At 43.6% G+C, this 72,089-nt stretch overlaps 2 protein-coding genes across 3 annotated transcripts; both read left to right on the top strand.

Annotated features, from left to right (window-relative positions):
- The first annotated feature begins 855 nt into the window (after positions 1-855).
- Positions 856-1,705, top strand: LOC147903454 (histone H3.2). The gene has a single exon (XM_087372487.1). It carries the CDS (start codon positions 927-929, stop codon positions 1,335-1,337), a length of 411 nt encoding a protein of 136 aa, XP_087228613.1. The 5' UTR covers positions 856-926; the 3' UTR covers positions 1,338-1,705.
- Positions 1,706-17,764: 16,059 nt separating this feature from the next.
- On the top strand, positions 17,765-42,674 carry LOC147903453 (protein FLX-like 2). Of its 2 annotated transcripts, none has more exons than XM_087372741.1 (4): positions 17,765-17,863; positions 41,314-41,857; positions 41,987-42,224; positions 42,317-42,674. In XM_087372741.1, exons 2-4 carry the CDS (start codon positions 41,334-41,336, stop codon positions 42,371-42,373), a joined length of 819 nt encoding a protein of 272 aa, XP_087228867.1. In that variant the 5' UTR covers positions 17,765-17,863; positions 41,314-41,333; the 3' UTR covers positions 42,374-42,674. The 2 variants fall into 2 exon arrangements, with proteins under 2 accessions (XP_087228867.1, XP_087228866.1); XM_087372740.1 differs by having other exon boundaries at positions 17,845-17,962.
- Positions 42,675-72,089: the final 29,415 nt, after the last annotated feature.

Genomic DNA, 72,089 nt, shown 5'->3' with positions numbered 1-72,089 from the left:
CCTTTTCACGATGTTAGTGGGACATCCTATCATGAAGCGAAAAACTCTGAATAGAACTATTTTTTGACTTTCCACAAATCTCGGCTATGGAAACATCCTCCGTGGGAAGAATGCCCGCTTAGTAGGCTGTAGAAATGTCATGCGTGGGAATGCCCTCTTAATAGGATGTAGAAACGTCCTCTGTGGTGGAAAGGCCCTCTTAGGGCTAGTGCACATGCTTCCCATAATGCACAACTGGTGATGGGAAGCGCGAATTCCTAGGTGTTTTGGTCACACATAGATGCTCAAAATGAGCGATTCGTTTTTGAGGGTGTGAAATGGAGCACTAGAGCGCCATTGCTTTGCCAACCAATTAGCTACCACCACTGCACATTGGTCTATAACCTTGCAACTCCCACTGCAAAGTAGTCCAGCACCGTGAACACCTGCTAGGGATGCTTAAGAGCCAATCTATCAGTGCTGATTGAGGCTTGATAGAGGCTCTCTGCATCCTTACATACTACACTCAACATTGAACAAGCTTGAATTTGCTCTTTTCAAAAAAAAAAAAAAGTGTGAACAGAAAGCCAATCAGGAGCGTGTGCAAGCACTAGGCCCTTAGCAGGGTGGTCATGAGATGCACCTTGGGGGGGGGGGGGGGGGGGGTGATCAATGGTGAGGAAGGTGGGCCAATGGGAAGCGAGGAGAGGGATGGAGGGGGGGAGCCGTTGGATGGAGGGGGGATGATGAGAGACGTTGGATGAGAAAGAGCCGCCAAAATTCAAATTTGAACATTTGAATTTAAACAAGCGGGAGCTCACTATATAGCAAGGCTTTCTCTTCATCAATCGCCATTGCCTCAACTTGAAGCTCGCCATCGCCATAGCCTCTGTTTCAAGTTCTGCATCGCCATCTCAGATACCCCTCCCTCATCCCAAGCTTCCCCCATGGCTCGCACCAAACAAACCGCCCGTAAATCTACCGGTGGTAAAGCCCCCCGTAAGCAGCTCGCTACCAAGGCCGCCCGTAAGTCCGCCCCTGCCACCGGTGGCGTCAAGAAGCCTCACCGCTTCCGCCCTGGCACTGTTGCTCTCCGCGAGATCAGAAAATACCAGAAGAGCACCGAGCTCCTCATCCGTAAGCTTCCCTTCCAGCGGCTTGTGAGGGAGATCGCTCAAGATTTCAAGACCGACCTCCGCTTCCAGAGCTCTGCCGTTCTTGCCCTGCAGGAGGCTGCAGAGGCTTACCTTGTTGGCCTTTTTGAGGATACGAATCTCTGTGCTATCCACGCCAAGAGGGTTACAATTATGCCTAAGGACATTCAGCTTGCCCGCAGGATCAGAGGAGAGAGGGCATAGATTGTATTAAAAGTGCTTCCCACGTACGGTGTATTTTTACACCACCATTCCTCTGGGATTCTTGCTCTTGTTCTGTCCTTTCAATTTGTGTGGGTGCTTCCTGTATGCTGAGTTTGCACTTGCGGTCAGATGATAATTCATTTGTGGCTCTCGTCCTAAGCTGGTTCTTTAATGCTTGTCCGGCATATTTGCTTGCGAGGATGTTGAAATCGAGTCATAAACATTACACACTTACCAAGGGGAGCGGAAGTAAAGCTACTTCGCCGAAGGGGAAGCTGAAGTAAAGCTCCTTCTAGTCCTGTGGAGAACCTGGCTCTGCTATTACTCGTGACGTGCATACTCGGCTTTGGCACTAGTTATGACGTGCATCTGTGCTCCATGGCATAGCTGATTCTTCTGGATCCTAAGCTATGCGACTTTTGCGTGTTGTGTACGCGATATGCTGACCTGCCTGATCTGATCGCTGCAAATAGAGTTGCCACCGATGAACGATCTTAATTTAAGAGGATAGGAAACGCCTAACAGTGACTTCAAGATGCTTTCAAGGTTGATAACTTTAGGAAATCTAGTCGTTCGTCTTGTAGCCGACCGAGTAGAGACGTTCACGTTGAGCCGACCGAGTGGATGATTTCGGTAATTGGTCACGAAGTTTACATCTAGATGGAGGGGACTCAAGCAGAGCTCACGAGTTCATATCTTCACAAAGTTTCGCATCTAGATAGAAGTGATTTAAGCATTGCACCAGGGAAGCATCTACCATGTCTTGGTTATTAGTTAATGTGGCCACGAAATCAGAAGAATTTATAGTGATTGAATTCACCGTTCAAAATCTCCTACGGTGAAGTGTGGATTGCCTTTATAGTGAAGTCGCACTTTGTCCATATTGGCACTAATTCATTGGTCCAAATACACATTAACTAATTCAAAATTTCCTACGGTGAAGTGTGGATTGCCTTTATAGTGAAGTCACACTTTGTTCATATTGGCACTAATTCATCGGTCCAAATACACACATAGATCTACTAAAATCATTTGATATGATCATACATGACTTACCTTCATGTCATTGATTTATATGATAATATGAAGAGGGGAGAGGAGAAGAGTGGAGATGAGGAGATAGGGCATAGCTAAGAGCATACCACAAAAGACTTTATACACTAGATTTAGTTGAAAATGTAGAACATATACAAACCCATTTAGGGTTATAATTAAGGCATCTAATTCTTTTTTTTATAGCTATTAGGTTAGTGCTATGCACATATGATCACATGATGGTACTATGCACACATGATCAGTATCATGAAGTAGGCTTTCTTTAAAGACTTTTCTTGAGATGGCAAACCTTATTCTCCTTTCTTGGTTTAACATAACTTGTTGGTTGTTGCATGTAGATTTTCTCATTTAGGTAGCCATTGAGAAATGCATTGTTGACATTGAGTTGATACACATTCCCTTTGAGTGTCGATAGTGATATTAAGAATCATATGGAATCCATCTTTGCTACTAGTAGAGCATAAGTCTCATCATAGTCCTTATCATATTGTTGTGCAAATCCTTTTGCAACTAGTTTGGCTTTGTATCTTTGAATACTTCCATTTGGATTCTACTTCACTTTGTATATCCATTTGTTTGCTATGGCTTTCTTTTTTGATGGAAGCTTGCGTAATGCCCAAGTATTATTGTTATACAAAGCATCCATTTCTTCATTCATAGCAGTTTGCCATTCTGGCTTGTGTATTGCATCTTTGAAGTACACTGGCTTTTTTGTAGCCATGATGGTAGTCATAAGTTCTGTAGCCATGATGGTAGTCATAAGAGCATAGTTGGTGGTTTTAACTTGAATTGCTTTGCCTTTTTGAGCATATGCTAATTTGGTTGGTGGTCTGCTTTTCTTAGTAGACCATTTGAGTTGTTTGCTCGGGGTGTTTTTAGTAAATCTTGCTCTTCTTCCATTAACTTTTTCTATATATGATTGTGAAGTTGATGCTTCTATCTTCTGTGTGTTTGAGGTTTTTCATTTTGATTCCTCATCAAAGATTACATCTTTGCAGATAATGACCTTGTGGTTGATGGGATCATGTACAACTTGTATGCTTTGCTTTCTTCACTGTAGCCAACTATGATGCATTTGCATGACTTTGCATTCAATTTCCTTCGATGATCATCATGTATGTGGGCATATATGCTATGTAATCAAATATGCAGAGATGCCTGATGTGTGGCTTATGTCCAATGAATGCTTCATAAGGTGTCATACCTTGTATTGGTTCAATTGGAAGTCAAAATAGTTCGTAGTGGCTATTGCTTTTGCCCAATACTGATTCGGATGATGCTCTTCACTAAGCATTGCTCTAGCATTGTTTGTTAAAGTCCCATTCTTTCTTTTAGCTCTTGTATTCTATTGAGGAGTATCTGCACAAGTGAATTGTCTTCGAATGTCATGACTTTTGTAAAAGTTCATGAATGCTGAAGACATGTATTCACCTCCTCTATTTGATCTCATGAGTTTGATCTTTTTGCTTGTCTAGTTTTCTACCATGGCTTTAAATTCTTGAAATTTGGGAAAGACTTTAGATTTCTCTTTCAAAAAGTAGACCCAACAATATCTGCTGTAGACATGGATGAAAGTCAAGTAGTAAAGTGAACCATTGATGTTGTGGGTTTGGGCATAACTCCATACATCTGTATGAATCAAATCAAGAATACCTCATGCAAGAGAGGTACTTTTGCTAAAATTAGTTCGCTTTTGTTTGCTGAAGCAGCATGCTTCGCAAACTTTTTCAAGAAACTGCAGCTTAGGAATCCTTGTCATATTTTAATACCTGAGATTTAACAAGTACTTGAAATTGACATGACCATATCTCTTGTGCCATTTTGTAGATAGTGGCATTTGTTGTGGTTGAGTTGACATGGCATGCTTCTCTGATACTGTAGCTAGTATTCTATATAAGCGTCCTTCCTTGACACCTTTTGCTACTAGTTAACATCTTTTGGATTTATCTTTGATAGTGCATTCATCTCCGTCGAAGATGACTCGATAGTTGTGTTTTGTCACTTGACCTAATGATAAAAGGTTCTTGTTGAGATTTGAATTTATCTTTGATAGTGCATTCATCTCCGTCGAAGATGACTCGATAGTTGTGTTTTGTCACTTGACCTAATGACAAAAGATTCTTGTTGAGATTTGAAACATAGAGTATATCTTTCACCAATTCTTTCATACCAATCCTTTCATACCTTGAACTGGGTTTGGTGTATTATCTGCTGTGAAGATGAAATTCTTTTGTCCTTCTAATGGTTTCATCTCTGTGAACCAATCTTGATGATTTGTCATGTGAGATGATGCACTGCTATCGATATACCAAAGATCTTGTTCTGCTTGGTTGACTTGATAGTTGAAATCCTCTTTTGGATTGAAATCAGATTCTGGGTACACTGTATCAGTTTGTGGGTACACTGTATCAATTTGCTGCATTTCCTCATTTGTAAGAAACATATTCCCATGTTCATTTGCAAAGTGACTGTGACTAGAATGTCCACCATGATGATTTCCTCTACTGCGGGAATTCCCTCGATTACTGTTGGATTGATCGCCTTGGTCATATTGCTTCTTGCGGCAATCTCTTTCATAGTGTCCAAACTTATGACAGTAGTTGCATTGGATGTTTGGCACGTTGGTGGATGCATTTCCTTGTCCTTGAAATCTTCCTTGATTGGAATGGTTTTCTCTTTGGTGATTTTGATGTTGCTGAGGATGAGGCTGATGCTGATGCTGACTTTGTTGTTGTTGATGATTACCACTTTGCTGGAATGATCTACCTCTGCCTCTACTTCCATTTGAAGTTGTGAATGCCTGATCATTAGAATGACCTTTACGTGCTTGAATGGCCTGCATCTTCACCAAGTAGGACTTTGACTGGAGCTCTTCTAGTGTCAAAATTTGCCATTGGATGGCAATACTCTGGACTGGATTCTCATATCCATGTCCTAGTCCATTCAGGACGACTTGAACCATTTCTGCTGGATTCATAGCCTCTCCTACTGTTGCAAGTTGATTGTTATAGTCTTTTATTATAGTCTTTTATCTAGAGTACATAAGCATGATCGGTTTCATTGCTATTGTAGAAACCCTGGTTGATTTGGTTTCTTAGTGTGAGAATCCTGGTTGTGTTCTTGGACTCGTAGAGAGCTGCGAACATATCCCATGCTTCTTTTAATGTCTTAATTGTGTTGAGCTGTCCTAGCATGACATCTTGCACATTCTGCTTGATCAGATAATATGCGTACTTGTCTTTCTTATCCCATTTTGCATGTGCTCAGGCAATGGCAAGATCTGCTACAGGTGTGGAAAATATTTGTGTAGCTGCAGATCCCGTTGTAGATCTCGCTGCTGGTGCTGTGATAACGGGTGGAGTAGAGCTACTAGTGGCTGCATCGTCCAATGGTCTAGGTGTAGACCCATGGACATATTCCCATTTGTTCTGAAGTACAAGAATGGTCTCCATTTGGTATTTCCATGTGCCATAATTGGAGTTTGCTAGCTTAGCAGATGCCTCCAGATTGAGGTTGCTAGTCGTAGTAAGACATAGTGTAAGAAATGTACTCAAAGTGTCATGAGAATCTCTGTATGAATCAATTGCAAAAAACTGACTGTAGCAAGTGAAATTTGAAGTGTCGGTGAAGATAGAACTAGAATATATAAAATCAGATCTATGTTACAAGGCTTGTGGCAAATGATGCTGAGAATAGCTAAGAGGCTTTACAAGGCTGAAATGATGTGCACAATGCCATGAAAATAGCCGAATAGGCTTTATAATGATGGCATGTGTGTGTGAAATCAAATCATGTGCTATCTGCCCACTAATCAATCAGACAATGCCTTTGAACACTCTGAAGTCTACTCATTGAATTGATGAATGTCAAGTTTCAGGTAATTTGATGATGTGAAACCGTATGTGAGCATATGGACTGACTCCGAATAGGTACTAATTAGGAAATTTGGGCATGGCTTAGATTGGTAACTTGGGGAGATTCAAAGCATCCACTCTATGGTGATCTAGTCTACTCTGATCTAAATCTATATCAACTGTCGATCGATGAAAGAACAACAAATAATTCCTTTTCTTTTGTTCTTTTTAAGTGCTGGGGTAGATGCATCGATGTAGAGAATGTTGTGCGTGTAAAAAGTGGATTTGTCAATGGCGAGGCTCAAAAGTGACTGATACGTGCACCGAAATGTATACATGATGTGACAAGCATGTAGAGGATAACAAAATCAATCTATTTTTATTTTTGGAGCGCCCTCATATTCTTCCTGGATCAAGAGATACAACTTGATCTAGGTGGAGGGGCAAAAGGAGTGCGAATGTGCTCAGTGTGATGTGGTAGTTAGGGGGTCACATGCAGTGATTGTGCCTGTGGAGCCCTGTGCTGAGGTGGCAGGAGTGGTCACATGTAGTGTGCCTTATAGGGGACCGTGCCTGTAGGGATCAATGCCACGTGGTAGTGATGATGTGGCACTACTGATTGGACAAGGTGATGTGGCAATTGATTGGTCAACCTTGATGACATGACACTTTGACTTGGTCAATAAATGATGTGGCAGTTGAGGTTAGTTTGATAATGTGGCATTCCACTGTGGATGCTGATGTGGCAGATCAGGTGATGTGGCAGTCGGTGCCACGTGCCAATTGGTGGTGACATGGTAAAGAGATAAGGTCTACTGATGTGATAGTCGGCCATATGGCAGATAATGATGACATGGTAGCCTCACGGGGCTGCTGATGTGGCACAGTGTTAGGTGGTTGATAGGGTGCCATGTGTTAATTTGGTGACCAACCTTGAGGATGACCTTAGGATAAGGTTGGGTTGATAGTGTGCCACGTGTTGCCTAGTTTAGCAGAGACATAATCTTTTGGATTGTGTCAAAATCTATAGAGATTCCGTTGTGAGGCATAGCTCCACCAGAGTAGATGGCACAACCTGATGAGGGAACTGCCGTTGGAGAGGCGGAGCAGCTGTTGTTGCTATTCTGATGATGAGCTATGGACAAGCAGCCGTGACCTCCATTGTAGAGGCTTGGTCGATTGCAGAGATAGCGGTTGGGGGCTGGAGAGAGATTCGTTGTCTAGAGCTCTCACATCTGTGAAGCGTGGGCTAAGTAGGTCTTTGTGCTAGGCGTGGTCTGTGCGCTTGAAGGAGAACCCATAGATGCTTGCGCTGCCTCAGTCGTGAAGATGCAATTGCCTCAGGATCGCTACTGGCAGCAGCTTGTGTGAGGCACCTGTCTTGCCTTGCTGTGTCTTAGAGTCATTGAAGGTACGTAGCTGTTTGGCTATTGCGAGGTCGGATGGAAGGCATTGGAGAAGCTGTTCGTTTTTGTGTGCTTGGCTAGAGGTTGCATGAGGTTGGCACTGCTTGTGGCATTGTTTGCTACTAGCATCGTGTGTTGGAGGCGTGTTAGTCGGCACTGCTTTTGTTGGAGACGGGGGCCAGAGTTTCCTATGTGGAGTTAGCTACACCCATTGTCGAAGGGCTATTGTAGATGTCGATGGAGCAATGGAGGCGCTATAGTCGGCTGCTCACAACTTAGTTGAGGGCGCTAGCACTAGGTTGATATTGCCTCATGTAAATGCCTGTAGTCGCCATCGATTGTTGGAGGTCCTTGTAGGGCGTTTGCTGCTGTAGTCCACTGGTCAATTGGAGCAGTGTATGGTGAAGCTTGACATTGTGCTACACTACAACCGTTGGAGTTAGGCTTTGCTGCTTCGGTGGGAGGTTGATTGGCACAAGGTAGTTGCTTTAGGGTTATTGGAGCAAAAAATCACAAAACTAGTCCTAGACGAGCAAGAACCTTATTTCACAAAAAATGATGCTCTCTTTCATGCTTGGCTGAGCCGAAGGCACTACACAAGGTTGTCACATGCAAAGATTTCTCTCAATGGGAGAGCATTAAGCACTCTCTCTCTCCATTAGGAGAGAATTGGGGTCTCAAAAGGGCCTCATAAGGAATGGATTAGTCCTAATGAAAGGGCCAAGGTAGGTCCCAAAAAGTCCTAACCCCCCTCACCTAGGTGGGTTAAGCCCAAAAGTGACCTTACCTCTTACACCTCTTGCACAACTCTTACTCCTAGGTGGGAACCAAAAAATTCAAAATTCAAAATTTGAATTTTGAATTCCCTCCCTCCTCTCTCCTCCTTTCCTCCCTCCCCCTCTTCCCTTTGCCTCCCTCACTCCCCCTCCTCACTCCCTCCTCCCCCTCCCTCCTCCTCCCCCTCCCTCCCTCCCTCCTCCCCCTCCCCTCCCCTCCCCTCCTCCTCCCCCTCCTCACTCCCTCCTCCCCCTTCCTCCTCCTCCCCCTCCCTCCCTCCCTCCTCCAGCTTGCTCTTCTTACCCTCCCCCTCCCTCCCTCCTCCATGCCTGCTCCTCCTCCCCTCCCCCTCCCTCCTCCTCCACCATTGCTCCTCCTCCCCCCTCCCTCCTGCTCCTCCCTCCTCCCTCCCTCCTCTTCCACGCCTACTCCTCCTCACCCTCCACACCTGCTGGTCTGCCCCCTTTCCTCCTCTTCAACTACAGGTCCTCCCCCTCATCCCTCCTCCTCCTCGCCCTCCCTCTTCTTGTATGCTGCTCCTTAAAATCTACATCTGCACACCTTCTCCTTCTCTACACTTATTTAGTCATGGCACATTCGAGGACATCTCCATCAAGTACCAAGTTCACTTAGAGTTTGGAGGCTGAATATGCAAGCACACGTAGTCTAGGATTGAGGGGAGCTTCCAAAATCCACAGTCTTCGTTTGCAAGGAAAGAAGCATCTTGACCTTTGGGTAGAAGGATCCTTGTATCCTTTAGATCCTACCAACCAAAAGAACCCTCCTTTCCATACAATGCATGAGCTAGTTCGGTTCGTTGGAAATGGACATGCGGGGTTGCTTGGTTATTGCAATCGGTTAAACAATGCTCAGTCAATGGCTATGCAAGCAAGCAAGATGCGTAGAGCCCAAGCAAAGATGCTGGCACATTTAGGAAATAGCACCATTGTTGTAATGCATAACTCTATGCAGGATATTCAAAGGAAGAACCAGGATCTTCATGATAAAGCCAAAGCATTGGACTTAGAGCAAGATGCATTGGACTTGGAGCAGGACTGGAGCAGGACTTGGAGCGACATAAATTAGAAGAGTCACTTTGTAAGCTAGCTGAGTCCAAAAAAGGCTTGGAAAGATCTATATACAATCAAGTTCGACGAGCCGTAGAGAAGGAACGAGAGAAGGCAGAAGAACGAGTGCAAAAGATGAAAGAAACACCTTTGGGATTGAAGGAGAGGAAAAGAAGGTACTTACATAACATGGATGCATTGGCACCCACTGGTGGTACTAGAAAGAGGAGAGTTTGGGCTACAAGGTTGGTTATCAAATGTTCCAATGAGATTACACTCTTTTGTGCTACATTGTTTGTGACTAAGTTTTTATTGTGTTCTTCTTTAGGAACTTCATGGAAGATGTGATGGGAAGAATGGATGGAGATGATATTGATTGTTCATATGCTCTAGCTAGTTTATTGAAGTCAAGCGATGTCATTGGGATACTAAGGGACCCAAGACACAAGCGCCTATGTGTGCAAGTTGCTTAAGAGGTGATGAAGGACTTCAAGGATATTGTGGATGCAAAGGAGATGCTTGCAGCTTGTGATACTGCCAATGTAAGTCATGAAGCTTACACATCTGTTTTCAAAATTTTCAAGTTTGCTATTTTGGGAAAGTATAAGAAGTCTACAGTGCCCCTACCCACACCTTGGTTTGTGAGACGTGCACGGCGAGAAACAAACCAATGTGCAAGAGAAATGCTTGGAGGGTACCATTGCGTAAGGGGCACCAGTGACTTGGAAGAGTGAAAAGAAATCTGGCTTGCAAACCTTTGAGATGAATGCTTTCAACAATGTCTACTTAGATGTTGACTGCAACAAGCAATGGTCAAATTCTATGGCATGAGAGAAGATAGTAAGAGGAAATCGATTATAGCATTGCACTTTACTAGTTCATTTCCTATATCATGTTTATCCTAATGATTTTTCTCTTTTGTTGTACAGATTGCAATAGAAAGCTCATATTTGTCATGAAAATGGATGAAGCTCAATTGGTGAAAGAACACACGTTAGAGAGAGTCAGCATCTGCATTATGAATAAAGCCTTAGCCTTTGTTTACGGGGACGAAGAAGTAGAGCAAGATTTCTCAGTGCAATCAGAGAAAGATATATGGTGGCTTGTAGCATTTGAGACTCCGAAAGAGTGCCATGAGACATTGAAGTGGGTTCTAGATAGAACAGGAATCCATCGACAAGAGGAAGGGCAAACATTGACAATCGATGGCCATGGAGCCTTTCAAGTTGAATGGCATCTTGCTGGTGATTTGAAAACCCTCAAGTGCTTGCATGGTTGTGATACAGGGGCAAATGCAATGAACACATGTCTTTATTGCATGTGTTCGCAATGTAAGCAAAAGGCTGGCTTACAATGGGAGAATGGCATTCTATCTTACAGCCAAACGCAAGCTCCCAATCGCGACAAGAAGGATCCAAAGTGGGATCCCATCTTGCCCATCTCACTTGAGAGAGTACACATATGTAATTTACATGCAGAACTGCGCGTACTTGATAAGTTGTTGTATTTGCATCTTGTTTATGCTTGGAATTTAATTACACAAGAAGTATCTGCACGGTGCATTGCAGAAGCTGAGAAGTTGCTGTCGGAGAAGGGATTCCATGGAGGACATGTCAAACTTAAGGAGGATAAGAAAATGTTTGGGGCAACGCAAAATCTTCTTGCAAAAGTGTCCATGGGTGGAGGGAAGGCAAGGAGATTCCTATTGAACCACAATCTCGACAAAGACAAACATATATTGTCTCAAAGTAGTTTGGGTTGGGAATATTGGAAAGCATTGTGTGAATGCATGACCAATAAGGCTTCTCATCCTCAAGTAGCAGCTTTGAGAGCTAAAGTATGGACAAAGGTAGATGCATTGATAAAATTGCTTTGCCAGGTTCAAATCGATGAGATGTATTATGAAAGGTTCAAGATGGCTGTGAAAGAGTTTATGCAATTAATGGTGGTGAAAGCATGGGGGAAGTCGCACATTACGCATTACATGGTAATCTTGGCACCGTAGTAATATTTAGCACTTGCTTTATAAACAGTTTTTGTGCTAAAATGATTCTCATGATGTTTGCAGCATATTCTCTATGCACACGGACCATGGTTTGTACAAAATTGGGGTCCTTTGTCCATTTGGAATACACAACGCATGGAGAAGTTGCACTATAGAGCCAAGGCAGCCTACTTCAAATACTCAAGGCATGGTGGTGGTGTCCCTTGCAGCAATGCATTGCATGAGATGTTCGACTGGTTTTTTAGATGTTTACTAGGAAGGACTTTGAAGTCTGAAAAGGCAAAGGCATCAGAACTTGCAAAAGCAGTTCAAATTGTATCAAAGAATAGAAGGCATAGTGCTTAGAAAGCATCCATAGGGAGTGGAGGAGTTGCACATTGGTTGCAAGCTAGAGTGAGAGAAGGGAGCAGATGGGGGGTCCAACCACCAACAGAAGCTATGGTGTAATTGTATACAAATATGAAATAAATATATTGCTTATTTTGACCACAATTTGTGTACTCACTCTTTAATATCTTGCTTATTTTGACCACAATTTTTGTACTCACACAACATTGGGGAAAGTGGAGACATGGTGAAGGAGGGGGGAGAGAAGGGAGGGGCGTGGGACGGGGCAAGGGGAGGGTTGGAGTGGTAGCAAGGGTGGGGGGAGGTGGGGATGGGGGGTATGGGGGAAGGCGATGGGTGTGGGCGAGGCAAGTATGGGGAGGGCAATGGGGGGGGAGGGCAATGAGGGTGGGGGGGGGTTGGAGGGGTTAGGGTGAGGGAAGGGGGCATGATGAAACCCTAAATGTAATTAAAAGGGATGTCAAAACATGATGGGCCTACATAAAATGTTAAAAAAAACCCTAACTCTCATTATTCAATGGCAAGAGTGAAGAACACTGCTAGACCCACTGGACGCCGCCTCCACCCTTCCTCCTCTAGCTGCTCCACCTCCATGGCATCTATGCACACGAACCTACCCGAGTTCGATGGCACCTCCCCCGACTCTCCTGAGCCCTCCCCCAACTCTCGTGAGGTCTCCCAGGACTCTCGTGAGCCCTCCCCCAACTCTCCTGAGCATGAGCCTTCCCCTCAGCCTTCCCCCTAGCCTTCCCCTCAGCATGAGCCCCAAGAGCATGAGCCTTCCCGTCAGCCTTCCCCCTAGTCTTCCCCTCAGCCTCAGCCTTCCCCTTAGCCTCAGCCTCAGCCTCAACCTTCCCCTCAGCCTCAGCCTCAGCCTCAGCCTTCCCCTCAACCTTAGCCTGACCCTCAACCTTCCCATCAGCCTTCCCCTCAACCTTCCCCTCGGCCTTCCCCTCCCCGTGAGAGCCCTCTCCCGATTGAACAAAATGTGTTCAATAACCTCCCGGACATAGAGAGGCTTCCTGAGGGCCAACAGACTACCAGGAAGAGCACCATCTTCCCTCTCCCGGTGATACAGCCCATTGCAGAGATGATCCCTATGCCCATGAGGAGGGTAAAGCAGACGCCGAGGAAGCCCCATTGCAAAGAAGGTCAAAGCTCAAGATGTCAACTAGAGGAGGACTCGGAGGAGGAATGCAGACAAGAGCAATGGAAGAAGTTCAAGGCAGACAGGAGGCTGTGGGCTGGTGTTCGGGTACTTGTAAGGCCCCCACCAAGAGTCAGGAAGCCATACAAAGCAAAGCCAGGAGCGTAGGCCCTGAGGGAGATCAGGCAAATGCAGAAGACCACCAATAACTTGATCCTGCGTGCTCCCTTCCAACGTGTGGTACGGGAGATAGCATAGGGATACAAGGACAATGTGCGATTCAGCACAGGAGCTATGGGGGCGCTCCAGGAGGCTACGGAGCAAGTGACCACCGCTTTGTTCGAGGATGCCAAATTGTGTGCCATCCATGCAAAGCACGTCACGGTCATGGACAAGGACATGGCTCTGGCGAAGCGGCTATGGAGTGACCCAATTTGAAGCCCTAGATTCTCTTGCAGTCCACTCTTAGGACTTAGACCACCCCCTGCCCTTGAAGGCACTATCTTGTATCTAAGGCCCAAGGGCCCATTTTTTAAAATAAAATATATCGACATTCTCTACACTATCACATTGTTGTGTATTTTCCATTTCTATGACTACAGTATAACTGATCATTTTAATGTAAGTTTTGAATTTTGTCAAATCCTGAAGGAATTTCACCATCGCTAGAAGGGAAAAGTGTCCGTTGCAAATTTGGGCTTTCTAGGGTCCTGGCGACGTGCCGGACACTTTTCCCTTTTGCGCGATGGTGAAATTCCTTCAAGATTTAATAAAAATGAACTTTTGATACCTAGAATTGGTGAAAATGATACTAAATTAGGTAGAAATGTATTAAATTAACACAATTGAAATGATGGAGAAAATATATCATCAAAGAATTAAACAAAATACAATGGAATTCATGACGAGCAATGATAACTTAAAATAAATAATAAAGACATGTAGTCATGTATCCATTTAAATATATGTTTATATATACAAAAGGCCTCATAGGCTATCTTTCTTCTTGGCTAGTTCACGTACATTGAGAATAGGGGTCTTTGAATCCCCTAGTGGATTCTTAGATATAAATCTAGCCGCAACAGCACTAACATCCTCCTCTCCTACTGCCAAAGACAAAGCCATTGCCGTCAATGCCCTGCCATGAATGTTCGATCCAAAGGCATTTTGATAGAGCTAGGCGATGTACCAAAATGACTTTGTCGGCATTCCGAGTAATGTTGGAGTATCCGATAGTGTGCAACAAAGCCTTGCACTTTAGCAGCTCCGAAGGACCTCGAGGAGAAAATTTGTTGTGAAAGACCATGATATGCTCTGCGACTTTTCCAAGGTAATGGGCCAAAGAATGATCTCGCCCAAATGCGCTGCGAACATTACCCCGTCGAGATGAGAATTCATCAAGCTCAAACTCATCTAATTCAACAAACATTAGAAGATCAACAAAACAAATTATACTGAAAGAACATCAAAATAAAAAATATTGTTTGAACTTACCATACCACTACAACGTCGTTGGCTTCTATCCCTTCCTCATTTGCAATGTTGATGGAACCGGGTGCTGTGTGATGTTCCATTTGGGAGGTAGACGCTTTTTCCTAACCTGTGTTGGAGGTGGAAGCTTCTGCATGAGAGGGTTGTGCATTGTATACGGACATGTCTACATCCCTCATTCAAACCAGCGTCGTCAAGAGAAAGTCTTCCATTGTCTAGTCTTTAGTACTTAAAACCCAGGGATCTTTAACACTTGTGTCAACATAAAACCCCAATAGAACTCCGAGTGCCTCATCCTCTCGTAGTCCAAAAAGAATCTCTATGTCATGGAGGAATACGTACTCTTCTCCATCGATGATGAGGGGGGACAAGGACCATAATTCAGAGTTTGGGTCAGCAATCTCTGATGCAGATTCTTGCTCTACAGGGGGCTCTTGAAGTAGGCTCAATGCTTGAGCTGCTTCCATCTCCTCTATTAGATCATCAAGACTCTCTTCCATGTAGATGTCCGAGTCTAGTCTAGGGATGACCAAATCAGCAGTTCCCCCTTCTATCTATATACCCTCTTCTCTCCCTACATACCCCCTTCCCTTTATTCATCCCTCTACCTCCTTTTCTCTCTCTCTCTCTCTCTCTCTCTCTCTCTCTCTCTCTCTCTCTTTGTTGTGCCATTCCCTCTCTCTCTACTTACCTCCCTTTCTACTCTCTCCCCTCTCCCTCTCTTCTCTCTAACTTCCCCCTCCTTTCTTCTCTCTTTTACTTTTTTTTATGTTAAGCCCTTATTACTCCCTAATTACACCCCTTTCCTTTCCTTTCTATGTTAAGCCCTTATTACTCTCTAACCAAACCCCTTTCTTTTCCCCCTATTTACACCCTCACTAGTCTTTAACTAACCCCCATTCCCCCCCTTTTTTTGCCCTAACTTCTCCCTAACTAACCCCCCTAGACCCAACCCCAGACCCCCAGTCTCCCTACCTTCTTTACCCTCCAGCCTGACTCCCTACCTCTCGACGACTAATTACCTTCTCCCCCCCCTTCATTCCTATTTAACACACTCGCTTTTCTCCACGGCCTCCTCTATGTTGCTATTGCCCCCTTGCTCACACTATGTCTGCTCCCGCCGCCTTCCTTAGAGCTTCAGTGTCTGCCACTGCATTCTTTGCTTTGCGTGTGCGAACCTTGTACTTCCAAGTCCCATCCCATAACCGTTGTCTACTACTGCTACTTCTTTATCTCCCCCGTGCTCAGCCTGTGCTGCCCCCTGCCGACTTTGCTGCCATCCATGGGCATTATCACCTGTACTACCCCTCAAACGATTGCTCTTCAATGCTCCGGCACTCCCCCGCTTGGACCTCCGTTACTGCTATGACTACTTGCCTCACTGCCACGCTCCAAACTCCAGGCCTCGATTGCTGTGCCACTGGCCTCACAACCATGCTCCAAAACTCCTTTCACTCCACTGCATCGTTGTAGGTAACTGCGCCCTTCGTACTATCCTTTTTTGGTTAGAGGAGAATGCCCCTTAAGTCCTCTTGTTTTTCCCTTCCTTTTCCTAGCTAAATATTTTTGCACATGTGTCCCATGACTTTGTCCCTTCCTTTACCTAATTTAGTATTGTCATACCCCCCTAGTTTCTGTCCTCTAATTTGCTCCTGTTTTACACATGCTCCCCCCCCCTCTGTCTCCGCCTTGGTTTTTTTAAATTTCCCTTCTTTCCCCACTAATTAATTCCTCCCTTCTATTCTTTTTACTAGCTTTTTCTCCCCTTTCTATTTACATACCTTTAACTTTCCCTCCTCTCAATTTTAAAATCCCCTCTTTTATTTAATTACATCTAGTTTCCCCTTCTTTCTTCCCCCTCTCTATTTTGCTTTAACCGCTCTCACTATAACTAAAAACTCCTTGCCTTACTTCTTGTCATTCCATGGCACCTTAATTCTCAATTAAGTTCTTTGGTTTTTAAAAACTATGGTTTACCCCCAATTTTTTGCTCTTTGCTTACACCTTTTAAAGATCTTTTCCTCCTTTTTTAATTGCTTCAAACCACCTCTATTTCTTTAAATTCCTTTTAAATTAAACCCCTTCTATGTCTCACTTATTTCAATTTGTGTTAACCCCCCTTTTTTACAAAAGTGCATTATTCTTACTTCTTAAAACTTTAGACTGATAGTGCTAAACATTGCTCTATTTTAAACCAAAACTTTTTTTCAAAGGTTCATTATCTTCGCTACTTGAGGTTGATAAAAGTGTGGCTTAAGCATCTATTTTTATTGTGACTCCAATAACAAGGGAGGGGTGTTGATGACACCTGTCTTCCCAACCAAAGTTAAAACTGGTTCTCACTATTTTACTTGTTAGATAGTGGCAGGTAGGCAGACTCCCCTCTTCAATAAAAGTGATGCAACCAATGACTTATCAAAGCCTTACTGCTCATATTTTCTCTTTTTAAAAAAATTGTTCATCCTTTAATGATGCTACTTCATTTTTTGTGATGTTTATTGCAAAGTTTATCTATTTAACATTTCTCTTCCCTAACTCGGCTTCTTGGGACTCCGTTGTTACCCCTTGTGACTTCGTTAACCCATGTGGTTAAGATCTTCTTTCTCCACTTTCTTTGTCAATGCCTAATTAAATATTTAATAGGTATCCTTTCTTCTACTCTGGCATTGACATGAATGATGATAGGCCCTACTCTTACTGACATGCCCTTGGATCTGATGAAGGGATTCAAGGAATGGGCAAAGGGTATGGATGTGATGTTCTCACCATCTCTTTTGTTCTTAATGGAGTATGCATCACCTGGCTTCGACCTTGGCCACCCCATTCAAGCATTGGTTTTGCTCCAAATTCCAACCTCTAGTTGGGCTCCCTTCTCCAGACAATAGCATGGTCCAACTAGAACCCCCAGGCAGCAGTGACTGGTACCACCTTAACCCTAGTTGGGTTGGCAGAATCTCGTTCCAAGCCACTCTGCTGAGTGCCTAACCAGAAAGGAGGGAGAGAAACTAGACCCGGGGAGGCTACTAGTATCTAGCAACATCAAATAAAGGATTCGCTCATGTGGGTTTGGGATTGCTTTTTATAGTGTGCCACGTGGCTCAACGAGAGGGCAAAAAGGGGGTTTGGTTCCACTATTGTGCCTAATAACTTTTTGGCAAATCGGGCGTCCCCTTGGTCCCTTCCCAAATGGAAATTTGCACATGTCATATGACAAGTAACGGGAATATAGGTGGAAGCATGGTGGCCAATGAGTGCTTGACACGTCCAAAACCTAGCTTAAAAAGTCCTTAATTGCTACTAGGGCTGACCGGTTTAAAACCCAGGTGGGTTCTTGAGAGGGTAAATCTTTTCTTCGTTCTTCATCGACATTTTCTGGTAAGCCTACACTCCGGGCGCCTTGACATGCAAAGTCGTACACTTAGTCCGAATTGTCTTTCTTTCCATCGTGGAGTTGCTGATGTTATTTCAGCGAAGGTGAGAGTATGGAAGATTGCATGCCAGTTGGAAAGTCATCGATCATACACATTTAACGCTATGATTTGGAAGAAACTTTGAAAATCAATCAGTACTTCGATTTGTCAATATCGAGCAAAAGAGTAGAACGGTTTGGATTTTTGAATGAGTATACAGACTTTTATGATCGAATATAATCACACCAGCTTACCGAGGCTTGATGCACTGGCTCTTTCTAATTGCAAAGAACGGCAGCTAATAAATCACCTTCATGCATATCATTTTCTATTTCATGTCCCTTAGGCATCGGTGGTCGTCTCTAGTCTACTCCTCAAGCTATTTCCGTGGCAGTTTTTCAATGCTAAATTCTAAGCGTAGGACTCCTGGAATCAATAGACATGAGAAGCTAGATACAATTCAAAGCTTAAGCTAGATAGACTTTCGGAAGGTTAGCCTAGAAAGAATTTTTAGAAGATAATCAAGTCTTCTAGATGAATTCACTCCTTGGGCTTGCTATGCATGGGCGGGATTGTGTTTTGTAACTTTGTGGGTGACTGATTTTTAATTCTGGGTTTGGGTTGTACTTTTGTGTCGTTTTTTGCACGTGTAGCTATTCTATTGTGAGTTTTCATCTAAGTTGAATGAAAAAAGATTACGATGATTCTTTATCTTCGGGAAAGAGATACTGCCTTCAAAAGGATATTGTAGCTTAGTGGGCTTGTTGGCTTAGGAATGGTGCTTAACTTTTGGAGTCAAAGTATCATATGGAAATGTTGGAAAGCGTGCAAGGGGTCTATTACGTGTATGAGGAGGGCCTCCACTCCCTCATTTACTCCACCTTTCTCTCCCTACATCGCTTATATTAATATTTTCACTCCTCTGCCTCTCCTCTCCCTTCCATTGCTGTCCTTTTGTCCCCCTCCTCTCCTCCCATTTTACCCAGCTGTTTTCCCTTCCAATATCCGATTTTCTTTTTGAGCTACAGTACATCGTTTCCTGCTTCTTTGCTAGTAGCTCTCTTTATGTGCTACTCTTGACTAGCTCTATTTTCTGTTTTGGAGTTAATACGAAGTCTTTCTTACAAAGTCCTGCAAGTGGAAGCCATTTGTCCCAAGATCTCTTAGTGTTACGATACAAGTTCTCATATAACTCTTCATCCATTTGTTGACCTGTCATAGACTATTGGTATGCTTTACTTGGAGTCTATATGGCTTTTTGAGAGCTCAGTAGTCCAAAAACATTCATCAAGTTCTATCTTTGTTGCACATGGTGATTTCCCCCAAAAAGATTTGGAGGTAGTTGCTTGACAAATGTAGATGTTGCTTCTGTTTGGCTTGGCCCTGCCAAGTTCTGTTCTATGCTTGCTTGGAAGGTAAAATTATCATGAAAAATAATAGTGCAAGTGCCAAGTGGTGAGAGCTCAAATCCTGAACTTCGGTCAATAGTTGACAAGATGTTTTGCCCATCACAAAATTATATCCGAATTGCAATTCTAAGGCTGCAAATTGCGATTCTAGGACTGCAAATTGTGACACTTACGTTGCAGATCTTGAAGTATTTAGTGGCTACTATAAGGTGATTGCCACTTCCAAGGCCAAACCAAACAATATACTTCAGCCAACCGTTCTTTTAGGAGATGCTGTATGGGAATCGTCATTTTTGAGACAGCACTGGAGTTGTCAGCAGTAATCACATATGGAGCGATTTTTTTTGAAGCAATCCTCCCCTTGGACAATCAACAAGTGTTACTGTTCAAATACTCAATGCAGAAGGCTCAAACATCCATTTTCTAGGGACCAAGATAGATGTCACTGTCAAATACTCAATGCAGAAGGCTTAAAGATCCTTTTTTTATAGACCAAGATAGCTGGACATCTAAACCTCCAACAATCAAACCGTTTGCGTAGAATCAATATTAGGATGGTATTTTTATGAGAAATTCTGGTAACACATTATCATTAGTGTGGAATCTTCGTAGAATGAGTGACCCATACAAAAGGCCTCTCTTAGGTAAAGAGCCACTTGAAAGGGATTATCTCATGTTGCTATAAATAGTGTGTCGTCATCATAAAAGAGCATCTCTCTATGGAAGAGTTGTATGGAAAGAGTCTCCCGTTGAAAGGGCTTATCCTTTCACAAGTATCCATCCAGCATAAGTCGAAGGGAATTTACTTCTAGATAGTGACATCCCCTCAAACTGAAGAAGGTCCTGTGGAAAATATGGACTTCTAGAAAGAATCTTAGATTTGATGATTGAAATAAAGCAGCAACACTGTTTTGCCAAGTGCCATAGGAGCCATCAAGATCATGCCATTGCACAAGGAACTCAATGATAAATTGATGTTGTGTCTGACATTTCCGGTGTTTGAGGGTGTACTCACGATGAGGAGAAGATGATCTTTATTCTAGGAATATAGTCGCTTTCATTTGGAACATTTTAACCCGAAATATATGATTTCAACTATGCAATTTGAAAAGGATGGTGGATTTCCCCCCCCAAGATGATACTACCAACAGATGGTATGCATAGTGGAAGACTGATAGAATAGCCCAGGAGCTCACACAGTGTGTGTGGGGTGTGGAATAACAAACTTCTTAAACTTATGTGCATCAAACAGATGTGCAGACTCATCAATAGACAATGATCTAGCCAGATATAGAAGCTACCAAAAGAATATATTCCTGTCCAAAACTATGGACACAATGCAAAGAGAGAGAGATCCAAAGTCCCACCAGAGCATGGTCCTTTGATCTTACCACATACTGCTCCACCTCGAGCGTATGTAGACTTCTCCATCCATAGATCTCAGCTTCTTGCTGCCCCAGAAGCCCAGCCCAAGTAGAGCTCAGTCTACTCTTCTGCCTCCTGGAAGTAGACCTGAAGATGTGTGAACTGCTGCTCCCACAACTGCTGGTGTGCTGGATGCTATGAATGGGGCACTAGGCCTCCCTTTTATAGGACCCAAGGCCCTCAAAAATACCAACTGGATCAGGCCTAAATGGCTGACTTTTGCAGCCCCTCCAACCGACTGCAACAGGCCCTAAAACTGCCCCCACAGCTCCTATAAGTGGGGGCGCAGATCCCCTTGTTGTGTGTGCATGACTCCCTCCACTCACCCCCATGTATGGGTCTGTGGGCTAGCCTCTGTGGCCGACCAGACTGGCCGACCAGCTCGCTCCCCCCACCTAGTCCTGTGGGGCTATAAAACCAGGGCACAAGGCCCTTTAATCATTGCAGGGCCCAGCCCCCTTGGTCCTGCCCTGATCTGGACCTGGTAGGCTGCCTATGACCAGCCCTACCAGTCCTCCATCTAGCCGACCATGCTGCAGACCTCCCCCTCCATAAATGCGCCACAAACAGGCCCTGTTGCAGGCCGGATATCTGCTCATAGATCCTTCCCTGTGCTGCATATCTACCTCCGGGATACCTCGCCATCATTGTGCTCTTGTGAGGTGCTGCCCATGTGACAGCCCCTCTCTCTTTCCTTTGGGCATGTCCTGCCCTAGGTCTCCCTCCCCCATGCTCTCCTCATTTGAGGGTTTACAGATGGGGAGGTGACCTTTCCAACAACTCCAGAGAAGCAAGAGCAGTAGGCAGTGGATGGGCAGCAGGAGCAGGCTGAGAGATAGGTGATGGGCAGCAAGAGAGCTGATGTGCAAGGATAGGGAGGAGTAGAATCTCAAGCTTTGAATGAATCCCAGAAGAAGGCTGGCCCTTAATCTATAGGAGAGCTAGTGGAAAAAGCAAGGGCTAAAAATATAAAAGAAGCTTGGGAGAGAAGCATGATAAATTAGGCGCCCAATTAGCTTGAGGAAGAAGCTAGGCCCCTAGGTGGTTTGAGGGGGAAGTAGAGTACTTTTAATAAATTTAATTTTATTCTAAACCACTCTACCCATGCACAACATTAATTAATCGAAGGCCTAGGACCCTAACTATTCCTAAAACTTAATTGACTCGTAACTAGCCATAGACAACTCCGAGTTTCTTGAAGCTGAAACCATTCTTTAAATTCCGGAGAGCTCTACGATCTAGCACTCAAGACTTTGGTTTTGAAGATCACTTCTACGTCACAAAAGCTATGTGATCTTGATCTGTCCCTTTAAAACTAAGCATCACAACCTAACAGAACAAGGCTCACCCCCAAGGCCATTTGACACGTCCCAGCACTCCTGAAACCCCTGATCTGCAAAATAACCACACACAACATCAGAACTGAGCAGGCTGCTCACCACCCAACCGTGACATCTGCGGGATGTGATCCCGAATCAGAAGATGTCCCCCCAAGCCACGAGCTGAGCTACTGGCACGAACTCCCAATCAGATTCAAACCAGCCTGGTGTCCCATACCACCAGGTGGCGCTGTGAAGCCCTGGATCTGCCACTGGGCCTTGGGCTACGCTAAGATGCAGGCGCGCGTCCGCGACACAATCCAGGATCAGACCTAGCACCTGGGAACGAGACTTGCTCCCAACTGCACACTGAGAACTGAACCCCCTGGGCCCCTTATATAGACTCGGGCCCCGGCGCCATAACCTGTACTAGAATGCTTTGCACTGTTGTAAGCAAATTCAATCATGGGTAGATAATCTTCCCATAAAGACTGTCTCTTAGATACATATGCCCGAAGCATGTCTTCAACCAACTGGTTGACCTTTTCTGTACTGCCATCAGATTGTGCATGATCTGAGGAACTCATACTTAGAGTAGTTTCCAACTTCTCAAATACAAGTGTCCAGAAGTTACTTGTAAACTTTGAGTCCCTGTCACTGACTATGTCAGATGGCAAACCATACAGCTTGAACAAGTGGTCCACAAACTCGTGAGCCAACTGAACAGCTGAAATAGTTGTTCTTGTAGGTAAGAATCTAGCCATTTTTGTCAAACGGTCGACTATGACCCAAATAGAGTCATGACCCTTGCGCGTACGAGGCAAACCAGTAATAAAATCCATGGAAATACTTTCCCATTTATTACCTGGAATCTGTAATGGCTGTAATAAGCCCGCGCTTCTAAGGCGTTCAGCCTTAGTAACCTGACAAACTCGGCAACCTACTACATAGTTCTCTACAAATGCACGCATCTTAGGCCAATAAAAGGTATGCTTCACAAGAGACAGAGTCCTATGTATACCTGGATGTCCCGCACTAGGAGCATCATGACACTCCCAGAGAATCTTGGATTTTAGGTCCAGAACATCAGGCACACAAATCTTTTCATTCCGGAACAGCAAGCCGTTCCTAATCATCCACTGACCTCCCGCCGCCTGTATCCTAGGTGGCACAATCCCTGAGTCCTGGTCAACCATGGAATTCCCATCCTGGACTCTCTGCCAATAAGAACTGAAATGACTATCAGTTACGTATAGCCCTCTCAAGGATTGAAATAGGTCTGAGGATATTTCCGTAAATGACAAAGCATTTACAAACTTAACTCGACTTAAGGCATCCGCCACACTATTCAACGAACCCTTACGATAACGGATTTCGAAATCAAAATCCTGCATTAACTCTGCCCATCTAGCTTTCCTTCCTCTCAAGTCTGATCCATCACACACATACTTAATTGACTGGTGATCAGTCAATACAAGGAACTTTGAACCATACAAGTAGTGTCTCCAAACCTTGAGAGCATACACTACTGCATAAAGTTCCTTCTCAAGTGTGGGCCAACGATACTGAGTGTCGTCTAGCTTCTTACTCTCAAAAGCTACAGGTCTGTCCTCTTGGAATAGAGCTGCCCCAATCGCATAATCACTCGCATCGGCCTCTAAAACATAAGGCCGGGTAGGATCGGGTAATGCAAGAACGGGTGCTTCCTTGATAGATTTTAAAAGCCTTGTTCATTGCATCATTCCAAGGGATCGGTTGAGTAGACCTGCGTCCACGACCTTTCAATATGTTGGTCAAGGGTACCGTGATTTGTGAATAATCACGGACTGACTTCCGAAGAAATACCGTAAATCCTAGGAAAGAGCGAAGTTGTTTCACAGTCTGAGGGATAGGCCATTCTAAAACCTTCTGGATACGATCCAGATCAATGCTAATACCTTCAGAAGAAATCTTGTGTCCTAAGTAAATGATCTCCTTCATAAAGAAGTCACATTTACTCATCTTGGCATAAAGCTTATGCTGTCTTAGAACAAGTAAGACAACCCGAAGGTGTCCTATATGATCCTCAAGCGTTTTACTATATACCAAGATATCATCTAAGAACACTACAACAAATTTGCCCAGATAATCTCTGAACAAATCGTTCATCATCTGCTGAAAAGTAGCAGGAGCATTGGTCAAACCAAAAGGTAATACGAGGAACTCGTAATGACCATACCTAGTCCGAAATGCGGTCCTATCTATGTGTTTAGCATAGATACGGATTTGATGATAACCCGAACGCAAATCAATCTTAGTGAAATACTTCGCTCCGGCCTAACGGTCTATCGAATCATCAGAACGAGGTAAAGGATAGCGGTTCTTAATTGTAACTTTATTTAGTCGTTTATAATCTATACACATCCTCCAGGAAGAATCCTTCTTCTTTCTTAAGAGGATAGGTGCACCCCAAGGAGATTTACTTGGGCGGATATAGCCCATATTCAGGTAATCCTGAAGCTGGATAGCTAACTCATCCTCCTCTACGTGGCTCATCCTATACGGTGGTACACTGATAGGTTGAGCCCCTGGGACTAAGTCTATGCGATGATCTACTGCCCTTTCTAGAGGTAAACCTTCCGGCAGTTGAGCTGGGAATACGTCCTTAAAATTATCTAACAACGTTCTCAATTCTCGGTGTTCAAACACACTTAATTCATTTTTGTTAATTACCGAAACAATAAATGAAGAAAGTGGAATCAAAACACACTGATAGACATCATAATGAGAAGTGTTCAATATATTCCGAAGCTGCATCGCAGATACAATAGGCCCCTGAGAAGGGATAATCTTATCACACTGAATACAAAATTGGGTGCCTTTGTCTACAAAAGAAAGCGTATGCTCCATCCATCCAATCTGGATATTGTGGGTTTTAAACCACTCTATCCCGATCAGCAAGTCTACATGCTCTAAATGCATAACATAACATGTGAGAGCTCCCGTGTAGGCTTGAATCCGGATGGGAAGCGCTTCAACCTTGCGATCCCAAAACTGCTTCCCGGCTGGAAGCTGCACCTCGTAGGTGTGGTCGCTAGGTACTGTGGACAGCCCCATCCTCTGCACAAATTTGTAATTAACAAAATTGTGAGAGCTGCCCGGATCAAAGAGAATGTGAACCTGTTGGTCCCTAACTTCTCCATAAACTCGGAAAAGATCATGGGAACCAAACAACGAAGTATTAAAGGTACTCATTCTTCGTGTGGCCCCGCTCCTCGCAATAAAAACACCGGCCCTCTTTCTTGAGCCTGAGAGTGCGAAGGAAACGGGCCTTACCATTCTTCGCAGGAGTTAAGCTTTTCCTGGAGGCGTTGTCCGTAGACTTCGTCTCCCCAATACCAGTTGCATGCTGAAAGAACTTGCGTTTGTTCTTTCCGCTGGTCTCGGTAGCTGTGGTTGCCTTGGTACCGGCCATGGTATCATCATATATGCGCGCATATGTCATGGCCTCCTGCAATGTTGTGCACTTGTTATTCTTAATCTGTAACTTATAGGAGTCTGGCAAACCATCCACGAAAGAACCTAACAAGGTTACAGGATCCATTTTAGTGGCCTTGGTTTGCAGATCCCTAAATCTTTGAAGATAAACGTCAAAAGTTAAATTCAATTTTGACATATCGAGGGCCTTGAGCTTGCCGACGATATCGTAGTCATCTTCCTTCTTCAGGAACTCCTTCCTGAAGATACCCTCAAATTCTGTCCAAGTATCAGGCTTAGGCTGAAGTTCTTTCCACCAAAGCAAGGCTTTACCTGACATAAACCCTGCTGCTAGCTGAATCTTTTTCTCGTCTGGATAGGGGTGAAATTGGAAGTGTACTTGCCACTTGTGCAACCAAGTGTCAACCACCTCCTTTGTTCTTGATTTCTGGTCACCTGGAAAGGGATCCGGAGTGATATTCGGGCCTAGCACGGAAGCCATGGCATCCACATGCGTGAGTGCCTGAACCGTGCTAGCCAGAAGAGTCAAAGTTGCTTGTATCCCTTGGAGTTGCTGTGTCAACCCCGATTGATTAGCGTTGACCTGCTCAAATTTACCATCCAGAGCAGTCGTGAACTCACTGAAGGCTTTCTTAGTGATCAGGTCGTCATAGAGACCCTGATCGTCCTCTCCCACTGGAGTGTAATCTAAGTCCTGCTCTCCCATAGCGAACTCGGGATTCGGAGCATCAGACATGGCTGAATCTGATTTGATTACAAACGGAGAGAAATAACTGACTGAAACGAAGCACGGAGGGAGATGGAGCAGAAGAAAACCGTCCTAGATAAATCTGACAGAAGAGATGCTGAAATCTGGTAAACCGGGAGACCACGTGTCCTCGTGCCGCCCCGAACCTGCCAACCGGATGCGCAGGCTGGAATTGAAACTGTGCGGTCTGCTGATGTGGCCTGTACGGCTGCTGACGCAGGCCGTACGGTAGCTGCAGAAGCTGGCGCAGCTGCTGTTCGCTACAGCAGCTGGTACGAAAACAGGCAGGACAGTCCGTACAGGCTGTACGGCTGTCGCTGGAGCTGTACGGCTGGTACGGCAGCTTCGGGAGCTGTGCAGGGCTGACGCAGGCAAGGGCAGATGCAGGGGAGCTGATCGAAACAGGGTGCAGGCTGAAGGGCGAGGCTGGCTGGCACGAAACTCGAGGTAACTTCTCAAATCTTGGGGCTGCTTGTGGGTAGCCTAGCACCCAGCCCCCACCTATATAGGGTGCAAGGCTGCCTGATTTGGAAGCTGGGCTTCCAAAAAAGGCTGAGCCCCTCCAGCTTTGGAGGGGTGCTTTTTCGAAAAAAGCACCTGAGCCCCTCCAACTTTGGAGGGGTGCTTTTTTTTTTGAAAAAAGCACCTTGTTTCAGCGCAGGCTGCACGCAGCCCTAGGCGCAGGCTGTTCGCAGCCTGTTGCGCAGGCTGTGGACAGCCTGCTGCGCTGGCTGTGGACAGCCTTTTACACAGGCTGTCCCGCGACACTGCCTCGCCTACAGCGCCCCTTCCTAAGCTCCGCATCCCCTACTCCCTTGCTGTCTATTTCCTGCACTTCTCTCCTTCTTTTCTGCTCTCCTTCTCCTCCCTCAAAACTTCTCTCCGTAGCCTTCAGAAATTTCGATTCTATCTCACTCCTCTTCTTCTTCCTTTTCCAGATATCTCTTCACCCCTTCTACCCCAGGTAGTCAGCAAAAACGCAGCAGGAAATTTCGAATTTTAGGGCATACCTGGAAGAGAAATCCGTCAAAATTCTCGCATCAGAAGTTCCTACCTCAGGAGTTGGCTCTGATACCAACTGACACGTCCCAGCACTCCTGAAACCCCTGATCTGCAAAATAACCACACACAACATCAGAACTGAGCAGGCTGCTCACCACCCAACCGTGACATCTGCGGGATGTGATCCCGAATCAGAAGATGTCCCCCCGAGCCACGAGCTGAGCTACTGGCACGAACTCCCAATCAGATCCAAACCAGCCTGGTGTCCCATACCACCAGGTGGCGCTGTGAAGCCCTGGATCTGCCACTGGGCCTTGGGCTACGCTAAGATGCAGGCACGCGTCCGCGACACAATCCAGGATCAGACCTAGCACCTGGGAACGAGACTTGCTCCCAACTGCACACTGAGAACTGAACCCCCTGGGCCCCTTATATAGACTCGGGCCCCGGCGCCAAAAATAGCGAAGACCTATAAATAGTTCGTACCCTTGCCACTCAACCCGAGAATCAAGCCTGCCTAGCTCTAAGCCTCCCTAGGCTAACCTGAGCTAGTTCTGTGTAACTAGTACACGTCAGATACCAATCCGTGCACATGACACCATTAAAGGTGTTAGGAGAAGAGTTGTGGGGTATGGAAAACCCTTGTGGATGTGCGAAGTGTCATCAGTCTTGTACGGCATGTTGATAAATTAATATCATGTGGAGGGTGATTAGGTATAATAGTCATTCAACTCGTAACTTCACGTAGGTGAAGTCCACCCCATGCACTAGCTTCCGACATTGTGTCATCACTGGATGTGACTATCATGTATACTGGATAGAGATCCATCACCATATTGAAGATGGTGCATTGTACCATATGGACGGCAACAATAAACCATATTGAAGAAGGTAGATCACACTGAAGGTGATAAAGCCACGCTGAAGAGTCATGGCACTTCATGAGAGGGTCACATGCAGAGTACTTATTGCACATGGCATTTCTGAGGAGGTGAGTTGCACCATCAAGGTGAAGTAGGAATGTGCCCATTGTCTCCACCCTCTTTGGTCCTTACATAGATGAGTTGGCATCCTTAATTGACACACAACGAGGGTGTGGTTCGTTACTAGCCAATACTCTGGTCGCTATCCTACTCTATTCAGATGATGTTTCCTAGTAATCTCAGACACAACAAGTCTATAGAGCCATTTGGTGGCCTTACAAGCATTTTGTGACATGTTGATAACCGGGTGATGAAGTTCAATCTTGGCAAGACCAAGATTATGATCTTCAAGACTATTGATGTCCATCTTTGATGCAAGTCATTCACCTTTACGAGGGTAGAGGTCCACATTGTCACATCGTACGTGTACTTAAGGTGCACTTTCATAGGACCTTGGTTTAGCATGAAATTGGTGGCTCAAGCTAGGCTAGCCAGAGAACATGCATCTCAAATGGTGCGTTGCCCTCTCAGCTAGATTTAGATTTAGATGCTGGTTGGGGAGAGACTAAAATGAAAACGTTTAGACTTCACAAGCAGTTGTAGCTTGATTGAAGAGATTTTGGACTACCTTTTGATTAGCCTTCTCCTTTAGTGCTAGCCTTCGTCATGGCTGAGTCTGCCCTTCACCTTCGGAGTGCCGACAGAAACTCAGTACGAAGACTTTGTATAAATGGATGCTCAAGTATGTGTGGGTGTGTGGATTTGTATGTGTGAGAGCATATTTTTATACTATGGTCTACACCCACTGTTGGGCGCTGATGACGTCAGTGGGGATGTCATAGTAGCTAGTCCCTGCTATGCATGATGCAGTTTATGGTTTTCAACCTTGTGAGTGACTATCATGAGATTGAAACTGCACTATGTTGTGTTTTTAAAGGATGAGTTTGGGAATGTTCCTGGATTCATCTAGGTATATCACTTGCGAGATTGGAGACACAATGTTTCCAAGCTCTTTCATCATGTTACACACGAAATCCCTTCTCTTTGACTCTGCTAGCTTTGAGGCTATAGGTCATGATGTTCTCTCACATGATCGTCGGGAAGAGATGAACCTCACATGACATCATATTGGCCAAGTATCACAGACGGTCTCATGCATGCAGACTTCTCCTTTCAAATCATCGCATATTTGGACAAGGTCCAAGCATAGGGCAGGATTGAGACGGGTAGACAATGGCTACCGTGGAGAGCCCTCTTATACTCTTTGCAGCTAGCAACTGATGGACATACGAATAGTCGGTATTCTCATGCCACCAGATGGTTCCACACACAAGGCATGTCCATTGATCATCTAGTACTCCTACCTAGTGTACAATTGACACAACATGAGATTTTTGTGTCATCAAGGATGATATGTGTGGCAGACACAACGGCATGCCACTAAGATGGCCACTGAGGTGTTTCGTTCATCCACCAGGATAGTTGCAGATTCATCTATACATGCAGTACGGATAGCCATGGGCCAGCTCCGAACGTCATTTCTCAGGTTCCCATATTGGAGATTCGATGAGAGATCGAGGCCACACGACACCATTGTGAGCTGAGACTTATGCACCCTATGGGACTTGCAAGTGGTGGAACTTAGGAGCATGTGCTCATTAGATGCCCTTGATACTATGATATATGGGGGAGATACCACTGCCTCTTTGAGCACAGGCTTCATTTCATGCTATAGATCATTGACTATCAAAACCAGAAAAGTGCCACTCTCTTTGTGACACGACTAAGACGGACACTCATGCGACCAACACACTCCCAAGACCTCAGGTAGTAGTGGATCATAGACTTCTTCAGAGGAGATGAGCCCACACTTAGCACCCACCATAGAGCATGGGATCTCGAGATAGCTCCTTCTACACGCTAGATCCACGTGAGGACATCTATTGGAACAATAAGCATATGTCCAGTTCAGGGTACCCTCCTTGCAACCGTTGGATCCTCGCCAGGCTCATTCACATTTAAGTCCCTCATGATAGAGCTAGTGTAGAGTGTCAACTCACTTCTCAACACATTCTAGCATATCTTTCCCACACGCGAGACACATGGCAGATCAAGGGCAATAGTTACAGATTCAGACATCTTTTAGGGATATTAGAGCCCACCAGATCCTATACACTGATCAAGTTTAGAGTACTAGTGTATTCTCAATATCTTCAGTGTTTCTGGTGTACTAGATGCGTCCATTCCCCCTACATGGGGTGTATCTCATGTAGTAGTCAGAATCTAGTCTCATAGATGGGTCTCCTTTCTTCTTGAAGTGGGTTGACAGGATACAACAAATTTGCAACTCCATGGATGGGCCTCCGCATCCATGTGCATCTAGTTTTCACAAGGTCATGCAGCCTACATTTATCATTTAGCATTGATGAGCCACAATGTGACGATTGTAAGAAATTTCTATTACCAATGATGTTTAAAGCTTGAATGTATTACCACATCTAGCTATGTAAGGTGGATTCGTGTAAAATTTACTTGGAAGGTGTATGTAACCTTAGTCGTAAACTACAGTAGAAACACTTTCATTTCTCTCCCTCTCTCCCTCTCTCAACAGAGACACTAGGGCCCAGGACAATCAGTCGGGCTGGACCCCCTCGAAGGATTTTATTGCTTGAGAGAAGATGGAGTACATAGCTCAGCGTGGAAGCTGTTCATACCAAAAAATCCAAACGTAAAAATCAATCATTACATGAGCTCTTAGGCTCCCTTTCTTGGCAACAAGCCACTTGTCAAATTCTACATTACTTTTCCAATTACATGCCACTAAGGGCAACTCTGGAGTCTTCAAAGCACTTGGTCACGCGAACCACCTCCTAGACTCTTGTTAGGCTCCCGTAGCGCCTAGGAAAATAACTCTTCTAGTACCTGAAACAATTAATTAAAGTGCACCACCATGGCACCCATTAATTGTTAGCACTTTGCATGCAAATAACACACTGTGGACTAATTCTAGTCACAGTGGGCGTCCCCACTGAACACATGTGCACACATAACAAATATGAAATATGCATATTTATTCTCTGGTTGACCGAAGTCAACGCTATTGTTCATGATTAAGGGGCTTTGACCAAGGGTCGAGGCGCCTTAATTATAGTCAAGTCTCTCCAACCGAAGTTGGCACAACTCTCCAACCGAAGTTGGCACATCTTGGTTAACCATAGTTAACCCTCTTGGCGCATGCCAAGTCTCGTTGACCGAAGTCAACACTCTTTGACCGTAGTCAGCTCTGTGGTTCTCTGGTTAACCGTAGTTAACCCTCTTGGTAATATACCAAGTCTCCGCGATCAAAGTCAGGTTTATTTGACCAGAGTCAAGTATCTTTGACCATAGTCAATTCTCTAACCATTAAAAGAACTCTTTGACCATAATTAACACAAATGGAAAACTCTTTAATTATGATCAAATAAATGGTCAATTGTACTTTGACTTAGGATATTTGCATTGTGGTGACATCCCCTAGGCTTCTATTCAGTTGACCTCAATTGAAAAGCTTCCTTGTAAACATCCAAAGCTGTGGATGATCGGACAACATGTCTTCATCCATCCACTTGGCATCTAATGCCGTATAATTCTTGAATTTTACCAGATACCTGTAAAACTCCTTGCCCTGAGGGCCTTTGCGTACAGTATGGTACACAATCTGCTCTGGCTGAAGGACCTCCTCCAGCTCATCCACTTCTGGTGGATCCTCTGATACTGGCTCTGTGGGCTCTGGCCCCTGAAATTTCTTTAGAAGACTCACATGGAATGCATTGTGAATCCTCCAATGCTCTGGCAATGCCAACTTGTATGCAACCTCATTTATTCTTTCTGCAACCCTAAAAGGGCCATAGTATCTGGGAGATAACTTTGCATACACTTCCTGTTTGCCTTTAAACTTGCGGAGCCTAGCTTTCTCGAACTTCAAAAGTACCCAATCCCCTTCCTTGAGATCTGTTTGTCTCCTATGCTAGGATCTCGATCACTGACAATGGACCTAGGCATACCATGGTACTTAAAGATCTGTGCCATTAAAAGCTTAGCCATATGATCTGCCTTTATGGTTTTGCGAATCGGAATGAAATGAGCTTGCTTGCTGAATCTATCAATGATAGTCCAAATCCCATCATTCCTTGACTTTGATCTTGGCAAATCAAATATGAAGTCCATTGTAATACTTTCCCACGGTGCCTGAGGCACGGGAAGAGGCATAAGTAGGCCAGGTGCCTTCCGTCTATCATACTTCACTTTCTGACACGTAAGGCATTCAGTAACAAACTGATGTATATCTTTCCGCATCCCTGGCCAAAAGAAATACCTCTCTAGTGCTAGAGTTGTTGCTGTAATTTCTCTATGTTCAGCGTAGGGAGGTGCATGGCATTCCTCCAAAATCTTTTTTCTCATCTCTTGGGTGTTGCATAGGCAGTCATCTTTCATTAGATACACATCTTTGAGGGAATAGTGACTGGTGGACTGCCCCTCTTGCATTTGCTGTAAAGGGCTCCCTCATGCCTTCCAGGTCCTGATGATAAGCAATAGTCACATTGTTGACCTAGGGTCTACAGGACAAGGCATCTGCCACTCTGTTCCGAATTCCTGAAGTATGGACAATCTTAAAATGATACATTGACAGCATATTTGCCCATTTCATATGCTTCTCAGAAAGCTTTGTTTGAGTCAGAGAATATCTCGGACTTTGGTGATCTGTTTTAACTGTAAAATCTACACCCAAAAGATAATGCTTCCATGTATGGATGGCATGGATTACAGCCAATAACTCTTTCTCATAGATTCCCAGATATCTCTCTGCATCCCGGAGTCTCCTACTCTCATAGGCTACTACATGACCATTCTGATGCAATGCAGCCCCAACACATTCCCCACAAGCATCACAATCCACATCAAATGGCTGATACAGATCTGGAACGATCAAGATTGGCTCTGTAGTTAGCCTCTCCTTGAGTGTGGTGAAGGCTGTCTTTTGAGGAATTCCCCATCTGAAAACTGCAGTTTTCTTAGTAAGATCGTGGAGTGGAGCAGCTATATCCGCAAAATGCTTGATAAATCTTCTGTAGTAAGAACACAAGCCTAGGAAACTTCGAACTTCTTGCACAGTTTTCAGCTCTGGCCATTCGTGAATGGCATGAATCTTTGCCGGATCCATCCGTGTCCCATCTTTGGATATTATATGCCCCAAGTAATGGATTTCTTCCAGGAAGAATTCACTTTTCTTGTTGTTTGCATAGAGCTGATGATTTCTCAGCTCTTGAAACACTATAGCAAGATGTTCCTTGTGCTCTTCTTCGGACTTAGAAAAGACAATTATGTCATCGAAGAAGGTACCAGTGAACTGTTTGTAGGGTCGGAAGATACGATCCATCATCCTATTGAAAGTAGCTGGGGCATTTGTCAATCCAAAAGGCATCACCAGATATTCATACAACCCAAAAGTAGTGTGGAACGCTGTCTTGTGCACATCATGAGGTTGTATCCTCACTTGGTGATAGCCACTTTTTAAGTCTATCCTGCTGAAAACTGAAGCTCCATTTAACTAGTCCAGCACATCATCAATGCCCGGAATAGGGAATCTATTCTTGATGGTCATTTTGTTTAGTGCGCGGTAATCGACGCATATACGGAATGAGCCATCTTTCTACTGTACTAGCAGTACTAGCAGTACAGAGGAACAAAAAGGAGGAGAACTGGGCTGAATCAACCCCTTGGACAACAAGTCCTGCACCTGAGTCATAATCTCTTTTCGTTGAGTTGCACTCACTGTGTATGGGGGCCTATTGGGTGGCTTGCTGCCAGGAATGAGTTCTATGCCATGATCCTTAGGTCTCTCAAGGGGTAGCTCCCCTGGCAAAGCGTTAGAAAAGCAATCTTTAAAATTTTCAAGGAACTGAAATTTATTCTGATCTGCCTCACTTATTTCAGCATGTATTTCCACATCTCTCTCTTTTACAAAAATCATGTAAGCTGAAATTGCAGACTTTATTTCTTTTCCAACAGAACTATTTGATACAATGGGAATAGTTTCCCCTCTATTCCTAGCAACCACATGATGTACTTTGCCCCTATATACAAACTCCAGCACTCTTTCAGGAAGAGTCAACTTCACTGCCTTGCGATGAAACCAAAGCATACCCAAGACTACATCATGATGTTTTAGTGGAGAAATGAAGAAGTCTTCCTGATCCACATAACTTTGTACATGAAGACGGAGCTTCCCTATCAAGGGAGTGACTGGCACAGGGTTTCCAGAGAACATCTGATCGGCATCCAAAGCTCTGCTCAACTCCTCCGTCTTTATTCCCAGCCTCAGGGCTAGGTCCTCTGATATGAAATTATTAGTAGCCCCTGGATCAAATAAAATCAGCGCTTGCTGGTCTCTAACTTTGCCCCCCATGATAGCAGCAATTCTTGTTCTTCTGGGTTTGAAACATGACCTAGTATGTCAAGAATTCCTCCTGCCATTGGCTTTTGCGGTCCCCGTGGCTTCTTTGCCTCTTTTCCCTTCGAAGTTGAAGGCTTTTCTGGGCACTGGGCAGCCACATGCCCCTCTTTGCCACACTTAAAGCATTTCCCATCTCTGCGAAACTCAGCTATCTGTTCAGGAGTGAATGGGGATTTGCCTTTATATGTCTTTGAAAACTGAGTATCCCTCGGCTTTTAAGGCTGAAACCCTTTCTTTTCAACCTTGGGATACTCTTTCTTTTATGATTTTAAAAAATCAGTTTTCTTTCTTTTAGCACGTCCTGCATGCAAGGATAGTACTTTAGATGGATCTTGTAACGGCACAAGACTAGCTACTGAAGCTGAATGCATAAGGTCTTGAATGTTCTTTGCCCCAAAGCATTCACTACTGCCTGAATTCTTGGACTGAGACCTGCTCTATACTATTTCATTTGGGTTCCTTTGGAGATCTTTTTGAAAGGTGCAACCTGCAAATAAGCATCTCAAAACTTTTGGTTGTACACATCCACTGTATCTCCTGCATCCATATGCAAACTATCCCAATCTTGAAGAACATGGTCTCTAAACTGTTTAGGCATAAACTGCTGGTAGAAGGCTTTCTTGAAGTCGTTCCACCTCTTTGGGGCTGACCCATCTGTGGTCTGTGCACTCCACCATGCACTAGTTGTCGCTGTCAAGCGCAAACTGACTATTCTTAACTTGGAGGATTTTGAAAACTTTTCTGTACCGAATGCAGCATCAAATTGCCTAATGAACTGCAATGCTCTGTCTGTATGACCATATTGTCCATTATAGGTCATAAACTTGACAGATTCACCTCCCTCTTTGAATTCCTTGGTCTCTCTGGAAGACTTTCTCTTCCTAGCCTTCTTGTGTTTCCTTCTTTTCCTGGATGGTTTATCTGATAAAGAAGAAGATACAGAAGTCGAGCTCGAGGTAGACGGTGAAGGACTTGGAGCCTCGATCTCTTCCTACTATGAGACCATCCCCTATGAGATCTCTCTTTCTCTGGCTGTATACGAGAGTGTGCCTTTGGCCTTGGCACATCATACGCTGCATTAGGCATAGCTTTTGTATCCATATGCAAACTGTCCCAATCTTGAAGAACATGGTCTCTAAACTGTTTAGGCATAAACTGCCGGTAGAAGGCTTTCTTGGGTCTCTAAACTGTTTAGGCATAAGCTACTGGTAGAAGGCTTTCTTGAAGTCCTTCCACCTCTTTGGGGCTGACCCATCTGTGGTCTGTGCACTCCACCATGCAGTAGCTGTTGCTGTCAAGTGCAAACTGACCATTCTTAACTTGGAGGATTCTGAAAACTTTTTTGTACCGAATGCAGCATCAAACTGCTTGATGAACTGCAATGCTTTGTTTGTATGACCATATTGTCCATTATAGGAGCACTATTGTTGAGCTCTTGGATCCCTTCTGAGATTTTCCATCTCCTGCATACGAGCGCGTACCATTTGCTCAAATTCTTGCTGAGTTTGTTGCACACTTCTCTGTCTTGGATGTGCATCCCTATCTTGTGAATCCCACTGGATTAGCCATTTTCTTACAACTCGTCTGAGATCTGCAAGTTTCTCACACACACTGTGTATGCAACTGATGCACATAACCTTTGCTTTTCAAAGAGAAAATTTACCTCAACAAGAGGTGTCTTGCATTCACAATCTATGCCAGTACCGGGCTGTCAACTCAAGGCATATACCCACAAGGTTGCCAAGGCATCTTTCTGGCTGCTGCAAAAAGCACTGAGTATGCATCTGATTCCCTTTTCTTGAGCACAAAGGCATGCATTCCTTTGCTTGTGCAACTCTCTGATTTCTGCTTTTTTTTTCTGACAGTAAATACTCTCTCAGATAGGTGGAAACTGCTAGCAGAAACAGTCTCTGCAACTGCTTTTTTTTTGTTTTTGGGGGGATAGTAACTAGATGAAGTAACTGGCTGGTTACTCTAACCAGACTAGTTCTGGTCTGGTTTGGTTGGCTCCCAACTGAATTCAACCCATTGTAGTCTAGTTAACCAACTATGGTCTGGTCAACTACAGCCAAGGTTAGTTAGTCAAACCTGGTTTGTCTAACCAATCTGGTTTGGTTAGACCAACTAACTGAACTTTTAACCAGGGTGAACTAACCAAAGTTAACTGAACCACTGGTTTGCTTGTCCTCTGTTGACCTGCCACGTCATCTGCTGCTTGGCTAGGCGCCACGTCAGTGTAGTACACGTGTTTGCCATGTCACAAAAGCCACGTCACATAAGGTGTGAGACATTGGTTGAAGACGGGCGACAGATTCTCTCACGGCGTCGCGTGTCACGGGACCTTCGGCATATGACGAATCTGCCTCACGAAGCATTGCTTGCACACAGCGTCACGGGACTAGCAAAGATTTCCGCCCACTGGCTGGAATTAGAACAGTAGCATGACCTGCTCCTTCGCGCCTTCTCCACACAGGTGAGGCGCTGCTTTGCAGAAGCTTTGCGTCACCCATCCAAGCCTCTGTGTGGTACTTATGCACGATACGCCCAGGCTTCCGTCAAGATCTTCTTCGTCGTTTCTTTTACCATCAAACGTTTGCTTGCGTAGACCCCTCTAGGTGGAACGACACCTTTCACGCGGAATCAACATATACACTCAGCAGAGTTCTTCACAGAGAACTATCTCTGGTATTGCTCCCCGCAATGGTCACTGACGCCTATTTGTACACTCGTGCGTAAGGCAATATGGCTTGCTCAGAACATTGATTACCTTGTCTTCTTGAATGAAATGATTTTAGATCATGGGAGAATCTCAGATGAGAGAGGAAGTGGCGAGATTTGAAGGAGAAGCGCCCAAAATAGAGAAAGAAGAGGGTAGGTTGAATCTCATTTAAAAATTTTGAACGTTTTGAAAGAATGAGAGTGAAATGGGAGGGAAATGCAAGTAGAGAAGAGAAGTAACGAGATCTTGGCGTGAGAATCCATCCCATGAGAGGGAGAGAATAGACGGGGAGGAGTTCCTCTTCCTAGGTATGTTCTCTAGGGAAAGTATGGGGGGAGGCCCCTTCCTCGGTATTTCGCTGGCGAAATTACTTAGGACAACTTTTTCAAAGTTCCATAACTTTCACATCTGATGTCCAAACATAGCCATTTAGCCACTCAAATTGAAGGTAAAGTGTTATTTGAACACATTTACCATTAATTGTTAGCACTTTGCATGCAAATAACACACTGTGGACTAATTCTAGTCACGGTGGGCGTTCCCACTGAACAAATGTGCACATATAACCAAAAAAAAAAAAAAAAAAAAATCTTTGGTTGACTGAAGTCAACGCTCTTGATCATAATTAAGGGGCTTTGACCAAGGGTCGAGGCGCCTTAATTATAGTCAAGTCTCTCCAACCAAAGTTGGCACAACTCTCCAACCGAAGTTGGCACATCTTGGTTAACTGTAGTTAACCCTCTTGGCGCATGCCAAGTCTCGTTGACCGAAGTCAACACTCTCTGACCGTAGTCAGCTCTGTGGTTCTCTGGTTAACCGTAGTTAACCCTCTTGGTAATATACCAAGACTCCCCGATCAAAGTCAGGTTTATTTGACCAGAGGCAAGTATCTTTGACCGTAGTCAATTCTCTGACCATTAAAAGAACTCTTTGACCATAATTAACACAAATGGAAAACTCTTTAATTATGATCAAATAAATGGTCAACTGTACTTTGACTTAGGATATTTGCATTGTGGTGACAGTGTAAATGCATCACATGTGCTAGAGAGGCTCGCAACTGATCCATGAAGTGAGTAGCAAGGGCAATAGTGCTCCCCTCCATTTAAGATATCTGCAAGATAGCAAAGGGAGGAAGAAGGGCTTTCACTATGGCATGTATCACTTCAAAATGCATGGTGCAAGCACACCCTTTGGACTGCCATGCTCTTTGGTTGGGTACAGACTCATTTCATTCCAACCATTTCTACGACACAACTATCTGTCGGAGAGCTACACGTATGGCAAGAAGACGCTCCAATATGTATGGCAAGAAGATGCTCAATACACTGTTCATGAGGGTGGAGTGTGGCTTCGACCACCAAACAATTCTGAAGAGTGCTATACTCGAAAAAATAGCCCCCAAGGCAGGTCAAGCGAGGATGCAGGGCTCTCACTTTGGCTTGCAGATCACTCCAAATTGCATTATCCAAGCACATCCTTTGGACTGCCATGCTCTTTGGTCGGGTATATAGTCATTCCACTCCAACCACTTCTATGACACAACTATTCTTTGGAGAGCTACATGTATGACAAGAAGTGTTAGAAATCACTGATCCCACTTTGTGAGCCCCTGATTTGAGGTGACAAGGGGTAGTAGATAATAGGGAGCTGGGGATGGATTCACAGCAGCAAAGGCGCCTGGCAGTGAGGCAGCAAAGGCCCTACACAAGGGCCTTATATAGGCCTGAAGTTGGCCAACCAAGGTGAACCTTATTGGCTGACTCCTGGTCGGTTTCTTGGGCTGCTATAAGGGGTCGGTGCAGCAGGGCAAGTCAGCCCCTTTGGTCGGTATTTTAGGCCCTGGACCTGGCCTATAAAAGCCCCCTCCTACCTCCCCATTTCCTCATTCACTCCAGCACTGAAGTCTGCCAAAGACAGCGCCTCTTGGAGTCCACTGAGGAGAGATATCAGCAGGGCCCTTGAGGATCCTGTTTTGTGCTCACACTGAGCCTTGTTTACCCACAATTTGTGGAAGAATATTCTCTCAGCTTCTCTCTCTCTTTTGCTGTCTATCTAGATCTTTATCTGTGAGTGTTTCATCAAGTGTCTGTGAGTGTACTTGGAGCTGAAGGTCAGAGAGAGGTATGATTGATTCTATCCTCCTATTTCCAGCATGGTATTAGAGCAAGGTTTCCAGCTCTAGGTTATCACCTCGAATGAAGGAGTTACTCGGCAAGAGGGTGACTCCCATTCACACTCAGGTTTGCTGAGTGGTCTACTGCGAGTCTATTTTCAGATCTGCTGTGTGTGATTACAGCAAAGATGGAGCAGACCGAAGCATCCATAGCCTCTTCAAATAGTGCTTGTCCTTCCTCCTCCTCTTCTGTCTTCTTTTATCCCGAACTTTAGCGAATTTGTGTTGTTGAGGATATGACTCCATATGAAGCTTACTATGGTAAGAAACCTACAATATCTATTTGAGGATTTTTGGTACTAATGCATTTGTTCATGTGCATAAGGATGAGCGGATGAAGCTTGATTCCAAAAGCAGAAGATGTCGTGAAGCGTATCGCCTCTACAACCCGGTGAAGAAGCAAATCCTTATCAGTAGGGACATGATCTTTGAAGAGACCGAGCCCCGGATTGAAGAAGAGGTTTAGGAATTCCCGAGAGTAGTTTCGGAGTGCGGCGGTCTCTGGGTGTATAAACTAAAGTTCAAGTCTGATGGGAGCTTAGACAAGTACAAAGCAAGATTGGTGGTGAAAGGTTACGCACAATCAAAGGGACTTGATCTTGATGGGACCTTCGTCTCCACAGCCAAGATGGTGATGATACACATTGTTGTTGCTTTGGCTGCCCATTATGGACTAATCTTTCAGATGGACGTGAAGTCCGCATTCTTGAACGGAACCCTGGAGGAGGAGGTATATGTGGATCAGCCACTAGGCTTTCAGGTTCTAGGGTCCACATCCAAGGTATGCAAGCTGAAGAAGGCATTGTACGGGCGGAAATAGGCCTCGAGGGCATGGTACCAGCAAATAGACGAGTTCTTTTTTGAAGATCGGGCTACAACGGAGTCCCTCTGGTGCAAACCTCCCCCTCTTTTTTGAGAGGGGGTTGTGGCTGTTACTTGTCCTATACGTGGATGATCAGGAGATCACTCAAAGAAAGTTGCTCAAGTCAAGAAACTGCTCATGGAGGAATTTGAGATGGCAGACTTGGGAATTTTTCATTGTTTTCAGTTTGATGTGTTCGCAACTAAAATATCTTTCTGTGGAGACAATTTTTTTCCAAAGAAGTTGATGCTCCAATGCCTTTGAAAAGGCAAGGTCATACAGATGCATCAAGACTGTCTAGGAGGGTGGAGGAAGAAAGGGTGAAGACATGTGGCATTAATCAGTGACTGTCAGCTTAGTACTGTCCTTAGTGTTGACGTAGGGGAAGCTAGGGCCAGAAAGAGCAGTTGTGTTCGTGGCACACTCTACTGTCTGACTCTGCATGATTGCTGGAGTGAGTACGTTTGCTTTATTTCAACTATGGCTATCATAACATGAATTCTACGAAGGCAGTTTATAGAAGATTTTATTCCATAATATAGTGAAATGGAAATTTGTAATTGGAGTCTATGGCTTGTTGATGGGGCTCTTCTGATGTATTCATATAGTTTGTGAGGCCTCTTATATAGCGCCCTAATGCGGATTTGTCCCTCCATTTGGCTGCCATTAGTAGATGTTCTTAAACACATTAATCAAGTGTTCGTATCATGCGATAACCTTACGTTTTATAGCACGCTACATAACCTTCATGTAAATGTTTATTTTAACTGCTCTTGGGGCATTTTTGAACATGATTTTTTCTTATGTAATTCACCTTAAGCAAGAAAGTATGATTTATAAGGTGCATGCTTTTTCTGCGCAGTAATCCTTTGATAGGAAAATATGTATGGGAGAAATCGTCTACTGCCAGCTGGTGCCTACGATGCACCATTAGGTGTGTCAGCAGGAGCAATTCGTTCCCAAGATAGAAGAATCTTAGCTGCTGGGCCTATGCTTGAGCGGAGGGTTCTAGCACAACATGCTGAAATTCAGAGTCTTTTGACAGAAAATCAAAGCCTTGCAGCGACTTATGTAGCTTTGAAGCAGGACTTGATTGCACTGAAGGAGGAAGTGCACCAGATTCAGCAAGCAATGGGCGGATTGCAAGCTGAAAAGGACCAGAGAATGAGGATTCTTGGGGAGAAGGCTGCAAAGCTAGAGGCAGAACTAGTTGCTAGTGAACCACTGAAACTTGAACTTCAGAGGCTACGTACAGATACTCAAAATCTTCATTATGTGCGCCAAGAGCTTTTGTCCCAAGTTAAACTCCTACAACAGGATTTACAAAAATATCGAGCCGCTGATGCGTCATCACAGGGGCTCAAGCTAGAAGTAGATCAGCTGCGCAGTGAGCTTGAACAAGCTAGGTGAAATTACAGGCAGTGCGCCTTTTCATTTTTGACTATTTTGAGCTTTTGTCTCTTCCATTGTCAGGTCTTTACTGTTGATAAGTCTGATGATGCCTTTCGATTGATATCTGAACTGGATGCTTACAGGGGCGCAGTGGAATATGAAAAGAAAGCAGGTGCACAGCTCTTTGAGCAAAGTCTAGCCCTAGAAAAGAGCGTTATGGCCATGGCCAAAGAGAGAGAAAAGCTACAAGCACAGCTCACCACCACTGGAATAACAGGTTACAGCAGTGGCTTGGCTGTAGCTGGGGCTTATGAAGGCCTCGGGTCCTATGCAGATCTCTCACAGAAAACTCTTTACGAGGATACTCATGGCATGTACCAGGTACCGCATGGAAGAAGCCTACCTGATGTCTAATTTAAACGTTTTCTGTGAGCTTGAGTAATTGTGAGATAACCTATTCAAACCTTTCGCAGGCACCAGCTTGGGGAGCATATGACGTGCCACGTGCAAGTGATTTTGCACGCAGGTAAATGAGGGCTGATAGGAAGATGAGTAGGCTTTGTGTTCATGTCTTTTTTGTTTTATGTTATGCTTGGCACTGTTAAACTTACCAGCATAGCATTTACAGTTTGATTCATTTCATACAAGCTTTTGATTCTCTGGGCTTTTTTTGGTTTTTGGGAAAGGTGAAACTTTTTTTTTTGGGGGGCATTATGACAAATAACTTTTGCATAGCAATTCAGCAATTCATCAGTTTCATGAAGGGTGAATAATGGAGCTAAAGGTTTGTGATTATACGATATAATTGGCACAATATGGGAGTGGATTTTGTGATGAAAGGTTGTTTTTCTCCTGATTGTCTTGAAAGATACTGAAGCGTGTTGCTAGACATAGTAATTGGTGAGTATGTGCGTAGTCAATGGTTATTCTCATGGTTGAGCTGTCATGATATTCATTCAAGATCTACTTGGCATTTTCTGTAATAATGGGAATATAAATTACCTAGTTTGTTAAGTCTAGTAATTCAATTTATCTGTAGATTCTGCCATGGATACGTTCTTGTCAAAAGAAGCTGGTATGCCTAGGGGCCTTTTTCTCATAATTTAAGTCAGCTTGCCTGTTTTGCTATGGTAGATAATGTCTCTAAGCACTAATCATTTACAAAGATTTGAAATTATCTTGGTGCCACAATTTGAAGTCCATGGCAAAGTTAAATGAAAGGCTTAATCATTTTGTGGACCTTGTGAGGCTAAAAATGGCAGTGGTGAAATGGACTTTGTACAGCATTCTATATTTTATTAGATCATATAAAAGTCCATTGTATAGGCTGGAGTTATGAGGTTTGCATGAAAGCTTTGAATAGTCCTATGTTATTGATATCTTTGTGTGATGATTACTACTTTTTAAGGAAAACAGATTAAACATTAGATCGTTTACCTGCCAAATTGATACGTGGTTAAATGTGTAAATTTTTATTTAATATAGACATTCCACATCTCACGGCTGAGTCTGTCCTTCACCTCCGGAGTGCCGACAGAAACTCAATATGAAGACCCTTGTATAGATTGATACTCAAGTATTTGTGGGTGTGTGGATGTGTATGTGTAGAGCATATGTTTACACTATGGTCTACACCCACTGTTGGGCACTATTGATGTCAGCGGGGATGTCATAGTAGCTAGTCCTTGCTATGCACGATGGAGTTATGGTTGGTTTTCAACCTCATGAGTGAATATCATGAGATTGAAACGGCACGATGTGTCGTGTTTTTAGAGGATGAGTTTGGGCATTTTCTTGGATTCATCTATATATATGCTTCTACTGTAGTAGGGAGATGCAAGTTTCACCTTGTGAAGTTTTCGCCCAAGTTGCGGCTTGCTGATATTGCGTTTATCTATCTTAAGTGGTGCATTGTCCTATTAGCTAGATGGTCTAAGCCTTTTTTTTTGCTTGGATGCTCGGTTGAGAGAGACTAAAATGAAATGGTATAGTCTTCATAAGCAATCGTAGCTTGAATGAAGAGAATGTGGACTAATTTTTTATTAGACTTCTCCTTTATCAAGGGCCGAGTTTGTCCTTCACCCTTTGGGGTGTCGATAGAATCTTAGTGCGAAGACCATTGTATAAATGGATGCTCAAGCTCGTGTGGGGGTGTGGATTTGTATGTGTGAGAGCATACGTCTAGACTATGGTCTACACCCATTGTTGGGCGCTAATGATGTCAGTGGGGATGTCATAGGGTCTAAGCTTTTTCTTTCTTGCTTGGGAGAGACTAAAATAAAATGATATAGTCTTCACAAGTAGTTGTAGCTTGAATGAAGAGAATGTGGACTAATTTTTGATTAGCCTTCTCCTTCAGTACCAGCCTTTGTTATTATGGTTGAGTTTGCCCTTCACCTTCGGAGTGTTGACAGAAACTCAGTACGAAGGCTTGTGTATAAATGGATGCTCAAGTATGTGTGGGTGTGCGGATTTGTATGTGTGAGTATATGTTTATGCTATGGTCTACAGCAGTGATGATGATGTGTGTGGTGGGGATGTCAATAGGGGCTAGTCCTTGCTATGCATGATGGATTTTATGGTTTTCAACCTTCAGTGACTATCATGAGATTGAAATTGCACTATGTGTTGTGTTTTTAGAAGATGAGTTTTGGGCATGTTCCTAGATTCATCTAGATATTTTCACATCTCACATGATGTGTGCAATGTAACATGTAACGATGCTTTTGTGGTGATTAGCTAATTCAAACTCTTCGTATTTAAGTTTAAGGCTAAACCAATTAGCTTCAAGAAAATGAAGAATCACTCTAAAAGTTGTGTGTAAATGTACAACAGTTTCTAGGGTTTTGGTCCTACTAATACATGGTTTGTTGTCGTTACTAGGTACACCACTTGTAGTGCTATATTGCATACGTTGCTTCTTGCTTTAATGAAGAAAGTTACTTATATTGCTAGAGACACACAATAATTGTACTAATTTGGTTCCTCAAAGACTTTTTTGTTTGAGAGGGTAATCTACCATTGTGGCTTTCTTTGGCCCAACCAACTTGTCAATTTGATTCTATCAATGTTGTTGCTTAAACAAGGCATTCTCCCTTTTCCTTGTAGTTGCACTTTGCTCCTTGATAAAGGCACATTTGTACATACCTAGCTGAGTAGGCAAATAGCTCATTGGGATGGTATGATTTTCAGATCAAAATTATAGACCAATTTGCACTACCATGTCATAGAGGTGGTGGTCATAAAACTAGGTGTTGCGACCATTGGCACATCTTGTGCACTTGGTAATTTTTGAGAGGGTCTTCTTGACTCATCTTGATTTGTCTTGCACATCCATGTCCCTTGAGCACAAATTTGGCTTAGCTTGGAAGTTCTTGGGATTATCTTGATCTGGTTTTTTTCCCTTGAAATTGGGTAGTATTTGACATTTATAGTGGCTTTCACACTTTAACTATTTTTTGAGATGATATTATGTATCTTGCATTAGCTTAGCTTGATGTGCTTGTGAGGTGATTATGATTCAAAGTTGGTATAGTTATCACAACTTTGGACGTTGACAGTGGAACTAGCTTGGATTATGGCGGTTAGTTAGCTTTGCAAGGTCCTCTTTGAGATATTGTGCATCTTTGGTGTATTGGCCAAACTCTTTGTCCTAACCAAGCTCTTGATCCTTCTATCTTGGATCTAAGGGGTCCTACAAGTCTGGAGTTTGGATGTTTGGAATCCTTTCGATGGGGTTTCCAACTGTGCTCATTGTGCTCATTTTGGGCTTTTAAAGGTTTTTGATGCCATTGTTATAAATTGGTCGGCACCTTTGACTTGGCCTTCCATTTTGCTCAATTTGACAACATTGGTTAGCTCAAGGTTTTTGTCACTTGGTGATCTTTCAGGAGAGCAAGATTAAAGGAGAGCAAGCTTAATCTAACTCTTTCTTCTTAGTCTATGCTTGGGCTACTTGGATGTCCAATTGGGCCTTCACTGTAGTAACATTGGGGTGCTTGTGTGTCCTCAAGATTTTGAGCTAAGTTAGTTTTATAATTGCTCTTATTGTTTTTTTCCCTCGAAACCTTAGCTCTTGCCTTTGCCAATCCTCTCTTAGTCCACCAAGGTACTCTCTCATCTTGGTCTTAGCTCAAACATTATTGTATATAGAGATTTGAGGATGAACATAACAAAATAGTTTAGGGATGCATGGCCATGTGCATATGCTTTGTTAGCTTTTGTGATTGGATTGCTTTAAAATTGTTGCAATTTTGCTTTTGGCCTCTCATGAGTAAGAAGACATTCATGACTCTCAACTTGAGACTTAGTGATTCTTGCCTCAGGGTTTTTTTCTCACTTCGTTGGCTATGCAGTTGCATGTTCATCTTGGTTTAGGGTTGGTAGTTGATGTGCCTCAGTTGTACTAGCCTTGATTCGGCCTTAGTCTTCTAGTCCATCATTACGCACTCCTTGTCTCCATGGGTTGCATGCCTTTTGGCTTTACGGCTATTGTTGGGGTGCATGTTCTCCACTTGGTTGTGTCTTGATTGCATGCAATTGGTTACTCATACATTGCTTTTTGAGGGTCTTAATAATGTGTCCTATAAAATTAATTCCCTCACCTCAATTGATTTCTTTGTGGAGGGGAAAGTCTAAGTAGTGTTGAAAGAGGAAGAGGCTTCATTAGCCAAACTTCCTCTCTCCTCTTCCAATGAGAGTGTCACATGCACATATGTATCTTGTGGATTTTGGGTCAATCTATTTTCCGACTAAGTAGTTGATCTTAGAGTACACAAAGGTATGGGCCAAATATTGTAGTTCATTAGCCCTCTAGCACACCCCTTGAGTTGCTTTTATAATGTTCTTGTTCAATTTACGCATAGTGCTTGCCTTGCATGCAGTGTCTTTTCCAACAAAAAGTTGAGACATATTGCATGCTTTTTTTCCTTGGAGTCCTCCCATGAAAAAGGAGCACTTAGGTGGGCTGTCCTAGCACCCTCACCCTTAGAAATGAAAGCCTAAAATGGGTGACCATGCTCTAAACTTGGTGGAGAAAATTAGCCATAATAAAATTCTCATTTTGATGCATGCAACTTTACCAATGGTGCAAAAAACATTATGAATAGTTAAATCATGTCTTGCCATTTGATTTGATATGCTAGATGATAAGGAGATGACTTGATTTGGATTTGTCAATTGGAAGAAATAGGTTGTCAAAGTTTAATTGTTTTTGGTGATCAACATAGACGTTTTAAAAAAAGGGGATGCCATGGTCACTAGCTTTTTGTCCCAAGCCTAAATGAGTGCCTAACTTCCTAAAATCGCATTTTAAAAAACACTAGTACATTGTAATTTAGGCAAGTTACAAAAATAAAGCTGTAGGTGGCTTTGTTGATGGGATATCCTTGACAAGAGTGGAACTCATTGGTGGAATATCTTATCATAATGTGGACACCAAGAAAGTCAAATTCGTTGTTCTTCCATGGAAATTGAAACATTTTCTCCCCAAGTCATTTCAATTTCATGTCGTAAGAGTATTTCTTCTTATGTCATAATCCTCAATGGTCGTATTAGCTTCTTCTTTGTGGAGTTGGATAGGGTAAGGAGGTTGAACATTGGCTCGACGTGTCTTCTTAGTAGGTTGCTTTAGTTTTGGAGTCTCATAATGATTCTTGGGGGCTATGGTGACAAGAATGCTTGGAAGGGCAATAGAGGAGTTGGCAATGAGAATTGGAGAGTGGGAAGTAGGCATGCAAATGTGAACTCATTAGTATTGCTTATAAACAAGTGGACTGCCACTTTACCTTGTTGCTGTGTAGTAGTAGTAGTAGTCACATTTGAGATTGATTCTAGCTGCCGCTTTGTAGAAGTGGATAGGGTAAGGAGGTTGAACATTGGCTCAACATATCTTCTTAGTAGGTTGCTTTACTTTTGGAGTCTCATAATCATTCTTGGGGGCTATGGTGACAAGATTTCTTGGAAGAGGAGTAGAGGAGCTGACAATGAGAGTTGGAGAGGCATGCAAATGTGAACTCATTATAATTGTTTATAGACAGCTAGATTGCCACTTTAGCTTATTGCCATGTAGTAGTAGTCACATTTGAGATTGATTCTGCCTTCTTCTTTGTGGAAGTGGATAGGGTAAGGAGGTTGAACATTGGCTCAACACATCCTCTTAGTAGGTTGATTTAGTTTTGGAGTCTTGGCTATGGGTGACAAGAATGCTTGGAAGAGGAGTAGAGGAGTTGTCAATGAGAGTTGGAGAGTGGGGAGTAGGCATGCAAATGTGAACTCATTAGTATTGTTTATAGACTTAGTGGCACTTTAGCTTCTATGTAGTAGCAGTCGAATTTGAGATTGATCCTACCTTTAAAGTAGATATGTTGATTCAGTGCCACCATGATTTGGGATGAGATGGCCTCACACATACTAGAACCTTACAATAGTCACAGAATGACTAAATGTCACTTCCCAATGTGCCAACAGCTTAGGTTACTTTCCATGAATTGGCAAATTTGACCTTGCTATCATTGACTATCTTGGACAATCGCTGTTGTTGGAATTTGAATTTGTGAGGGTTTAGCTCGACAACTTGGTAGGGTCCTTCCATTAGACTTGATGTAGTTTCTTAGATCCAAGTCAAAATTGTATAGTAATACTAGCATACCTTCCTCCAAATCGTCCCTTAGGATATTTTGTACACACTAAATACCTTCTCTCACCTTTACATGTATGACCTTGATATTGTTTTGCTTCACATTGTAGAGTTGCCATTGAACGTCTTTGTCCATCAATCTCTTTTTAACTCCTTAAGAAATATTTAATCCCAGTCCTTAAATTAGCTTATTAGGACCATTGTTGAATTGCTTTGTGTGCATGCATGCATGTGTGTGTGCCTTGCCCAAAAACAGTCAAGTGTCCTCGAAGTATAAGGATGTCTCAGGAGCTACCTCTCACACAAAGCTAATCAGATCATCAAAACTAACTTGACATTCCATTGTCCATTCAAAGTGGTATTCACACTTCAAAATTATTAAAGGCTTCATAAGCATATGAAAGTTTGGGGTAAAGAGAGTTCGGGCTCATTTTCCATTGATGAAAAAAGTTTTCCTCTTGGGTTTTTTTACACATTCTAATACCCTTTGGATCATGAACTCTCTTATAGAAATAAAGTAGACGAGAGTTTCAATAAATACGTTTGAAGATCCATTTAGCCAAATAAGGAATGCAGCGAAGGAAGCTACAAGGCTCATATCTGGGTAAAAGATATCCAAGCAATTGGCCATGTATCAAATGACACAATCATCCCACTACATTTATCCAAGACACAAGCATATTTGAGAAAAGGAGGCACCATATAAATTTTGTAGTTTGATGCTCTTTCAATGCTAGATTGAATTTTTGTTGGAACATTTTCTGGCCTCTAGTGATAATAAGGTTGGAGAATGAAATGCTTACTTTTTTGAAAGTGTAAGTGCAATTCCTTTAAGAGCTACTTGCTTGCATTTCTCGACCTCCCCATCCAAAAGGAACCCCAAAACTTGAGGATGTCAACACTCAATGGGGCTAGCAAATTAAGGTTATTATTTGATGTTTAGAGTGTAGAACATCAAACTCAACCTCCCTAGCGAGCAATATTGGAATGTATGTAGACCCTTGAGGAGTAGTGAGGTTGTCTTGGGTTCTTGCTCCTCCGAGGTATCAAGTGGAGAAATTATCCATTGTTTATTTTTCCTCAAGGGGTAGTACTGTCTTTTTAAACCATCGAAGGTCTTCAACAACTTCTATTACATCCATGGGTGCCAAACCTTTTTCCATCTTTGAAAGTTTTTTTTCTTGATGATGGAACATTTGTATTATCATTAGAAATAATCTCATCAATCATAGACTCTAGCTTCAGAAGGAGTGCATGGGCCTTGGTTAAACTTTTGTGGCTAGTAGCCAAGATTAGTGTCCACTCCTCAATACCAAGACTATGCAATAGAATATTATTACCAAGTCCCTTAGCCAATAAAGCATGACGAATGATATTTTTGTGGATATCTATGTTATCAAAAAGTGCGGGTAGATTGCACCATAAGACTAGGAATAGGTAGATTCTTAGAGTATCCCATGTCAGTCATCAAAACGCCACTCAAGAGTAGTTACAAATTTGAGGAATCATGGTGACCCAACTTTCATGGCAATATTTGTGTGTGTATTTAGATTAGACAAGAACCCCAAAAGAAGGTTAAAGAAATATAAGGACCCCCCCGGAATTCTATGGGGTCAACCATCATGATTTATATTTTTATCTCATGCTTAAACATGGAATTTATTTTAATTGGAAACTCATCATCATGTTTTGTTTTTGTACACTTTCACATAGGCAAAGATGGAATTTTAAATTGGTTCTCTCTGTTCTATTTTTAAACACTTTGCGAGTGATGGAGAGAGAGACACTGTTGGCTCTTTCCCATGTCTTCTGCAAGAAGAGCAGGGTATTCCCAGTATGCAGGGTTTCGATAAATTTTGTCACCAATAGATATATCGGGGTTGTTGTTTGTAGTATACATGTAGCTTAGGACCTCAAGTCGTATTTCAGTGAGAGACGTAGGCTTAAGTGTGGTAAGCAAACATAGTGCATGCATGTGTGAAAGGAACGTGCATCATCATGGTTGAGGTAATGAAGGCTTTCGCCTTCATTGGGGGTTGAAGGGTTTAGGAGGAGTTTAAGGGTTAGAGAGAGGTTGAGGGTTTAGAAGGAGGTTCCAAGGTTTAGAGAGGTTCCAGAGTTTAGAAGAGGTTCCAAAGTTTAGAAGGGGTTTAAGGGTTAGAAGGAGGATCCAAGGTTTAGGGTAGAGTACATGATGGAGAACTCGTCTCCCTCGTAGATCATGGAGGCTTAAGGGTTGAGGAACTAAGCATTTAAGGGGAGCATAGGAGTGGGAGAGGAAGAAGGTGTAAGAGCATGGGAGAAAGGAGGGAGAGAAGAAGGGAGGAGGAGGAGTGAGGAGGAGGAGGAGGAGGAGGAGGAGGGGGGAGGAGGAGGAGGAGGAGGAGGAGCAGGAGGAGGAGGAGGAGGAGAGGGAGAGGATGGGTTGCAAGGTGGGAAGAGAGGGGAGGAGGAGTTGCAAGGTTAGGATATGCTTTTGGATGTGGAGTGCAAGGAAGCATGGACACTTGAGACAATTGCTTGGAATACCAAAGTAAGAACTTCATTCCATTATGGGGTATTTATACAAGTTAGAGAGCTTCTCTCCTTGCATGTAGGAATTGTAAGACATTCTCTCTCTACATGTAGAACTTGCATGTAGGAGTTGCATGTAGAACATGCATGTAGGAATTACATGTAGAACTCGCATGTAGAACAGGCATGTAGGAATCGCATGTAGGACTTGCATGTAGGAGTTGCAAGTAGAAGTTGCAAGTCAAACATGCATGTAGGAATCGCATGTAGGAGTTGCAAGCAGAACTTGCATGTTGAGGATTCCTAAGAGAGATTATTTCTAGCCTTATTCAAGTACAAGCGGAGCTTTGCCGCTACTCTACACACACATTCTATACTACCTAAGTCCATTTTGGCACAGAGACAACATACTCCTGGATCCATTTTATTACCCGTCCTCGGGTTGTGGCTTATTGTGAGCACGTAGTTGGGTTACCATGCGTGTAATCCAATGGCTGTGGAACTTGTATCGTGTTAGTCGATCCTATTGTAAAGCCTTGACACCATACAAATTTTGCTCAGTTTCCAGGTAGCCTGTATCCACCATTGTTCGAATAGAGATACATGGTGTGCTTCTCAGAAGATGGCTCTTTGATAGAGTCGGCTTGTAATTTGAGCATCGATCCATTCATTGGGATTGAAACTGAGTGGAGGCAAATGGCTATTGAGGTGACATGGGACCTCTAGAATGCATTTCAATATTTTGCAGAAGATAGCACTTAGGCGAAGGAAGCGATCAATGTTGCTGCATATTATTTGCTCATGTTGCTGAAGTGCTCAAATGATTGTGCCTTGGATATTCCATTCTACACCAGAGTATGGTTCGATCATTGGCAAATTAATGGTGCGATCTTCATTCAAAGTGTGTATGTTGGCTTCCCATCAGTGACATCGTGGAATTGCATAGAACTTGGGATGGGTTCTGAGACATGGAGGTGCATGTAGGTACTCTTTCAAGAAGATGATATCAAAGAGCTTGGGATGGCACCAATCAGGTTGTGGATCCAACTTGCTTATCCAATCTTCACTAATTTGACGCTGTGACGAAGGTTGGTAGGGAAGTTGTACCAGGGTCCATCCACCTCAAGTTTTCATATCAGGATATTTGCTCCAAATTTCCTTGATGGCGTTACTGGGAAGTGGCATGTCATCAAAATCATACCCATCATTGGAACTTGGCATGGGAGTATGAATTGGATTATCCAGATCCTGATATTCAAAATCAAATACTGTGTCATTTTCTGCTGATGGCAGCACAAGTAGTGTCGGAGGTGATGACGGGGCATGGAGAGAATTTGGGGACATGGGGGAGAAATATGGAAGAGTATTAGTTGTGGAATGGGGAGCAGAGGGGAGGGGGGGAAGAATTGGGCAAATGGTTTGATCAGCTTGGTAATCCTCGCGGGTAGGATTAGCAAGGGAAGAGAAGAAGCTAGGTGTGAGGGGCTCGTAAGTTTGTGATTGTTAGGTTAGTTGAAAATGGTGAGAGGCATGAGCAAAGAGACGATGAAGGGAATAGATGTTAGGATGGAGCTCAGGGAAGGTTAAGAGGGTGGTAGCAGTAAGGGGAAGTGAGGGAGAGGGAGAGGGAGCAGAAGAGGGAGAGGGAGGGGGAGGAGAAGGGAGGGAGGTGGAGAGAGAGGAGGAAGGAGAGGGACAGAGAGGGAGGGAGGGACATTTGAAATTTGAAAATTCAAACTTCCCCCCTCCCCTCATTGATGGGGGGAGAGGTGGGCTCAATTGTGGGATTAGCCCACCTAGGTTGGGTTGGTGAGGCCTCCTTGGGACCCTCCAAGCCCCTTGCATTATCCCACTAAGCATTCCCTAATCCATTCCTTATGAGGCCCTTTTGAGACCCCAATTATTCCTTAATGACTACCACCAGTATGGTAGTTTCCTTTGACTATTACAAAATGAATGGCATATAACTCATTTGTTCAATTTATGTGGTCACTAGCCCGATGGTGGTAAAAGATAAAAGAAGCACGCTGGGTTTGAGATTTACTAAAAACAAGAACAATGATTGTACAAGCCTACAGTAAATGTATTTTCATTTTTCCAAGATAATAGTGGAATACATTTTCCTTGGTTAATTGCACCCACGCAATGAGAATACATTTTCTTGTACTGTCTTAGTTGTCTACTACTCCAAGACACCCCATGATGTGCTCATGCATGTCTAAATTCATTTTGAAGACACTCTTGCCCTTATTTCATCTAGGCACAGTAGCCTGCAACTCAAACTTAATAGCTCTTACTAGATGGAAATGTTTATCCAGCTACTATTCACTTACACCTACAATTACACAAATGTTTGGAGACTCTTATATAACGGAATGTAATTGTGGCATCTCTTGGATGTTTTTTTATACTAGACAGCTCCAACCACTACATCCCACTTCTCATAGGTTGTTCCCCCAATGATCCTTAAATGCTTCCTCAACCTTGTCCATGGGTTTGGTACAAGGCAACACAAATTATGGGTCATCTTCCTCGTTCTCTCCAAAGATAGCGACAAACTACAAAGTTATACTCCTCTTCCAGACAGTAAGTGAGGCCATCAAAACACTCCCCAAAGTGTGGTGGCTCATTGGTTGTTTGTCTCTCCATTGTTTGTCACTCCATCTTCACATAGAGAGAAAACTTGAATTGGCTCCCATCTCTTCGTAGTTGAAATGTCCTCACAATTGTCATGATCCCCTGTGATGCACACACTGAAAAAATAAGAAAGTTTTCTTGTTTTGATTAGGTGGTTGTTTAAAAAGCCCAATATGCTATGCAAACTACAAGTTCCTTTCATAGGCCTCACAACCATGTTTGCTTCTCCTTTGCACTTCATTCACTTTCAATTTGTGGAACACTCTGCGAACTGTTCTTGAGGATTTGTTCACTATATGTTGATTGCACCCATGTGGAGAGATTGGCTGTAAGCCAAGTTACAACATCATGGGCATCATTAAGCCTTTCTTGAGGGCATGTTAATTGGTGTCTAAACAAAGCTCCCTTAATAATAGCACTACATCCATCATGTTCCCCCTTGCCATGGCTAGACCCAAAGAAATTCCATGTCGTGTTCAAACAGATTAGGGATTAGACCTTGAGACAAAGTAGAATCCACGAGCTGATTTAAATTGAGAGGAAGTACCATATGATCACACCCAAGTTATTTTATATTTCTTATACATGGGGATCATCATTTTTTAACCATTCCCAATGCAATAGAAAAGCATGCTGTATACATAAGGTGTCGTGTTCCCTGTCATCCAAAATATAGAAATGGTATGTGCGTTGCACTGACCTAGAATCCTGTGAGTCAGCAAAAGTAGATTGGCATCAATCATAGAAGAATCAAGCAAATGACTGTACGCGATATACACTAGAATTGTTATCTGCTTGTTGTACCAGTGAGCACTTTGTATCTCATCTTGTTCTTGAAATGAGTAACTTTTTGCAAAATCTATGACAAAGACAATAGATCATGGGAAAATTTGGGAAGGCACTTCCTAAACTGCTTATCTTGCTAGTTGGCCGTGAAATTGTGAAGGACATATTTTAGGATGGATTGAGCCAAAGTGATGTAGAAGCTCCCTTGGTAAAGTGCTCTTATATGATAGTAGATATTTTTTTCCAATTCTTCAATATTAACATGTTCAAATCTCCTCATTTTAGAGCAATAGGGTTGTCTTCCCTCATTTCATTTGGATAGACATCGAATTGCCTCTTCTTTGAACTACAATCCATGCATGTACTATAAATGTATTCAATGCAGTGCTACTTAGAGTTTCCCTTTGGATAGACCACTAGCTCCCACAGAGACCTTAAAACACACCATTCAACAATTTTGGACTTTCTCACTTTGTTTGGACTTCTTTTTTGAATTGGTTACCTCCACTCAATATCACTTTTTAGACTTGTAAATTGAGTATTTCGGAACACTAGATGTGTAAGTGCCACACTTAATGGCATAATAAGCTTCAAAATTTGGCAAAGTTGTAAGTTGTGACCTCTACTCGATACATCATGGCTAATTTTGCAACAAAATGGGTCACACCCATACAAATAGGGCTAATGCAGCTAAAAGTGTTGTGGACCTGCACTCAATATGCAATATATCAAAAGAGTTTGTTGAATTCAATATATAGGTGGTGTATAGATAAACCATTTGCTTGAAAAATATATTTGAATGTGGTTTAAAGTTACACCATTTTTTGAGAATAAGGAATACAATATATTATCCTATGCTTTTGAATGTCATCAAATTGTGATATTGCATTTTCACCTAATGGGTCAAGCCTAGCCAAATGATGTCCTTGATTTCCAACAATGGATAATGCTACTCACTTCCACCTCTGCCAAACCTTCTGTATCGGAATCCATTCGTGTATCTTTTGCAAGCAACCCTCATAAAGTTGTTTCTTTGTATATTTTATGGGGAGACTTTTCAAAGGCTTTGGTTCATACCATAAAGCTTGAAATGTTATAGGAATTCCCATCTGCTATATGAGTAACCTTTGCCATCCAAATTGGGCCACCTTGTTCATCCAAATCTGAATCTACATTAAACGCCCAAATTGCAACAAACATACCCTCTTCAATCTCATCCTCTAGTTCAAACTCTATCCCCCTTCCTACCACAAGATTTTTGAGGTAAAAGGCATTGCTCGACTTCTTCCTCATCTATTGCCATATTTGTATCTAATGTGGATCTCGACGACGTAGCTTTTTGTGGCTAGAATGATTAAGAGCATTCAATCATCATATATTTTCTTATTTTTGTAAAGATTTGACAAGTGCCTCAATTGACTTGATTATCTCCCCATTTTTTATTGCCTGCTAAGGATATTTTTGTCTCATACTTTGAAGATTTTTAATAAAGGCTTCCAAGCCTTTCATTTCATCTATGTTAAGTGCTTTGTTCTTTGCAAGAACAAATGTAGTTTCCTCCAATGGAGTTATTCTTTGTAATAAAGCATATGGCTCACTCCATAAAATATCTCCATCCACTGAGTAGTGCTTCCATTGCATCACTGGAATATCATTATGCTTGCTAAACCAAAAAATAGAGTGGATTTGTGTGCCCTATTAATGCATCACCTCCTCTTTAACTCTATGAATGCTCTCTACCAAACCATTCTCTCTAAGATAGCCACTTTTGATTCCTCCTTTTGAGAGCCTCCCATTTTTTTCCCAATTCGAGATGTCATATCCTCCAATGTCAGAACATCCCTTGACTTCAACTCGCTAGAGATAACACTAAATATTTGAACAATGTCTTCATGTGTATGGCCGATAAGAAGGAATCCAACTTCCACTTCTTCAAATATTCTCAAACCAACCAGCATAGAGCGTAAACCAAGTATATATCTATTCTTATTTTCTCTCCAGTAGTTATCAGCCTATATACGCAAGGTGCGAGATAAACATCCACGTGTATCTTTGACCTTCCGTATTGCTTTCATGATGGATGTTGCAACTTGATTACTATCATGTTCATGCAAATAGTCAATCCATATATCGCAAAAAAGAGTTGAGATCCATGCACTAATACTCCACACAAGTGTGCTTTTAGTCCACGTCTACTCTCCAATGCAGGTGGGATACGTCTATACTTTGGTAATGTTGGTGTATTCTGGTTCACGCCATCAATGGTGATGTACATGGACTTTTTGACATGGACAATAGCTTCCTCTCTCCAAGGGGCATACCACAATTAGGCATCTTGCACATGACTTAAATGGATTGTCTGCCATCTTATATATTGTTAACATCCACAGAGTACAATCGTCGAATGTAGGGTAATCAGTGATTAGAGGTGATTAGGCTTCATGATTTATTTCAACGGTTACAACCATGGAAGGAGTACAATACAAGCTCAGGGAGTTTGAGCCCCAAATAGCCTAAGCCTTAGAGGCGCGAGGCTAACACAAGCACTATTTGGGGGCTGGTTAGAAACACCTCCTAATGCCAGGCTTGTCCCAAGCACTCTTATATGGTTAACACAAGCGCTATTTTTGCTAATAGGGAGAGATGGAAAGAATAGTATTATGCCTTGGCACCCTATGGGCCCAAGAGCCTTTTATTTGTAAAGAGAGGGAGAGCGCTAAAAGGAAAAGGGTTGGCCCTCCCTTTGAAAGGTGACATGTATAAAAGGCCAAATGGTTGACTTTGGTCTTCAATGTTGTTTGCACAAGTTTGAATACAAGCTCCCTCTTCTCTTCCAAGAGTATTTTGGGTGTTCCCTTGTTTCCATTGTAGTGCCCTTGTGTTTGCCACTCCATCCCCCTTCACTCTCCTCTTCCCATCTCCTTCTCCCTCCCTTCTCCCATCTCTCCTCCCCTCTCTTCTCCCCTCTCCCCCTTCCCTCTTGTTCTCTTGGAATCACATTGTAACAATCAGGAGGCCGCTTGAGTGACACATGCAGATGGCTCGTGCCTTGCATTGTTCTCACAAGGAGTAGCTTGGAGTGGAGGCTCCATTGGCATCTCTTCAACATCCCCACGATAATTGAGTCACCATCAAGACCTACACATTTTTGGCGCCGTTGCTTGGGAATGAAGGTATGCTTTTGCATTGCACTTGTCTCCTTCGTTATCTACCCATTGCATAAGGCTATAAGCTTAACTTGGAGCTTTATTAGTGGAGTTGCAAGAGAAGAATGAGTGAAGAAGTGAGAGTTTTGGACAGAAAAGTTAGGAAAGCTATCACTTTCTGTTGGAAAGTCATTTTTGATCATTTGAAGCCTGTTTTTCATGCCTTTTAGTGTTTTTAGTGGTGGATAGGAACCAAGTTTGTAAGATTGCTTTGGAGTGTTTGATGTCCAAACACACAAAAAACAACAAAAAATGATGATTCTTGCTGAATTTCGAAGTGATTTTGTGTCATAGAACTCACCCCTAAAGAAATCTTGCATTTTAGATTGCAAAAATTGTTTTCTTTCAAGTTTTTTTCATTGTGTAGGTAGATTAGGTAGTGTAGCACCCCCCTAGTATAAAAAACCCAGAACAAAAACGCAAAATCCCCCAAAAATCCACAAAAACCAATCGGCAACATAGTGTTCACTACCCCCACCGGTCGGCGTGCTGGAGCTATCTTGTCGACTGGCCCGTTAGCTGTATTTCACTGGTCAAACCTCGTACCCGATGCGTTAGCTGTATCTCGCCAACCTAACCTCTAAGCATGGCCTAACCCATCGCCTTGATTAAATGCTTGTCAGAGTTAATTATCCCGCCGACTTGATAGCCATTGACCTGTGGCCATAGAGCTATCCCTACGACCGTCGCTATATCGTTATTTCATCGACTTGTGCAGTGTGGTAAGATTATCCCTCTGACTCTCGCTCTACTGCTAATCACATCGCCCGTTGCCATAATTATTCCACCTTGGACCCAGTTATCCCTCCGACCGTCGCTATTTTGCTATCATGTCGCCCATCGCCATAAATATACCGCTGATCGGCGTGTTGATCAGTATCCCACTTACCCCATTATCCCTCTGACCATTGTCTTAAGCTTATCCCTACATCTGTGGGGATACCATTTGCTTCTTATCCCGCCAAACACGTGGCACAATTTATTTCACCAACCCCTATTACACCACCCGTCGTGGTACTGCTATCCTGTTGTCTAGTGCGATAACCTATCCCTTCAACCTGAGTGATGCACTTGAGGTCCGGGAGAATTTTGTCCAAGGATCTCGTGTCGAAAGATAGTGCTTCGAGCTACACCCAGCCCACCTTTTGCCCTAGCTGGGGATCTAGATGCTCAATTCCTAGCCCCCACTTGGCAATAGGTCCCCCACAGGAACCCCTCGGGTCTAAGGGATTTCGAAGCCCCATTCACTACTATGTCCTCTCCCAACTCTCCCACACCTTCAGTTACATCCAGGCTAAGAGATACATTCTCCAACATGTTCAGACATTTAGGCTGAATAGAGTCGGCAGACATGGAGAACCCCTTTGTCGGCATGTCTGCTGGAAGGGAAGGTCAGCAACATCTAGCTCCCGACCAGGATGGAAACCACCTTCACAGACCCATGACCCTTCTCCTATGCAAGACCTCCCCAATGGGAATGCATGGATGAGGAAGATCCTTGGATGAGGGAATTTCGAGGGCAAGACCCTAGCCAAGGGGATGCGAGGAACTTCCAAAGAGGGGCACCTTATGCCAACAGCCCATGTGCCACCAACTTTTGTCAACTATGGGGCACCACGGTTCCCACTTTATTGCCCATTTCATGGAACCACCGTTCCCATGTCCCAGGACCCACCTCCTCCGGGAGTATGTCCATTTCCATCCATACCCATTGCACCGGTGAATGTAGGCCTTGGCTCATCTGTTCCAATGCTTGAACGAGCAACTATGTGGATACCACCACCAGGGCTAGGCTTAAAGTCCCATCAGGCCCACAGCAACATCGCCCCACCAGCTACTCAAACTGATGAGGCAATGTGCATCTTGGTGAATGCGGGGCGCCACACCACCTCCACTCGCCCCAGTATATCTTGCAGGGGTTGCAAATCCCTCGAGGAGTGATTTGAGAAGGAGACCAAATTAATGATTTGAGGAGTGATTTGAGAAGGAGCGATTCGAGAAGGAGCCGACTCATAGATATCTCTAAGTTAATGACCAAATTCCTTAGAGAAGGAGACTCGGTCTCCCACATGGAGTGATTTAAACAAATTTGTGAAGCTTTTGGTGCTCCGAGGACCTAGAAATGGCCAATGCATTTGGCTTGAGCTTGGATGGCAGAGCAGGCCAATGGTATAGGGCTCTCACCCCAAAAGAGAAAGTCAACTGGGAGACATTGACAAAGGCCTTCATTGTGGGGTTTGCCCCCACAGCAGCCATAAATGGAGTCCCAATTAATCAATTGTATGAGGTAAAGCAGAACAACAAGGAATACCTTAGGGATTACATTGCTAGAATCAAGCACCTCAATGCCCACTGTCAATCGTACGAGTGGATGAGCGACGAGAATGACTGTTGCCACACTTCCTCATCGGATTGGCAAACCCAAAGATGCATGACCACCTAATGGTGATGAATCCTACCTCCTTCGATCTATGCAACAAGGTGGCCATCCGTATAAGTCACAACATGATGGACAAGACGAGTTCGAATAGAACCCCGAATCCCTCAGAAATAGCTCCATCAGTTAGGTCTTCAAGTGTAGAAATAGTCAAGAAGGAGACCAACGAGCCCAAGGGCTCGGATATGAGTGACCTGGCCTCCAATCTGCTAAATCATCTAGGCCAGCAGTGGAGGATAGGAACCTCCAAGGAGGCACCAAGCAACCCCCACTTGTTTCCACGGAGAGACAACATTGGTATGCAATGGCAACCATCCCTCCAATGAGTGTCTGCGCTTGAGGGCAAGGCCGGCACTCTACTGCGCACATTGCCATAGGTGGGGAAAACACGATACCTCCCAATGTTGATTTCCGAGGTCCCTTCCCCAATCCATGTATCAAATGAGATCCCCATTAGCCCTAACAACTCCGCCTAACCCCCTGAACACACAGGGTGGTCCTTTGGCTAGTTCAAGCTAGTACAGAGCTTAGCCAGCTCCGTTACCACCACCCATATTGAGCCCTCAACCTCCACTACCTCGTATAGCTCGGGTCAATCAAGTGCTGGTAGAGGAAGTGCGCAATGGCTGGGAGGAGACGGATCCAGATCACGGATTGCACGACTACTACCCCTACAAGGAAGGAAGTAGCACCCTAAGACATTACCTCCTACCAGAGCATCAGTAGGTCCCCGTGTTCCAAACCGCCCCCATAAACTCGAGGGCGAGAGACCTAAACTTAGCCTGAGGGCCCCTGCTCCAATATTACACCTGCCAGGGCCCCCATCGAGCAAGTGAATGCCCCTATTGAGTACTTTGAACCCTCCGTTGTCCTACTTCAAGTGCTAGGGGCCACATTTCTTGGACTATCCCTATAGGGATCGTACCCCCTGCTCCACCCACGAACAACCCCACACCCTTGTGTGTAGGGTGTGGGACTGAGCATCTATTCTAGGACTGTCTCATGAGAAGATCAACAACCCCGATCACCCTGCCAAAGAGCACTAGACTTAACCTGCTTAGCATCAAACAAGGCCAGGTGGCCCACTGTGCCCCTAAAAGTCATCACTAGGATGCAAGGCAAGGCATTAGGCAAGGCAATGAGAAAATTGGCAAGGAAAGATAAAGGGTCCCTACTGCCATAGGCCCTGAGATCCCTCAACACCCCTTGACCTGGTCCAAGAAGGCCATAAGGGTAGGCGATGGGTCTGACTAGGTGCTTGTCCAGGACAGTTTCAATGAAGAGACAACCACTCTCGCTACCTCCTCTGCTTTTGAATGTGCTTCCACCTAGGGTCACCTTGAGGTACCTCCGATTCTAGATGTAAACAAGCCAATGCAGGCCCAAGGCCTAGCACCCTCGCCCTCCTATAAGGAGACCTATCCTGACCCACCAGTCCTAGAAAAGCAATACGTAATAGATGCTCAAAACTTGGTATAGGATTGCCAAGAGAAGTTTGAGCATCGACACAAAGCAAGCAGAGGGTCAGATACTATCCATACAGCTCACCTAATCACCCACCGAGGAGTGAAATCGCTCAAGGTTCCGAAAAAAGGTGGAGGAAGAGGAACATTTTAGCTTCGATCAGTCAGAAGCTCCGGATCTGATGCAGAGAATGTTCCAGGAAGACCCAGTGCTGCAAAACCTACAGGAGGAAGGAGACCTTTACAGAATCGAGGACCTATTATCCATGGAAGGAGAGTCTTCACAAGAACCCTGCGATAGTGCCGGGTTGGCTGCCTTCCTATCGACAGAGGTAAAAATGCCGATTGCCTCCCTACTAAGAGGAAATCCCACCTGTGGCATGATCTATCCAATTGGATGAACAGATTGCCCTTGCCCCTAGGCCCTACCAACCGATTGTCGCTGGAAGAATAGAACCTACCCAAGGTTCCCATCAACAAGCTAGGCCAGTACTTTGAGGGTGATGACATGAACACCGCTATCCCCACAATCTATCAACACCAAAAGGTTGATGGCATCCTTCCTATCGACAGAGGTAAAAATGCCGATTGCCTCCCTACTAAGAGGAAATCTCATCCTGTGGCATGATCTATCCAATTGGATGAATAGATTGCCCTTGCCCCTAGGCCCTACCAACCAATTGTCACTGGAAGAACAGAACCTACCCAAGGTTCCCATCAACAAGCTAGGCCAGTACTTCGAGGGTGATGACATGAACACTGCTATCCCCACAATCTATCAACACCAAAAGGTTGATGCCATCTTGGATGGGGGAGTGGGAGTGAATGTCAGTACCAAGGAATACTAGGTGAAATGGGGAAAGCCCGCACCTTGGGGTGCCAACTCCCTTTAGTAATAAAACCTATCAAAATCTTGAGTATGAGATGAATTTAACAATATGCCATGATTAGAAATTAGTCAAATTAACATGGTTGCGTTCTACACTAAAAGAGCTTCAAATATGTCTTTATATTTTGAAATTTGGGTTACACATGAAAAAGTTACATTCATTTGAAAGGAGATGGGTTTTCATATTTTAGTGTACTTTTAGTTTTACCCCCCCTCATCCAAAAGACCCCCCCCCTTCGGCCTCACATATTATGAAAAATATGTACAAATCTTAAAATCTTGCATATTTTTCAAGGTACATACCTTATATTTTGTGGGGAGGGGGACATGAAATTTTCATATTTTTCCCTTACATATTTGAAAAATTTTAAGGAAATCCATGCATATTCTATATAGACCTTGGCCCCCCATACCCTGGATTTTAGACGAGGGTAGTAACATATTACATATTGATCTAGTGTCCCAAGGCCTGCACTCGAGCAAACCCATATGGTAGTAAAGTTAGCCGATGGTGGAGCTGTTGAGCCCCTAGGAGTGCTTACTGGCATAAACATCAAGGTATTTGGATTCACGTACCCCATTAGGTTCATATTCATGGACTTCACTTGGCAGTAGCCAAGATATGAAGCTATCCTAGGCAGCCCTTCTTACGAATGTTCGGGCTCGTGCATGATAACATCTACTTGCGGCATGAGGAGCAAATAATGCGAGTGGACTTGCATGCCTACAAGGCCCACCCCCTGGGGCACCAACTCAATATGTAATATGTTACTACCCTCGTCCAAAATGCAACGTATGGGGGGACAAGGTCCACATATAATATGCATGGATTTCCTTAATAAATTTCAAATATGCAAGGGAAAAATATGAAAATATTTTGTCCATCCTCCCACAAAATATAAGGTATATATCTTGAAAAATATGCAAGATTTTAAGATTTGTAGATTATTTTCATAATATGTGAGGCCCAAGGGGAGGGGGGTTTTTTGGATGGGGGGGGTAAAACAAAAAATACACTAAAATATGAAAACCCATTTCCTTTCAAATTAATGTAACTTTTTCATGTGTTATCCAAATTTCAAGGTGTAAAGACATATTTAAAGCTCTTTTAGTGTAGAACACAACCATGTTTATTTGAATAAATTCTACTCATGGCATATCATCAAATTCATCTCATACTCAAGACTTTGATAGGTTTTCTTATGAAAGGGAGTTGGTGCCCCAGGGCCCACCCATTGTCAAGACACCTTTTCGCTGGCAAAATCCGACACCACCGCGTGAACGTCTATGAAGCTATTCCAACCTTGTGACAGGGAAGAGGATGAAAGGGAGTCTGATGAATTCTGGTGTCACCTCGTCCCAAGCTAGATGTCCCAAAGAGAATAGGGTTCCAGGTTACCACCCCAGAGCTCGATGGGTCTGACCCCAGTGGTTCCCCTAAGAATGTTTAACATGCTCAAACCCGAACAGGTAAGCAAGGGAACCATAAGGGTAAAATCCGATCTCCACTTGCTATCATACGTGGGTGCCATGACTACTCACCATGAGTTCTCCTCCAATTGGGGAACCCGGGTGAGTAAGATAACCTCCCCTGTCGGCTCTATAAGTGCTATGGAAGAGCCCCCTTTAGGTCTAAAACTCCTTATATCCAAAAGCTCGGCTAAGGCCAAAGGGACCACTACTCCTGCAGAAATAAAGGAGGAAGCTGAGAAGAAAAAGAGGACCTACAACAGGTACCCATTACAAGGCCTACACGATCGAGGATTGCAAGATCTTATACCAACAAGCCAAGAGGTCTCGGGAAGACACATGCTCCCAAGGGTACAACGGACTAGCCCTGATCAAGGAGGTAAACCTAGCCTCAGAAGCGCAGGACCCCCAACCCGTATTCATCACCGATGATCTCACCCCCAACAAGGAGAACACTTTAATAGCTCTCCTACAAGAGTACAAAGACTGCATGGCCTGGAAGTCCACCAACATGAAAGGGGTGCTAGTGCAGCACACGATCCTCATGCTAGACGACTGATACGTCAATTCCCCTACTCTATGAATCCCAAATATGCACTCATAGTGAGGGAGGAAACCTAGAATCTCATAGATGCGGGATTCATGTATGCATTAGGCAAAAAGGGAGCTCATTGTGGGGCCTTGAGAGAAATTCACAATTTCTTCATTTTTCTTTCCTCTAAAACACTAAAATATGGCATAACTCCACTGATATACGATGCAAAATTCGGTACTTCTGACATCACCGGTGCGTGTGGAGCAGGCCAAAACCCAAGCAATGACATTTGGGCCTTTTTGGCCCCTTGCCAACTTGTCAAATCACTTTCTTTAGTGCACTTTTTTTTGCGGGCCTTTCTCGGGCCTCCGGGTGCCCATTTTTAGTGTTTCAAATGTCATTTCGAGGGTTTTTCCCTGCTTTGGATGCACCGGTGATGTCAGAAGTACCAAATTTTGCACCGTATGTTAGATATAATAAAGTAGCTCAAGTATCCTCATTGAATGCAAACTTGACAATATTTCTTTTTTCTTCCTATTTTGTATTTTTTCAACGTTACATTGGACCTCCTTTGATTGGTGGAGGGCTATTTTCCTTCTAGGCTAAAAGGCCCCATAGTCATAAAGAAAAATGAAAAAATTAGAGTATGCGTGGATTTGAAAAATGTTAACGTTGCCACTAGACATGACCACTACCCCTTGCCATTCATGGAACATGTTCTAGAAAGGGTGGCCGGAAAGGAAGCCTATAGTTTCCTAGACGGGTTTTTGGGTTACAACCAAGTGTCTATTTCCCCACAGGACCAACATAAAACGGCCTTCGCAACAACTGAGTGGGGAGTGTATGTGGCTAGGGTGATGATATTTGGATTAACCAATGCCCCTGCTACCTTGCAACAACTGATGATGATCATGGTATTCAAAGAATATCTGAGAGACTTTGTGGAAGTCTTCTTGGATGACATTTATGTGAACTCGACGTGGGATGACCACTTGAAATACCTTAGGCTCGTCCTTAAGAAGTGCCACTTATACCGCATATCCTTGAACCCTCTTAAGTGCCAGTTCTGGGTCAAACATGGTGTCATTCTTGGCCACATAGTATCACGGAATGGAATCTCTATGGACCACAATAAAATCAAACTCATCTTGAAGTTACCACCCCCCACCAATGCCAAAGGTGTCCAATGATTTACTGGCCACATAGGCTATTACAAGAGGTTCATCTTGTTCTACGCAAACATAGCCCTCCCATTATACAAACTGCTAGTATCCTTTGAGTGGATCGAGGAATGCTAGAAGTCCATCAAAACCCTTAAACTAGCTCTAGCCACTACACCGGTGTTGAGATTTGTTATCATGTGTGTTAGCCCAACCAGGGAAGCATAACCTGGACTACCCGCTATGCTTTACGAGCTACCAACTAAATGAGGCCGAGGTTAACTTGACAAAATATGAAGAGGGGAGAGGAGAAGAGTGGAGATGAGGAGAGAGGGCACAGCTAGAGAGCACACCACAAATGACTAACTGTATAGATTTAGTTGAAAAAATAAAATATATACAAACCTATTTAGGGTTAGGGTTAGGGGATCTAACCCTTTCCTTTATAGCACTCTATAAGGTTAGTGCTATGCACATATGATCACGTGATGGTGCTATGCACACATGATCACATGATGTTGAGCGTGAACTCTCAACACCTTCCCTCAAGATCAACATCATGAAGTAGGCCTTCCCTCAAGATGATGATTTTGGGGAATCGAAGAAGGATTGAGCATTACATTCCATCACACCCCTTTAATGGGAATGGCCTTCCTTTGCGTCAAACCAAGAGCTAGTCGGTGTTTCTCGAATAGCTCTTTACTGAGTGGTTTGGTAAAGATGTCTGCAACATTTTCTTTGCTATCACAATGCTGTAGTGTGATGTCACCAAGTAACACTCTTTCTCTGATGAAGTGCTCTCTGACATCAATGTGCTTTGTCCTGGAGTGATATACTAGATTTTTAGCCAATGCTTAAGCCGATTGATTATCATAGTATATTGTTGTTGGCTTAGACTTATCAAAGTAATCTATTTCTAACAATAGTCTTCTGAGCCATATAGCCTCACATGCACCTGTAGTGAGTGCTCTATATTCTACTTCAGTCGAAGACAAAGAAAAAGTTGACTGTTTGTTTGATAACCATGATATAGCACCTTGACCAAGGAAAAATGCATATCTCTGTGTTAATCTCCTGGTCTCATGATCTCCGTCATAGTCACTGTCATAGTATCCCATTTAACCGTGGATGACTTCCTCTGTATTCTATCCCAAACTGTCTTGTACCTCTTATGTATCTCAAGACCCTTTTGGCTACATTCCAGTGAGAGTGTTTTGGATTTGCCATAAACTATGCTAGTGAGCTTACTGCATAACAAATATCTGGCAGTGTGATTGCCAGATATATAAGAGATCCAATGAGCTACCTGTAGTATCTGTCATTGACTGTAGGCTTTTCTAAATCTTTAGTAAGTTTTAAAATCTGTTCCATGGGAGTGGCTACAATCTTGCAATCTGCCATATGAAACTTCTTCAGGAGACAGTCAACATACTTGAGCTTACTCATAAATGTGCTATCTGAATCTCTCTAGAACTCAATTCCAAGAAAATAGTGCATAAGTCCAAGATCTTTCATGTCGAACTCTGCGGATAAGTCTTGTTTTAGTTTTTTGATGAAGCTATCCTTGCTTCCTATCACAATCAGATCATCTACGTACAAAAGTGCAATAGTAATGCCTTCCTCTTGGACTTTGTAGTAGAGAGTATGATCTGCATTGGACTTCATGTATCCCAGATCAACAAAATACTTGTCGATTGTACTGTACCAACTTCTGTGTGCTTGCTTTAAGCCGTAGAGACTTTTCTTGAGATGGCAAACCTTATTCTCCTTTCCAGGTTCAACAAAACCTGCTGATTATTGCATGTAGAATTCCTCATCTAGATAACCATTGAGAAATGCATTCTTGACATCGAGCTAATACACATTCCATCTGCTGAGTGTCACTGAAGATATCAAGAACCGTATTGAATCCATCTTTGCTACTAGAGCATAAGTCTCATCATAGTCCTAACCATATTGTTGTGCAAATCCTTTTGCAACTAGTCTGGCTTTGTATCTCTGAATACTACCATCTAGATTGTACTTCACTTTGTATACCCATTTCTTTGCTATGGTTTTCTTTCCTAGTGGAAGGTCGCATAATTTCCAAGTATTATTCTTATACAAAGCATCCATTTCTTCATTCATAGCAGTTTGCCATTCTGGCTTATCTACTGCGTCTTCAAAGTACACTGGCTCTTCTGTAGCCATGATGGTAGTCATAAGAGCGTAGTTGGTGGTTTCCACTTGAATTGCTTTGCCTTTCTTAGCATATGTCAATCTGGCTGGTGGTTTGCTTTCCCTAGTAGACTGTCTGAGCTACTGTGGCTCTGCTTGGGGTGTTGTTGGCAATTCTTGCTCTTCTTCATCAACCTGTTCTATAGATGATTGTGAAGTCGATGCTTCTATCCCCTGTGTAGGTGAGGTTTTCCATTCTGATTCCTCATCAAAGATTACGTCTTTGGAGATAATGGCCTTGCGGTTGATGGGATCATACAATTTGTATGCTTTCTTTCTTCACTGTAGCCAACCATGATGCATTTGCGTGACTTTGCATCCAATTTCCTGTGATGATCATCATATATGTGGGCATATGCTATGCAACCAAATATGCGGAGATGCCCAATGTGTGGCTTGTGTCCAGTGAATGCTTCATAAGGAGTCATACCCTGTATCAGTTCAGTAGGAAGCTGATTAAGCAAATAGTTTGCAGTGGCTATTGCTTCTGCCCAATACTGATTCGGAAGATACTTACTAAGCATTGTTCTAGCATTGTCTGCTAAAGTCCCATTTTTCCTTTCAGCTCTTGCATTCTGCTGAGGAGTATCTGCACATGTGAATTGTCTTCGAATGTCATGATTTTTGCAAAAGTTCATGAATGCTAAAGACATGTATTCATCTCCTCTGTCTGATCTCATGACCTTGATCTTTCTCCCTGTCTGGTTTTCTACCATGGCTTTGAATTCTTGAAATTTGGAAAAAATCTTCAGATTTCTCTTTCAGAAAGTAGACCCAACAATATCTGCTGTAGTTGTCGATGAAAGTCAAGTAATAAAGCGAACCATTGATGCTGTGGGTTTGGGCATAACCCCATACATCTGTATGGATAAAATCAAGAGGCATAACCCCATACATTGTGCTACTTGGTCGACTTGATAGCTGAAATCCTCTTTGGGATTGAAATCAATGTCTAGGTACACTGTATCAGTCTAATGCATTTCCTTGCTTGCAAGAAACATATTCCCATGTTCATTTGCAAAATGACTCTGACTAGAATGTCCACCACGATGATTTCCTTTGCCTCGGGAATTCCCTCGATTACTGCTAGATTGACTGCCTTAGTTGTACTGCTTCTTGCGGCAATCTCTTTCATAGTGTCCAAACTTGTGACAGTAGTTGCACTGAATGTTTGACATGTTGGTGGATGCATTCCCTCGTCCTTGAAATCTTCCTCGATTGGAATGATTTCCTCTCTTTGCTGATTCTGATGTTGCTGAGGATGATGTTGATGCTGATGTTGATGCTGACTTTGATTTTGTTGTTGATGATGACCACTTTTCTGATATGATCTACCTCTACCTCTACCTTTGCCTCTGCTTCTGTCTGAAGTTGTGAATGCCTGATCATTAGAATGACCTTTACGTGCTTGAATGGCTTGAGTCCTGAGTTCTTCACCAAGTAGAACTGACTAAAGTTCTTCCAGTGTCGGAATTAGCTATTGGATGGCAATACTTTGGACTAGATTCTTGTATCCCTCTCCTAGTCCCTCTCCTAGTCCATTCAGAATGACTTGAACCATTTCTGTGGGGTTCATAGTCTCTCCTGTTGCTGCAAGTTGATTGTTGTAGTCCTTTATGCGAAGTACATAAGCATGACTAGTTTCACTACTGTTGCGAAAACTCTGGTTGATCTGGTTTCTCAGGGTGATAATCCTGGATGTGTTCTTGGACTCATAGAGAGCTGTGAACATATCCCATGCTTCTTTTAATGTCTTGACTGTGTTGAGCTATCCTAGCATGACATCTTCACATTCTGCTTGATCAAATGATAGGCATACTTGTCTTTCTTATCCCAATTTACCTGAGCTTGGGCAATGATAGGATCTGCTACTGGTGTGAAAACTGTTTGTGTAGCTGTAGATGCCATTCTAGATCCCATTGCTGGTGCTATGACAATAGATAGAGTAAAGCTACTAGTGGCTTGCCCATCGACATACTCCCATTTATCCTGAAGTACAAGAATGGTTTCCATTCGGTATTTCCATGTAGTGTAATTGGAGTTGTCTAACTTAGCAGATGCCTCTAGATTGAGGTTGCTAGTCGACATGGTGCAAGAAATGTACTCAAAAGTGTCGTGAAAATCTCTGTATGAATCAATTGCAAATACACTAACTATGCCAAGTGAAATCTTTGAACCATCAGTGAAGATAGAACTGCAATGTATAAAATCTGATCTGTATTACAAGGCTTGTGGCAATGATGCCGGGAATAGCCAAGAGGCTTTACAAGGCTGAAATGATGTGCACGATGCCATGAGATAGCCGAATAGGCTTTACAATGGTGGCATGTGTGTTTGAAATCAAGTGCTATTTTCCCACTGAAACAATCTGCAATTCCTCTGTACTCTTTGAAGTCTACTCACTGAACTGATGAACGTAAGGTTTCAGGTAATGTAATGATGTGAAACCGTATGTGAGCATATGGACTGACTCCGAGTAGGTACTAGTTGGGAATTTTTGGCATGGCTTAGATTGGCAACTTGGGGAAATTCAAAGCATCCCCTCTATGGCGATCTAGATCTATACCAACCATTGATCGATGAAAGAACAACAAATAATTCCTTTTCTTTTGTTCTTTTTAAGTGCTGGGTTAGATGCGTCGATGTAGAGGCAAATGTCCGTGAAGGAAGTGGTTTTGTTAGCGAGGCTCAAATGTGAATGTAACTTGCATCAAAATGTGCACGTGATGTGACGACCGTGTAGAGCACAAAAAAACGAGCGACTTTCCTTTTTGGAGTGCCCTCAAATTCTTCTTGGATCAAGAGATACGACTTGATCTAGGTGGAGGGGCAAAAGGAGTGCAAATGGTGCTTAATGATGATGTGTCACTGTGGGTCACATGCAATGTGATGTGGCATTGTGCCTAGCAAGAGGTGTGCCAATGGAGCCCTGTGCTGAGGTGGTAGGAGTGGTCACATGAAGTGACTGTGGAGCACTCTGTGTGCCTGAAGAGGTCAGTGCTGATTGGATAGCTGAGGTGGCACTGCTGAGGTTGCACAAATGATGATGTCAACAGATGACATGGCACATGTAACGTGGCAGATGATGTGGCATAAGTGACATGGCATTGATGATGTGGCAATTGGTGGTGATGTGGCTGCCATTATGGTAGATGACATGGCAAATAAGGTGATGTGGCAAGTTGATGTGTGTACTACTGAGCTGGCAATGCTGAGCTGGTAGATAAGGGGACATGTGGAAGGTAAGCTGATGTGGCAAAAGGGTGATGTGGTAGATCAGGTGCCACGTGGCTAGTACTTGATTTAGGCTTTAGGGTGGTGACCTTATCCTGCCACGTGTTTGGATGAGGGCCACCAAAATCTTTTTAAGATTCGATGAAATCTTGGGATGCTCTGGAATCTTGATGATTCCATCGATGGAGTCATCGTTGCTATTGGAAAGAGAGCAATGCTCGCTGGGAGCATGGAGCCGTGGCTGTGTCGATGCCTCATTGAAGGCTGTGGGTTGTGGCACTGTGCGATCAAGGAGTTGGGCATGGGCATTGGAATGTAGAGGCCGCTTGATACGCTGGAGTTTGCGTTTGGAGCAAGGAGCCTTCAATGGAGCTCAAGGCTTGAACGCTAACAATTGGCTGTGTGCTATGCAAAAGGGCTTGAAAGGAGCCGGTGAGTTGTGTGCTATTGTCGTGGCTGGCTGTAGAGTTGCATAGCTTGTGGAGGCATTGTAGGAGTCCTTGGATTCATAGGCGGCTGGCTATAGAACTTAGAGCAACAGGGTTGTTTGGCGCTTGAGTAACTGGAGCTTAAACTGGGGCTGGAGCTGGTGGCAGTTGTTGGCATTGAGCAGGAGCTCATCTCCTCTTGACTGCATTGGCTATTGGAGCCTTAGAAGGCTATGTTTCAGAAGTTCATGACTAGCGAGCAAAGCTCCTAAAATAGTAGTAGAAGTCGATTCCGTCGTTGATTGCTTGCGTGTAGTGGAGCGCTATCGCTTGGAGAGGCTGGTAGTTGCTTGGAGAGAATGGCCCATGAGCAGTCAAGGGGCACTAGAGCTCGTAGGCACGCTTAACAGTTGTTTGAAGCTCAGTAGCTTAAAGTCAGTAGAAGAGCCACTGCAAGGCTGAGGATGCTGAATGTTCTTGTGAGAATATCGCGGTGGCAAGAAGGAAGACTTGGGAGGGGCTCCACCTTGCTATGCATTGCTACTCGTCTGTTGTGAAGTGGTCGGTTTCCATGAAGATTTGCTCGCCCTACTGCATTGAGCAGCCTTCCCAACATCCCGTTGAGAAGGCGCA

The sequence above is a fragment of the Dipteris shenzhenensis genome, chromosome 3 (assembly GCF_047967505.1).
Source record: "Dipteris shenzhenensis isolate YYH24624 ecotype China chromosome 3, Dip_SZ_1.0, whole genome shotgun sequence".
NCBI classification, from domain to species: Eukaryota; Viridiplantae; Streptophyta; class Polypodiopsida; order Gleicheniales; family Dipteridaceae; genus Dipteris; species Dipteris shenzhenensis.
Note: the sequence above shows the minus strand (reverse complement) of the source record. Positions and strands in the feature narration are given on the sequence as shown.

Bases quoted from the DNA above. Each gene is read 5' to 3' on its own strand.
- LOC147903453 (XM_087372741.1), top strand. From the start codon at position 41,334: ATGTATGGGAGAAATCGTCTACTGCCAGCTGGTGCCTACGATGCACCA. The intron at 41,858-41,986 runs GTGAAATTACAG...GGATGCTTACAG, and splicing joins AGTGAGCTTGAACAAGCTAG to GGGCGCAGTGGAATATGAAA. The intron at 42,225-42,316 runs GTACCGCATGGA...AACCTTTCGCAG, and splicing joins ATACTCATGGCATGTACCAG to GCACCAGCTTGGGGAGCATA.
- LOC147903454 (XM_087372487.1), top strand. From the start codon at position 927: ATGGCTCGCACCAAACAAACCGCCCGTAAATCTACCGGTGGTAAAGCC.